This window comes from Pongo pygmaeus, chromosome 12 (genome assembly GCF_028885625.2).
Source record: "Pongo pygmaeus isolate AG05252 chromosome 12, NHGRI_mPonPyg2-v2.0_pri, whole genome shotgun sequence".
NCBI lineage: Eukaryota > Metazoa > Chordata > Mammalia > Primates > Hominidae > Pongo > Pongo pygmaeus.
The window spans coordinates 57746025-57806972 of NC_072385.2; the positions used below are offsets into that span (position 1 = coordinate 57746025).

Sequence of the window (60948 nt, forward strand, 5' to 3'; positions counted from 1 at the left end):
CTGCATTCCCTGCATTCTTTTCATTTTTCCTGAAGTTTGTAGATCATAAGGTAATAGAGATTCTGAGTAAAATGTAAAGCTAGAATGGAATAGAGTGAGACTCAGCAGCACTTCTGCCCACTATGAAAACTAAGAAGTTGAGAGAGTCAGTTGGCAGAGAGATGAATGAAGCAGAGATGCAAGGACAAGAAATGGAAAAAGTCCAATTTCCAGTTTCAGTCCTACCCAAGATCTGCATTCCTAGTCACAAGACACTCTGTATTCTTATAATAATTCATCCTTTTAAAAAGTATTGTTATGTTTAAGTAGCTTGCATTGATTTATGTTATTTGCTCCCATTGATCAAAGTTGGGATAACATGATTATCAAGTAGAATAATAACTGCCATGATCCAAAATGCATCTAATATGTTTAAAGCACAAGTACATATAAAACTTTTGAGAACTACTAACTAGCCATTATTACAGGATGCTATGAAGCACTTTATTATTTTGAAAATTGTTAGATGAAAGGAATAAACATTTATCCTCTCTTTCCTACATAAATGATACCACTGAGTGACTCAATATTAGATGAGATAATTCTCTTTTAGAAAGTTTCCGGGGGCCAGCGCTGTGGCTCACATCTGTAATCCTAGTGCTTTGGGAGCCTGAGGTGGGAGGATTGTGTGGGGCTACAAAACAAGACTCAATTTCTACATAAAGAAAAAAGAAAAAGAAATTTAGCGAATCATGGTGGCATGCACCATGCTACTTGGGAGGCTGACATAGAAGAAGAATTTCTTGAGCCCAGGAGTTCAAGGCTGCAGTGAGCTATGATAACACCACTGCACTCCATCTGGGTGGCAGAGTGAGACTCTGTCTCTAAAAAAATAATAAAAAAGGAATGATAGAATGAGAATATCACCATTTTTCAAGCCCTAATGAATTATTAGATCTCGACATTCAGTGTTAGTGGCAGCTAACATCATGTATAGATGCACACATAAAGAGACAACTAGACATTATATGCATCTAGATGGAAGAAAACAACCCTTCCTATGAGGTATTCTTGCCATAAAAGTTGAACCTGAATCTGTGCAAGCCTCTACTTAAAGAAAATATAGGAGACAGAGGAGCATGTTAGAAATTACATCATACGAATTACATCAGCCAAAATAAGACTGTGGAATAAGTCTTAAGTTTTTTTTTTTTTTTTAACAGATGTATTGCAAGAATGCAAGTGGGGAAAGCAAGAGCAAGAGTGAAAAGATTATTATGGATTAAAAAAAGCTTGAAAGATATACCAACTAATCCCAATTTGGGGGCCTTGTTTAGATCTTGGTTCAAGCAAAAGGCAAAAAATTATATGATTATAAGAGAATCAGAAATTGGAACACTAATTAAGTATTTTATGATATTAAAGGTTATTGCTAGTTGTTTTTTAAGTGTGATAATTGTATTGTGATTACATTTTTTAAAATATTCTTATGTTTAAAAGATGCCTGAAATATTCATGGATGAAACATTATGTCTGTCATTTATTTCAAAATAATGTGTGAGGAGAGAAGTGGATGGGAGTACAGATAAAACAAATTGTTCATAAGATGAAAATTGTCAAAGCTGAATGATGAAAGCTCATTAAACTGTTCTTTTTTACTTAGAATATATGTTTGGAAGTTTTCCATAATATAATTTTAACTAAACCAGATCAATTGGATATCCATATAAAAAAAGGAAAATTTGACTGACATCTCACTTCTTACAAAAAAAAATTGTAGGTATATTATATATTTATAACAGAGATTATCTTCTTATCCTGGGGTAGAGAAAAATTACTCAAATGGGACACAAAAAGCACAAATGGTAAAGGAAAGGTTAAATAGATTTTATTATATTAGCATTAAACATTTAAGAATTTCTCTTTACCAAAAACAATCATTAACAGAGTGAAAAGGCAAACCACAAATTGGGAGAATATTTTTGCAAAACAGCTATTAGTTAAATACAAAATACATACAGGAGAGCTATGCACCATTAAGAAAAAACAGACAACTCAATAGAAAAATGAGCTAGAGACTTGAACAGGCAATTCAGGAAAGAAGAACTCCAGATAGCCTAATATGTACAGTATATATACATATATATTTATGTATGTATATGTGTTTTCATATACACATATACAGTATGTATACTGTATATATTTATGTATATGTGTATTCATATATATGTAATGAAAAAGGGTTTATCCTCATTAGTAATCAAGAAAATTCATATTCAAAGAATAAGGACATACACCCAGATGGCTAAAACAAAGAGAATTGACAATATCAAGTGTTAGCAAGTATGAGGAGCCACGGAAACTTTAATATACTACTGATGAGAATGTAAATTTAGGCAATTACTACTTTGGGAACTGATATTTTCCAGTGAAGTTGAAGATATACATACTCTTTGACCCAGTGATTCCATTCTTATGTTTATACCCAACTGAATTGTGTGCACATGACCCGAAGAGACACTTGTATCCAACTGTTTTAATAACGTTATTTGTAATATAACAAAAAAAATCAAAATAACCAAATGTCAGCTGGGCGCGGTGGCTCACACCTGTAATCCCAACACTTTGGAAGGCTGAGGCGGGTGGATCTCCTGAGGTCAGGAGTTCGAGACCAGCCTGACCAATATGGTGAAACCCTGTCTCTACTAAAAATACGAAAATTAGCCAGGCGTGGTGGCACACACCTAATCCCAGCTACTCAGGAGGCTGAGACAGGAGAATCGCTTGAACCTCGGGAGGCGGAGGTTGCAGTGAGCTGAGATCACGCCACTGCACTCCAGCCTGGGCGACAGAGCAAGATTCCATCTGGAAAAAAAAAAAATAACCAAATGTCAACAATATTAGGATAGATAAGCTGCAGCATATCCATACAATGGACTGTTACACAGCAATAATAATAGACTACAGTTACACAGAAGAACAATGTGGAATTATAATACAACTATATATTAAGCCAAAAAAAGCCAAGCAGAAAACAATACGGATGGTATGATTTCAAAAGTTCAAAAACAGACAAAGCTACATCATAGTGTTTGAGTATGTGTGCTTGCAGTAAAACCATATTTTTAAAAAAGCAAGGAAGTGATTACTGTAAAAGTCAGAACAATTATTACTTCTGGGGACAGGGAGGGTGAAATGATTGAAAAGGGGAACAAAACAGAGTGCTGGGATGCTAGCAATCTTCTATTGACTTTGTTGGTGGCTGTGGAGGGATTTGCTTTATGATAAGTTCTTGAACTGTTCATTTTTGTTTTGTGCATTTTTCTGGATGTGTGTTACATTTCATATTGAGTGAAAGGTTTTTCATTCAATACCTCGAATGAGAAACCCTAGTGGAGGCGTTGAAAAGAAGCCTGGATTTGTTAGAAAGCTGATTGGTTGGAATAGAAGGAAAACTCTAGAATTTTTCCTAGATCTCAAAGGCAAGGGATTTAAAGTGAAGAAAGGCACTCATAACCACCCTCTAAACTGACCTTTTTTGACATTGTTTCCTCTTAATGCCTATAAATTGCCATGTATTTTGACCTTAATTTGATCTCCATTGCATGAATAGCTTGTGGTTGGTTAGCACAGTATGATTTATTTCACATGACTCCTTTTACCTTGACCTCCTTACAAGACCTAACTGAAAATCACCCATGCCATCTTAGTTATTATGAGTAGTGCTGCAGTGAACACTGGAGTGCAATTATCTTTTAGAGGTCCTGATTTCAATTCTGCTGAATAAATACCCAGAAATGAGACTGCTGGATCACATGGTAGTTCCACTTTTAATTTTTTGAGGAATCTTTATATTGTTTTCCATAGTAGAAGTACTGTTTTGTCAATTGAAGGATGAATGGATAAAGGAAATGTGTTGTATAGAGAGAAGGGAATATTATTCATCCTTAAAAAATAAAGAAATCCTGCAACATGCAACAACATGAATTAACCTTGAGGACATTATGCTAAGTGAAATAAGCCACCAAGAAGGAAAAATACTGTGTGTTTCCACTTACATGAGGTATCTAAAATATTCAGGATCATAAAATCAGAGAGTAGAATTGTGGTTTCTACCGGCTGGGGAAAGAGGAAAATGAGAAATCACTAATCAACTGGTATACAGAACCAATTGTACAAGATAAGTAAGTTCTAGAGACCTGCTGTACAACATTGTCCTTATAGTTGGCAATATTGTATCTTACACTTGAAAATGTGTTAAGAAGATAGACCTCACATTAAGTGTTCTTACCACAATAAAATACATTTTTTTAAAAATCGCCCAGCCAGTCGGGCGTGGTGGCTTATGCCTGTAATCCCAGCACTTTGGGAGGCCGAGGCGGGTGGATCATGAGGTCAGGAGATTGAGACCATCCTGGCTAACACGGTGAAACCCCGTCTCTACTAAAAATACAAAAAATTAGCCGGGCGTGGTGGGAGCGCCTGTAGTCCCAGCTACTCAGGAGGCTGAGGCAGGAGAATGGCGTGAATCTGGGAGGCAGAGCTTGCAGTGAGCCAAGATTGCGCCACTGCAGTCCAGCCTGGGCGACAGAGCGAGACTCCATCTCAAAGAAAAAAAAAAACAAAAAACAAAGCAAAACAAAAAAATCGCCCAGCCTAGATCCTAAAACTCTGTAAATATCCTGCCTTATTCTTTCATTTTCAGATACTTGTAAGATTCTGTCAAGGTGGTGTTCTTTCTTACTGTAGTTAACCTTATAAACTTGACTTTGCTTGATCAATAGGTTTTTCTGATGGTCCTTGGGGTATCTGACAGTTAATCAACAGATTAGTTCAGACACATAAGAGTGACAGCTCAAAGACATCTATTCATTCTGAAAATTAGGATCTAAAATTGAGAAAATTCTCAATACTTGGGATTACAGGATATCATAAAGTATTTCCAATAAACCAGATCCTAGGGCTAATGTGGTTCCTCACACCTGACCTTTGGAACAGGACCCCATGTGTTTCATGACCTCCTGATCCCAGCGCAGGGCTCCTATCATAGTAAGTGCTTAAAAAAATAGATGCTGAAAAAATGAAAGCACAATTAGTTTCATATTTGTATGAATGTGTCTTCATAGTAATTTTTTAATTAAAAAAATGACTTGTAAACATGACTTCACAAAATTTTGTCCTCTTAGAAAGTTTTAAAGAGCCTGGCTTAAAATGAAAATATATTCATTGCTCAGCTCTATAGGTGGCAATTTCCATGAGATTATTTGATACAATCCTTTTATAAGGAGCACATTTCTCACTAGAGGGAGCTCAGAATCCATCATTAAATGGCAAGACACGCTGAATAAAATGTCACTTCACTTTAGGGAGAAAAGAGTCTGTTTGGGTAAATATGACATTGATTTCCAGAGGTTGGGAATTTTTAATATGCCAATTTTTCCCATTGTTAACCTCTGCAATTCTAAATGACATAAAAGGGAAATAATACAAACTCTCATAATGATCAGCCCATTAATTAATAAGCTAATATTGTAAATAAACACAGAGGAGGGCAAATAAAAAGATATGGTATTATCTCTGCCTGCTTGATGAGGGATGGTGGTAAAAATCCTAGTATTCATGAAAACAAGAAATTATATAAGGCAGTGGTAAATATGAGTATCGGGAAAAGCTGTTTGGAGAAATACAGTTTTGCTCTTTGCCCTTTTCCTGTGCCCATAGGTAACTCCGTGGGGCATCTTCTACTTTAAAGTTGCATCTTCTTGGATACATTTGGGGAAAGGGGCTATCTCACAGCCACTCCTAAGCCAGTGTGCTCAGTAGCCTGCTTCTCTCCTATCATCTACTCCATCTCCTTCAACATCCTCAGCTCAGAATCATGGAGCCACCAGCTCTTCCTCATCCACCACCTGACGTCAGCTGCCAACTCCTTCAATCTCAACAGCAATGTTAAGATTGTATTTGGAGGCTGGGCACGGTGGCTTACGCCTGTAATCCCAGCACTTTGGGAGGCCGAGGCAGGCGGATCACCTGAGATCAGGAGTTTGAGACCATCCTGGCCAACATGGCAAAACCCCATCTCTACTTAAAATACAAAAATTAGCAGGGTGTGATGGCAGACATCTGTAATCCCAGCTACTCAGGAGGCTGAGGCAGGAGAATCGCTTGAACGTAGGAGGCGGAGGTAGCAGTGAGCTGAGATCGCGCCACCGCACTCCAGCCTGGGTGACAGAGTGAGACTCCGTCTCAACCAAAAAAAAAAAAAAAAAAAAAAGATTGTATTGGGAGCAAAGTTTTACTAAATCCTTGGAAGAAAACTGCACTGTATCGTAAAAGCACTTCATCCCATTCTCCCATGTAACTAGGAACTTCTCACTGACCCTCATTTCTCTCAGATTCCAGAACTACACCCATCCCCCACCCTCCGCCTCAGATTCTGAAGTTTTTCTCTACCCTTTGAAATTCTTCACACCTCTCTTTACCCTAGACTAGAGTTCCAAAATCTACCATGCATGTATGTCCCCAATATTATATAGGACATATTTATACTAAAAAGCTACTCCTGTTTTATCTGAATTTCAAATTTTATCAGGTATTCTATATTTTTTCTAAATCTGGCAACTATCCCTCAGAGTCATCTCTCTGCTTTCCCTGGGGACACAGGAGAAAACTCAGGATTCCTCTCCCTTTATTAAATAAGTTATCTTTATTTCATCCTCTCCCACCAAGGCAACACCCAGAGAAAATCATTTTTCTCACTTCTTTCCCTTAGAACAAATATTTGATTTCTGTTTTAAATAGTAGAGTTTTTTCGATCTCCATCATATATCACCTATCTCTTAACATGTTTGCATTTAACAAGTTAGAGTGATTTGTTTTCCAGTTTTATTTTCGTGAGTGAACACAGATGTTTCAGAATTGCCTCATCCAACCATTTAGTTCATTGTGTTCATGTCAGTTGTGCACTAAACACTATATTAGGTATAGGATATCAAAATGAGTAAAAGAAGGGCTCTGTCTGGAGACGCAGTGTCTTTTAAAATGGGAAAGTAAACAATGAGTCCACATTAGCAGATGGCTCTGAACTCAGCTGAGAACAGTAAACTCTGCCTAGCGTTTTCACATTTTGGTTTAACATCGTTTGTGAGTTAGTGACTTTTGAAGGGAAAGAACAGCAATCTAGAACACCAACACCACACTTAGATTGTCCTTAAATAAACTGCTCCCTTTTAAGCACCACTGGGAGTGAATTCTGTCCTGCTGACCACCTTTCCAATTGCAACGAACACCTAAAATGATTTTGGAAGCTGGCAGAGAACCCTTTTTGAGGAGGTGCAGACAGATATCCCCTTATGGTGAATAACTTCTACACTTAAATAACCTTACTCACTTTGAATAGATTCTTATTAGTTTTCCTTTTGGGGGGCTATTTAGGTTTCTAAATTTTGAGGTACCTAACATTTACATGCTGTTACAATCTGATATGAAGTTCATCAATGATTAAGTTATTTGGACTATTTTTTAAGACTTCTTTTTCTTTTTGGAGATGGAGTCTCACTCTGTCACCAGGCCGGAGTGAAGTGGTGCAGTCTCGGCTCACTGCAACCTCCGCCTCCTGGGTTCAAGTGATTCTCCTGCTTCAGCCTCCCAAGTAGCTGGGATTACAGGCATGCGCCACCACGCCCAGCTAATTTTTGTATTTTTAGTAGAGATGGGGTTTCACCATGTTGGTCATGCTGTTCTTGAACTCCTGACCTCGTGATCCGCCCGCCTCAGCCTCCCAAAGTGCTGGGATTACAGGTGTGAGCCACCGTGCCCGGCCTTCTTATGGGTGATTAATACTTCTTAATATCTGCTCTAGGACCTTGCTATTTAGAGTGATCCTCAGACAAGTATCCTTGCCTTCACCTGGGAGCTTGCTAGAAATGAAGACTCTTGGTTCCTACATAGAGCAGCTCAATCAGTATCTACTTGTCCACACTATTTCCACGTGCTTTGAAGAACATTAGATTTCATGAGCATTAGTCTAGGGCTTAGCATGGTGCCTGTGCTAGTAGGTGTATAATAAACGCTGATTGAATTGTACAATATATTAATATGTTTCCTTAAGAGTGCATAACGGAACACTGAATTTCTCTCCAATTACAATCATGATCATCTTCCTCATTCTCCTCACTGTTTCAAAATGCTAGTCTTAGCTGGGCATGGGGGTACACGTGTGTAGTCCCAGATCCTCAGGAGGCTAAGGTGGGAGGATCACTGGGCCCAGTAGGTCAAGGCCGCAGTGAGCTGTATTTGCATCATCACACTGGGTGGCAGAGCGAGACTCTGTCCATAAAATAAAATAAACTAAAAATTATAGTCTCCTGTTTGGTTTAGCACTAACTACTTTATAGTGTAATTTGGAAAGATGTCCTCCTCTGCTAAGGGAGTATAGAGCAGTATCCATGGCAGAACTTGGGAATTCTGCATGGAAAGATGGCATCTGAAAAGCACTGGACCGAACGGAACCCACTTCTCCATCTCCAATCTTTAAAGTTTATTCTAACTACAAGGAGCACTTGGTCCACGATAGGAAGCTGTTCTTTCAGATACCACAAGTATCTCTATTCTACAGAAATATCCTTTCCACACCATTTGCCAATTTAAAAAAAAAAATCAAGTAGTTCTCTAATTTTACCTGGATTTAAAAAGAGAAGCCTCTCTTTATAATAAGACATTAATAACTTGTGAATAACTGATAATACTGTATCATATAATTTCCCAAATTTACATCAAGGAGTTTCAGTTTATTGAGAAAAGCCAAGAAAAAAGACAAAGCCAAGAAAAAAGAATTCTGGGGCCAGATCAATCAGAGAAACTTTGCCTCTTCTCGATTCCTTTGGTGAAGTACAGTCAGTGATACAATGGTAAATGTTTAATGACTGGATATCTGAGAGAAACACCTGGACTTGTAAGGTCTTCCAATTTATATGATATAAGTACTCCCTTTATGGCTGATTTCAAGCTGCCAATATGACGCCACTAAACATGGAGTTGATAACAGGTGTGCAGTAGCTCAACATTATATAGTATTTCTACCATACAGATACAGTAGTAGACAGAGCTTGATGAATATAGTACAAATTTGCCTCAGACAATAGCCTTGTTTTTGTTTTTAGATAGTTTCTTTAAGGGTGAAAACATTTAACCAGGTTCTCTTGAAGCCCTGCTGCCTGGGAGAAGTCATTTGATTTTTGCTAGTCTGCATGCATTGTTTATGTACAGACTTTACGGTTTTGCTCTCAAAGGCATCTCCTCCTACCCCGAGCCTCACACTACTGGAGTTTCGTTTGTTTAAAATCTTGGTTGGAGGGGGCACTCTCTCCAGAAAGTAAAAGACAACGGATCTGGCTCCAGTCCAGGACGGAAAGCATAACGCTTGATTTCTGCATGGGGTTTGCACAAGGAGAGCACGTGAGTTCTGCTCTCCGTGGGACTCAGACTGGAGAGGCCGTGAAAATCTCTAGGTGTCAGTCCACGCAACCTAACCTGGCAAAGGGAATGCTTTGCAAACTCTCCAGACTCAGGGCCCAGAACAGAACTCGGCCTACCAGATCCAGGGAGGCAAAGCACGCAGGCGCAAACAGAGTAGCGGTGAGCAGAAGGCTGGCGGGACGGGCGCGCGCACTCGGCGGCCAGGCGAGGCGGGAGCGCGCTCTGGGGGCAGGCACTGAAGCTCCGGCTTGCGGTTCACCGGGTCCTAGGGCGGCGGGCGGTCGGGCCTCGGCCATGGCTCACAGGCCGAAAAGGACTTTTCGGCAGCGCGCGGCCGATTCCAGCGACAGCGACGGCGCCGAGGAGTCGCCTGCTGAGCCTGGGGCGCCGAGGGAACTTCCGGCCCCGGGTTCTGCAGAGGAAGGGCCGCCCTCTGGAGGAGGCCGCGCGCAGGTGGCGGGACGGCCCCACCGGGTTCGGGGCACTCGTGGCCGGGGCCGGGGCCGGGTCTGGGCGAGCTCCCGGCGCGCCGCGAAAGCGGCTCCCCGCGCGGACGAAGGCTCAGGTGTCCAGGGAGACGCGGGGAAGCGGGGAGGTGACGGCACAGGGCGGGAAGGGGCCGCAGGGTCTCTGGATCCTTCTCTGGGGGTTCTATAACTTGCTGCCGACCGCCAGCCATGCTGAGTCTAAGTCCAGAAGGTAGTGAGCGAGAAAACAGCTCGAGCACTCGCCCGCTATCTGCATCTACCTTTTGGACTCCTTGGGGGAGATAAAACAATCTTGTACAGTTGGGAGGCTCTTCGTTTTCGCCATTAGATGACTCCACCAGTTACAACTAACACGGTTATCAAAGTTTATGAAGAACCTAAATTGTCACAACAGAGTTCAATAATTTATAATACTGTTAAGTAGGCAGAAGTTATATGTACCTTTTAGACACTTGACCAACTTATCTTTTTTGAAAACATTTAGCCAGAATAGTACAAGAATCTAGGTTTTGGGAGATTCCCCTTTGCTTGTTTTCCTTTTTCACCAGTTATTTGCAAAAACAGATAGTAATAGATACAACACAAAGAAGCATGATAGAGATTCATGACACTGTAGATTGTACCAGTAATGGTGTTAAATGTAGTGTCGTCATTTTGAAGTACCTTTGAGTTCTTAAATACAGGTGTAAGGCAGCATAAAGTTGTTTAAATAAAATGTGCTGCTCAGAGTTTGAATTGTAGCTTAATGAGGAATACGGTTTTTGGTTAGTCTTAAGATCTAAAATCTTCCTATTATTTTTTATTCTCATTAAAGTGATTTTTATTAATTTATTGAGAAGTAAAAATTGTATATACTTATGGTGTACAACATGACGTTTGAAATGTGTCTACAGTGACTAAATGGAGCTAATTAACATTTGCTTTACCTTAGGTACTTACTTTTTTTTGTGGTGAGAACACTTAATATCTACTCTTACTAATTTTCGAGTATGCAATGCATTGTTATTAACTTTAGTCACCGTGTTGTAGAATAGAATTCCTCTTGTCTAATTAAAATGTGTGCCCTTTGACCAGTATCTCCCCAACTACCCTCAACCTCAGTCACTGCTAACCACTACTTGACTCTCTGCTTCTGTGATTTCTGATTTCCACTTTTTTAGATTACACATGTGAGATCATGTGGTGTTTGTCTCTCTGTGTCTGTCTTATTTCATGTAACATAATGTCCTCCAGGTTTATGATCTTCGTGATTTCTTGATCTTTCTTGTCACCTTCTATTTGTCTAAAGTTTTCATGACCTTTTATATTTGCTTTCTGGTTAAACTTTGTAGATGAAGTCGGGAGTTCCTTTTCTCTTGCCTTCTAGAATAGTGATTCTCAAACTCTGAGATTTGGACCTCTTTTAGACTCTTAAAAATGATTAAGGATTCCAAAGAGCTTTTGTTTCAGTAGGTTATACCTATCAATACTTATCACACTAAAAATAAAATTTATTAATTCACTTACAAAAAATCTATTACATGTAAGGATAAGTAAGATTTTTTTGAAAAGTATTACCCCAAAAAAGGAAGAGTAGCATTGTTTTCAATTTACAGATCTCTTTAATGTCTGGCAAAATATTAATAGAAGACAGATGAATTGTCATAGGTGTTTCTGCTTTTAATCTGTGATGCTATTTTGTTTTGGTTGAAGTATTTGAAGAAAATACAGCCTCTGACAGATACATGGTTAAGCCTTTTTAGATCATTGAGGGTGTTGTGCTTTAGTATAACACAGCTCAACAAGTAATAAACTAACCCTTCTTAAAAGTTAGTTGCGGGCCGGGCGCAGTGGCTCACACCTGTAATCCCAGCACTTTGGGAGGCTGAGGCAGGCGTATCAAGAGATCAGGAGTTCGAGTCCAGCCTGGCCAACATGGTGAAACCCCATCTCTACTAAAAATACAAAAATTAGCCAGGCATGGTGGTGGGTGCCTGTAATCCCAGCTACTCGGGAGGCTGAGGCAGAGAATCACTTGAACCGGGGAAGCAGAGGTTGCAGTGAGCTGAGATTGTGCCACTACACTCTAGCCTGGGTGACAAGAGTGAGACTCTATCTCAAAAAAAAAAAAAAAAAAAAAAAGTTGCCAAATGGAATCTTAAACCATATGATTAAATTTGGGGTGCTCTTACCTTAAAACTCTGTTCTGTTTTGTACTTTGGATCTTTTACTCGTGAACAATTGGTAACATCTTGCATTATTTGGAAAGTATTCATTAGCTGAGTTTGCAGATCTTGCAAATGTTGGAGCATTTTATTGTACAATACCAAAAAAATCATACTATTACCACTGATTAATCAGTCTAAGTATTGGAAAGCTGTTAGGTTCACAGTAGAGAATATAAGTTTTCCAAAATCTCAATTTTCACTTGAAATCTCTCATTTTGGAAGTGATAGGCACAACTGGGCTCGTGTTTGAGAAAATGTTTGTCAGATAGCCATGTCTGAATAACCAGTTTGTTAGTCATTCTTTCGAGTAAAATGGTGATGTTTCTTAAAAACAGTGTCTAGTTCAGCTTGCAACTCAGTCACACAAATGCTTTTCCTTAAGGCAGCTGTTGCATTTCAAGATGCAGCAAAAGTGCCTTATGAATACTTTGATTTTGTCACAAAGAATATTAAACATGTGTACTCAAGGGTCAAAATTTAATAAAATAACAATTTTTTAATTACTTCATGAAGAGCAACTGGCTTTTTTCTGCCAAGTGAGGTAAGGAAAAATACCATAACTGCTACTACAAATTGATTCATTCATGCCAAGGGCCTAGCAGTTTTACCCATCACTGCCTTTACTTCATTATATAAATGTCAACATGGTAAAAAGAACAAATAACATGTTATTGTGATGAAAGTAGTTTTAATTTCACAAACTCTCTGAAAGAGTCTCAAGGACCTCCACGGATTAATAAACCATGCTTTACGACCCACTGCTTTGGTGTTAATCCACTTTGGAAACAGGTATGGGTTGTCATAAATGACAATATCTAAGAAAGATGTGAGCTGCAGCTATATTTTTTTTTAGTGTTTTAAATTTTGATTTTACTCCAGCCTTTTTTGAACTGTATGTAGGTCTTCTAACTAAGGTAGGAAATTAAAATTAATGAGTACTATGTAATCTTATGTTTTAAGGGTACTCATAAAGATTGCAAATTTATTGTGGATTAAGAAATCCTTTCTTGTCAGTAATGTCAAGAATTCCTTTATTTTGTTCATTCAATTTTCACAACACCTCTGTGGGTTTTATCTTGGTGTTATCTTTGTTTAACAGATTAATTGAATTTAACAGACTATTTACCTTCCCAAATCATGCATTGAAAAGATGGACCCATGGTTTAATTTTGACCAAAGTGCTCGTTACAATATTTCTTGCCACCAGCCATTGAAATATGGCATACTATAAAGAGAGCCTAAATTCTGAAGTTGGCTGGGATTAGGTTGAAAGCCCTGCTTCTCCACTTCCCGAGCTGGTGTTCTTTATCCTCTCAACCTTAGTGAACTCATCAGAAATAGCATTTACTTTATAGAATTACAAGTATTAAGTAAGTCATGTAAAACAGGTTTCAATGTGCCTAGTACATAGTATACATTAAATATTTTTCTTTTCTACTTATTCACAATCATTACTTTTCTAAATATTACTTCAATTTTTGTCTCTTTTTTTTTTTCTAATGCCTCCTTCCCTTTTCTCATTGCATACTTTTGGAAATATATTATTAGATGCCTAGATAATACAAATAGGGTCTTTGTACACTTAGTAGATCATTCAGTTGCTTAAGAAAGACAGAAAGTTGGAGGAAGATCAATATGTCTACTTTAATATGTGGACTAGGATTAAAACACCATATTATACATATGCCATGTGTTGTTCAGAATTTCAATTATTAATTCCATTATTTTGACTCTTTTTTGTTATATTTTTAAAATGTTCTATTAGAATCCAGAACCCTTGATGTGTCCACAGATGAAGAGGATGAAATACATCACTCCTCAGAAAGTAAGGATGATCAGGGTTTGTCTTCTGACAGCTCTAGCTCTCTTGGAGAAAAAGAACTTTCATCAACAGGTTAGTAATTTGTATGATTTTGGTTAAGAATTTTATTTTTAATATAGTGTTTTTGATATAGTTATTAATAACATAACAAACTCTAGTGACATATGGGGCAAGTAGATCATTAATGATGATTGTCAGAGTGCCAAAATTGCTCATTTTTATTACATTTTAACATGCACAGGTCAGACAGCTTATGAGTAGCAGGGCTAGGATTCAAACCCAGTTTGTTCTGGAGCCTGTATTCTTCTTAATCACTGTGCTATACTGGGTGATTGACATTGATACCTGAAGGATGGTAAGAATTTGTCAGGGAGGATGTTTCAGGTATAGGATGTAGCATATCCGAAACTCTAGGGAAGGTATGTAATATGTGCAGGAAGCTAAAAATAGCTCTGTTTGGCTGAAAGTATTTGGTTGGGAGTTTAAGGAAAAGAAAACAGGAAGGAGAAGTTGGAGTCAGATTATACAGGGCTTAGGGAACCACTGAAAATTTTATACAGATGACATGAATATTTTTGTGTCTTGGAAAGATCAGTCTAGTTCAGGGGTTGGCAAATCTGGCCCACCACCTGTTTTTTGTAAACAAAGTTTTATTAAAACACAATCACAGTCTTTCAGTTACTTAATATTTGTGGGTGCTTTTGCACTGCAGCAGCAGAGTTGAGAAGTTGCCACAAAGACCCTATGGCCCGCAAAGTCAAAAATATTTATCTGGTATCTTACAGAGGTTTATAACTTGTTTTGTGCCGTGGACTCCTTTTTCAGTCTAGTAAAGCCTAAGGTCCCTTCTGAGAAAATAAAGTAAAATACATAGCTTTGTAAAGGAAACAAATTATATTGAAATAAAATTATTAAAATATATTTTATGACGCTTGTAATATAGTAATAAGTGCTTCTTCTTCTTTTTTTTTTTTTGAGATGGAGTCTTGCTCTGTCGCCCAGGCTGGAGTACAGTGGTGCGATCTGGGTTCACTGCAAGTTCCGCCTCCCAGGTTCACGCCATTCTCCTGCCTTAGCCTCTTGAGTAGCTAGGACTACAGGCGACCACGCCTGGCTAATTTTTTGTATTTTTAGCAGAGACGGGGTTTCACCATGTTAGCCAGGATGGTCTCGATCTCCTGACCTCTTGATCTGCCCGCCTTGGACTCTCAAAGTGCTGGGATTACAGGCGTGAGCTACCACGCCTGGCCATAAGTGCTTCTTTATTAGCCTATTAAATAACAACAACCAGTAGTTCTGTAACCTTGTAATTTTGTTTCTTCTCCATGTCCACAAGGTACAGAAATACTAAGAGATTAAGCCAGTATTAAGAACTGAAATCTAGTAAACAGTTGAAGCCTTGTCTAGATTCTAGATACAGTGCTATTCAGTAAAATTTTCTGTGGTTTGGAAAAATTTTCTATCTTCACTGTCCGTATGGTAGCCACTAGTCACAAGTGGCTGTTGAGCTCTTGAAATGTGGCTATAGTGAGACGAGAAATTGAATTTTTAGTTATATTTGAATACTCACATAGGGCTAGTGGCTACTGTACCAAACAATGCTACTATAAAAGATGGTGGATTAGACCAGGTGCCATGGCTTATGCCTGCAGTTTGGGAGGCCGAGGCAGATGGATCACCTGAGGTCGGGAGTTTGAGACCAACCTGGCCAAAATGGTGAAACCCTGGCTCTACTAAAAATATAAAAATTAGCCAGGCATGGTGGCATGCACCTGTAATTCAGGGGGCTGAGGCAAAAGAATTGCTTGAACCTGGGAGGCAGAGGTTGCAGTGAGCAGAGATCATGCCAGTGCACTCTAGCCTGGGCAACAGAGCAAGACTCCATCTCAAAACCAAACATACAAAAAAAGATGGTGGATTAAACAGGATAAGGCAGTGGTTGTAAAGTGTTGGCAGCACTGCCCCCACCCAAGGAGAGAGGGCAGCATTTGAAAATGTATGGGATTATTTAAATGATTATAGTAGTTGAGTTGTTGCTGGCACATACTGCCCTAGAGGCAAGGGATGATAAGTGTCTTAACAGGAGTGCAGAACAGTTCAGCACAGTGAATTGCCCCTCCCCCATGCTCCATTGAGAAACGCTGATTAAAAATTGAAAACTTGTCCTGTGAGGAACACCTGAAAGTTCAAAGGACTTACTGGCTGGAGAAGAAAAGATGGAGGAATGTGTTAATTTTAAGGGCTGGCATGTGGAAGAAGAGCATTTATTTGTGTTCCGATGGAATAACGGGCTCAAAATAGCTCTTCTAGCAGAGACTACTTGTTACTAATAGAAGATGATAATTTACCTCTCAGCCCTAGATGATTGCATATCAGATAGGATGATATATGTGAAGAATTATTCATAAGTTATAAGTTTGTAAAAACATGATGTATTTATTATTGAACAATATGCTGACATTATTGATTCATCCCATGTCTGCCCAGCATCTGCTGTGTGAGAACCCTTGAACGAGGTATTGAATATGCAGAAACAGGACAGATGCAATACTCTTCCTTGATCTTTTACTTCTTTATTTTCACTTGAGCAGTTACCTTTATGTAGCACTGATATCTTACTAGTGTGTCCCATTGCTTGTGACTTACTAATTAAACCCTACCAAGTCATCTGCAGGAAAATCACTTCCAAAATAAGTATTTGTGTCCACATCCATACACTTGAGTATTTGAACCTAAATGTCTTATCTTAATCCTGCCTGCACATTAAAATCCTCTAGGGAGCTATAAAAACATACTTCTGCTCAGCTCTGCTTCAGATCAACATCTGAATCACTGGTATAGAGGCCTGGGTATGTCAAGCTTCTCAGGTGACTCTGATGTGTAGCCAGGGTTGAGAATTGCTACTATAACCTGCTGTGATGGTTTTGAATCTTAAATGCTTTGGGAGGAAGAAGAGACACCTGACCTTCATCATGTCCCTGACAGTAGTCTATAAATGATTACTAATCTATAAAAAAGCAAATCACTTCATTTTATATTACTTGTTCTTGACGAATATTTATTGACTTCTGGTGATTTCTTTATTGCTTCGTGATTCACTCAAGGACTTTTAATTTTCCCTAGGGCTGATGTCAAGCATATTGGTCTGTGATTTCTAAAATCTTTCTCTTTTTTTGTTTGTTTGTTTCAAACATTGGAGCTTTTGTGCATCTCCAAGTACATGGCATTTTTCTGTTTATTTCTCAAAGAATTTGGGTCAACTTGTAGGAAAGTTTAGAAAATTTCACTTCAGCCTCAGTAGCTTGATATCTTTTTAGTAGTTTGAAATGCTTAAAATGGTGAAAAGTTCTCTCGCCGTTTCTCTAATGTAGTATTTTTCTTAAGAAACTGTTTTTTCCAGAATGAAGATAAATTTCACCTTAGATCATGCATGAAGAAACTTGTTTTAAATTGGAAGAGTTTATGCTAATGATGTTTATGCTGTACAAAATAAAGAAAAAAAATAAGATAAGGCTCTCTTAAGAGTTGTCATTTAAAATTTTTCACCTGGTAAATGAACCTGATTATTTTCTTTACACTTCTGAATGTCTCATGTTTATTCACGTGGGGCTCACTACAGAGCCGCAGAGGCTAATTTGGCTTTGCTGTGTTACTGTTTGTAGTATGTTTCTGATTTCTTTTAAGTGTGGGTAGGAGGGAAGGAGGACATCATAGTGTAGTATCTCTCTTACTTGGTAAGTCAGACTGGTCTGTCATTGATCCTTCTAACTTCTGTAGCTCTCACTGATTGGGGAACACCACACTCAGCCCTCTCCACATCCCTGCGCTGACAATCTCAGAGCTTCCAGAAATGAGAAATAGCCACCCCTCAACAAAGCGAGCAGTACCTGATGAGTAAGAGAGTTAAAAGATAAAATGAAGCAGTTTCAGTATATTTTCTGATACTTCTAGATTTGGTTGATTTTTCTAAATTGTATTTAATCTCTATTAAGTTTTCTTCCTTTGCTGATACAGATTTTGAGCCATTTATTAAAGTCACATTCATATATCAAAATAGCAAATAATTTAGGAAAATGGTGCTTTTTTCATTTTCTTAAATGTGAGGAATATTTACTTACATTGGTCTTTGGTTTTTAGTGTCCTCCTCTTTGTTTCCTTCAGTTAAGATCCCAGATGCAGCTTTTATTCAGGCAGCCCGCAGAAAACGTGAATTGGCCAGGGCCCAAGATGACTATATTTCTTTGGATGTAGAACATACCTCCTCCATCTCTGGTATGAAGACAGAGAGTGAAGACGACCCTGAGAGTGAGCCTGATGACCATGAGAAAAGAATACCATTTACTCTAAAACCACAAACACTTAGACAAAGGATGGCTGAGGAATCAAGTATGTATTTACCAATATATGAAGATTAGGGTATTTTTTATTAGAATATAATATGAGAGAATCTCCATAAAAAATGTAATATGCTGTCTCACATTTTAGCGTGTTGATAATGGTTTTTAACATCGATTTGGTCCATGATACTATGACCTCTAAAAGATGTATCTGTATCAAAATGTTATTATCAAGGAGTATGTGTAATAATGTTTATTAATGCCTGACCCCCCGCTTGATGTTTTTGGACAGGTTAAAAAAAATGTGCAGTATCTTATTTTCAAAACATTGAAAACGATCGTTTTTACCTTTATAAATATATTTTTTTAACATGGAAGCGTCTATAGAGATTTTAGATGTCATGTATTAAAATCTTCCCTGCTGTAATAAAAAATTTCCTCTACCAATAATACTAAGCCTTAAAGGACTGTTTTCATATTTCTCATTTATGATATATGCATTTGACCAAGGTTTTTGTAAGTTTAAATAATATTTTTTTCAGAAAAATACTTAATTCCTTACAATTTATTTTTAAGTGTTTGAATTCTCAGGTAGTAATTGAGAGATCTTTGATAAGAAAAACCAAACATTTCATTCTTTCTCGTTTTTTACATATATAGGGCTGTAGTGTTTTGAGTGGGACAGTTTGGTGATAGGAGTGCAGGTTATGGAGTCAGATCCCAGGATCCAGCTTCCAGCTTCAACATAGTCCTAAGACAGTTATTTAACCTCCCAATATTTGCATTTCCTCATTTGTGAAATGAGGGCAATAATAGTGCCTTCTTCCCAGAATTATTGTGAAGAATAAATAACACGTCAAGTGGTGCTAAGCCTTAGTATAATAAGCTCAAAAAATTTTGGCTGCTGCAATTAAAATGGAAAAATATTAAATGTTTACATGTGAACTTTTTTTCCGCTAGTAAGCAGAAATGAAGAAACAAGTGAAGAAAGTCAGGAAGATGAAAAACAAGATACTTGGGAACAACAGCAAATGAGGAAAGCAGTTAAAATCATAGAGGTAATCATTTTTTATACCATGTGTATTAGATTCCTGTGGCTGCTATAACAAATTACCACAAACTTGGTGACTCAAAAGAACAGACATTTATTCTCTCACAGTGTGGAGGCCAAAATCTGAAGTCAAGGTATTGGCAGCACCTTGCTTCCTCCAAAGGCCCTGGGGGGTTGTGGGGAGTGGTAATTCTTCCTTGCCTTTTCCAACTTCTGGTCATTCCAGGTGTTTCTTGGCTCGTGACTACATAACTCCTCTCTCTGCCTCTGTCTTCACATGGCTTTTTCCATGTCTCTACTGTGTGTTTTTCTCATAAGGATACTTGTCATTGGGTTTAGGGCCTACTCAGATAATCCAAGATCCTTCATTTAATTACAGCCACAAAGACTCTTTCTCCAAATAAGGTCATGTTTGCACTTTCCAGGGATTATGTCATGGATGTGTCTTTTGGGAGGCCTCCATTCAACCCACTACACTGTGCATATTATCTTACTTTTCCACTAGATTATAAATACCTTCCACTTGAGGGTACTATTTTTTTAATCTTTAATTTTATAGTAATTGACAGTTTATATTGTACAGGTGCTTAAAAGTAAAGTTTAGACCTCAAGTTTTACTTTTAAACACCTGTTCTGTATAATACAAATATATCCAATTTTCTCTTTGGAGACTGTTTTTTTCACTTCACAATATAATAGAGACATCTCACCACAATGGTATATCTACTTCGACTACATCTTAATGATTTCATAGCAGTCTGGTGAATAGAGGTATTATCACTTATATAGTAAATCTCATTATGTGATTTCTCATATGACTTTTTATTGTAGTGAACCCTGTGGTAAATATTATACACATTATGCCTATATTATGATACGCAACTTACATTTCTGCATACACAAATATAGTTTTGTGTTTAATTTTTTAAAAGATGCAAACTAAGTAAATATCCAACAATAGGGGTCTTGGTACAATACAGTAGGGTGGGATGAAGCGCTAAAAATAGTATCAGAAACCAAAGCCCAGGAGGCTGAGTCAGGTGGATCACTTGAGCCCAGGAGTTCAAGACTAGCCTGGGCAACATAGCCAAACCCTGCCACTACCAAAAATACAAAAATTAGCCAGGCATGGTGGCACACACCTGTAGTCCTAGCTGCTTGGGGGGCTGAAGTGGGAGGATTGCTTGAGCCCAGGAAGTCAAGGCTGCAGTGAGCCAAGATCACACCACTGCACTTCAGCCTGGGTGACAGAGTGAGACCCTGTCTCATTTAAGAAAAAAAAGAAAACAAAAAACAATGCTAAAGCCTAGATTTGGCTAGGCACAGTAGCCAGGCGTGGTGGGACGTGCCTATGGTCCCAGCAACTTGGGAGGCTGAGCTGGGAGGATCGCTTGAGCTCAGGAGTTCCGGGTGCAGTGAGCTATGATCACACCACTGCACTCCAGCCTGGGCAACAGAGTGAGACCCTGTCACTAAAAATGAATGAGTGAATGAATGAATGAATGTAAAGTTTAAACAAGTAGTGAGCTTTGAAACCTAACAAATATACTGTACTTGGGGTTAAAAGTCCTAGATTTGGGCTTTGGGTCTGCTGCTAGAATATAAGCTCTATGAGGTCAAGAATTGCAATCATAGTATACATCAGAGGTTCCCAAACTTTCTCATTCATGGAGCCATTAGTGCCTTGGTAATTTTATCATGATACTCGTAAGCCAAAAGAAGTACCAAACAATTCTATTTATTAAGTAGTTCAAAGAATTTTATACAATTTATGTCCTTAGAACTAACCATTTGGAAAAAATAATACAGATAAATTGAAGGCAAAACATTTTTATTTTATTTTTAAATAACCAAAATTCCTTACTAATGAGATGTGTGTTCCTGTTAGGCATTGCATGACTTTTCAAACCTTGGAATCAGATTGGATACTGTCACTCTCACTTCCATATTGATGTTCACACAATACTTGTTTTTATCATAGCATCCTCCCAAAACCCAGCTCCACAAATATGACTTCATCAAAAGGAATGGAACACATTCTTTTTTTTTTTTTTGAGACAGAGTTTCTCTTTGTCGCCCAGGCTGGATTGCAGTGGCATGATCTCGGCTCACTGCAACCTCCACTTCCCAGGTTCAAGCAATTTTCGTGCCTCAGCTTCCTGAGTAGCTGGGACTACATGTACACACCACCACGCCTGACTGATTTTTTGTAGTTTAGTAGAGATGGGGTTTCATCATGTTGCCTAGGCTGGTCTGAAACTCCTGAGCTCAGGCAGTCTGCCCACCTCAACCTCCCAAAGTGCTAGGATTACAGGCATGAGCCACCGTGTCTGGCCATATGGAACACATTCTAATGTAACTGTGAACTAAGAGCTAGTAGTCCAACAGATGTTGAGTATTACGGTTTTTCCCTAAAAAATTTAAAATGTCTCATTACACCCCTTTAAATTTGCTAGGATGGCTTTGCACACAGTTTAAGAACCACAATATGCATACAATTTTGAATTCTGATTTCCTTGCTTGACATATTATAAATTATCTTCTCTTGTTTTTATATTGTTATAACAACTGATTTTAATAGCTACATAATATTCACTGGAGTCACTGAATCATAATCTTAACCATTCTTCATTTTGGACATTTTAGGTTATTTGCAATGTGATTTTTTTTTATTAACAAATAAGAATCAATGAATATTTAATTATTTTTCTTCCTCTCCTTTCTTTTGTTCAGATGTGTGTTTTTGAACTATTCCTTTGTAATAATTGCCAAGAGTTGTATTATTAATCAAGAGATGAACATTTTTATGGCACTTAGTATATTTTTCTCTATTGCCATTTAAAGAAAACTTAGCTCAATCTGTAATGTCGCCAATATCATGGGAATATTTTACCATAATCTTGCCCTCTTCAGGTACAAGTATAGTTGGTGAAAATGGAATCTCACAGTTACTTGATTTTCATTTTTATTGCTAATGTGAGTACATTTACTGATTCCTTCATTGAAAATCTACCATTTGCCACTGTATGAGTTTCCTGTGGCTCCTGTAACAAATTACTGCAGACTTGGTGGCTTAAAACAATAGAAGTTTATTCTCTCTGAGATCTGGAGGCCAGAAGTCCAAAATCAAAATGTCAGTAGAGCAGCCCCCCTTTCCAGAAACTCTAGAGGAGAATCCATTCCTTGACTCTTCTAGTTTCTGGTGGCTGTTGGCATGCCTTGGCTTGCGGCCACATCTCTCTTTGTTGCATCTTCACATCTGCTTCTTCTCTTGTGTCCCAAAATTCCCTATCTCTTAGGATGGTACAAGTAATTGTATTCAGGCCCCATCGGGATAATCCAGGATATGCACCACATCTCAAAGTCTTAACTACATCTTTTGCCATATAATGAACATGAACATGAATGAGAACATGTTTTCATGGGGTCACCATTAGCCTGCTATGGCCACTTACAACGACGTACAACCTTTGCAGGAAAGGAGACAACTAAACAAAACAATTATAGTGAAATCCTACAGGTTCTGTGACAGAACTCTGTGCAGGGTCCTGAGGTAGCACAAAGGAGCAAGTGGGTGGTCAGTTTTATAGGAGGGAAGGTAAGTGAGGAAGTTTGAGAAAGCATTTACAGAAGTGGTGATATTTGAATGGGTCATTGACTGCAAAATATCAAGAGTGTTTGGAGATTTTGTAGGTATGCGTAGAGCTGGATGGGAGGCTTGGTGAGAACTGAAATGACAAAAGATGATGCTTCATGGAAAATATAAAAAGAATAGCTAAGCCAGTGAAATTGGCTAAATATCTGGTCAGTTTTCTTCATGTGTCTTTGTGTAAAATAGAGGTTCTTCAGGATCTTTTGAACATTCCAAGCATGGAGGAGCTGTGATTAGACAGAGGACACTAATGTGAAATATACCATGTTATAAGATATATGTTAGGAGTGCATTTCTTTGCAAGGAACAGAAAACCCAAATAAGAATGTCTTGGCTGGGCGCGGTGGCTCATGCCTGTAATCCCAATACTTTGGGAGGCCACGGTGGGCAGATCACGAGGTCAGGAGATCGAGACCATCCTGGCTAACACAGTGAAACCCCATCTCTACTAAAAATACAAAAAAATTCGCCGGGCTTGGTGGCGGGCGCCTGTAGTCCCAGCTGCTCGGGAGGCTGAGGCAGGAGAATGGCGTGAACCCGGGAGGCAGAGCTTGCAGTGAGCCGAGATCGTGCCACTGGACTCCAGCCTGGGCGACAGAATGAGACTCCGTCTCAAAAAAAAAAAAAAGAATGTCTTAAAGAAAAGTAAAAACTTTACCTACAAACCCTCCAGCAGACTTCCATTTACTTTTCATTGACTAGAATGGAGTTGGAGTTAAATAGGTACTTCTATCATGGAAATAGGTGTTAGGTCAGCCAGACAGGTCTGTCTACTCCACAAATTAATATTCATGAAGGATTGTTGTTTCTTAAAAAACTGGGTGACTTTCTGAGAGTACATTAGACCATAACCAAAATTAGCTTCAAAACTAAACTTTTTTAAAAATGTAATTTTTAGAATTTGCTTCTTAAATATGAATTTAAACTTCTAAATTTTAAAACTGAATTTAAAAACATTTTATTGGGACCATGAAAAATTACAAAGACATGGAATTTTTTAGCTTGAAGAGACCTTGGATCATCCAGTCCCTTTTCATGCTAGTAATGTTTCAAAGGTAAATGAAATGGTTTTGTAAAAATCTATTTTTACTTTTTTAGGAAAGAGACATAGATCTTTCCCGTGGCAGTGGATCTTCAAAAGTGAAGAAATTTGATACTTCCATTTCATTTCCACCAGTAAATTTAGAAATTATAAAGAAGCAATTAAATACTAGGTGAGCAATACTCATTTTGAAATTTACATTTGTCCTAGATATTTAATACTAAAGATACAGCACTATATTCTTTTAGATTATTAAGTACTGATATTAAACAGACTTATAGGAGGGAAAAGGATCTCCTGTGTTATCATACTAACACAATTTATTTCATTTTTGTATACAGTAGTCCCCCCCATATCTGCATTTTTGCCTTCTATGGTTTCAGTTATCAGTGGTGAAACCATGGTCCAAAAATACTGAATGGAAAATTCCAGAAATAAACAATTGATATATTTTAAATTGCATGCTGTTCTAAGTAGTGTGATGACATCTCGAGCTGCCCTGCTTCATCTTGCCCAGGACAAGAATCATCCTTTTGTCCAGCATGTCTTTGCTCTGTGAGCCAGCAGCCTGTTAGTCACATAGTAACCATCTCAGTTATCAGATCAACTATTGCAGTATCACAGTGCTTGTGTTCAGGTAACCCTTATTTTACTTAATAATGGCCCCAGAGTGCAGGTGTACTGTATGTAATATATAAATTAAACTTTATCATAGTTACGTATGTGTAACGAAAAAACAGCATATATAGGCTTTGGTATTATTTGCATTCACTGGGGGTCTTGGAACCTATCCCCATGATTAAGGGGTGACTACCATACATCTTTTTAGTCGTTATAACATATTTTACATGGTTAAAATCAGTAAATACAAAATTCTACTTTTCTATTTAATATGATTATAAGCATTTTTCTATATTACCAAATAGCCTTTAATTTTTTTAAAAAACTATCATGTTTGTCCATATAGTTGTTATATCATAATTTACTTAAATATTTCTCTGTTGGACATTTTGATCTAGAACAGGAGTCAGCAAGTGTCTTTTTGTGTAAAAAGCTGGATAGTAAATATTTTAGGCTTTAAGGGCTAGATGATTGCTGTTGTAACTGCTCAACTCTATGTTACAGCATGAAAACAGCCATAGACAATATGTAAACATATAAGCATGTATGTGTTCCAATATAACTTTATTTATAAAAACAAAGGATGGACTGGTAGTTTGCCAGCCCCCTAGAATACAAAGATAACCTTGCATGAGGGATAAAAGAGGCAGCAGATCATTGATTTATCGTAGCATTTTATTTTATCTGGATAACTTTATTATATTTCATTTTTTATTAACTAGGTTTTTTATTTTAAAAAGACCATACACTCTCATTGTTAAAAAATAAAATAACCAGTGGAAAGGATATACAGAACAAAGTAAATTACCACCTTCCCTAGAGGAAACCATTGCTACCAGTTTCTTATGTTTTCTTCCAGAAATGGTCTATATGTATATCTTTACAAGCACATATATACTTATATATTCCCCTGTTTTTATACAAAAAAGGACATTATATACCCTGCTCTGTACCTAGTTTTTTCCATATAATATTTACTTATAAGTTCACTGCTATAGTCAAAAATATTCTACTTAACTAAAACATTTTATTAATAATGCCTACTATACATTATTATCTTGATTAATTTCTTAATTCTCACTGGCTCCTTTATATAAAGCAAAGAAAGATTCTGAAAGACAAATGCAAGAAAACTTGAAGAGAGAATATTTGGCCTAAGCCAGTGCTAAAGGGTTCCCTTTTATTGTGGTGTTCTTTGCTTATCTAGTCTATAAACCCAGATTTATATGATTGTCAGTTTCCTTGGTGGTCTTTGAAAATATTTACATTAGATTGCTACTTTTAAAAGAGTTTGAAAAATAAACTAATTTTTATTTTATTTATTTAGATTAACATTACTACAGGAAACTCACCGCTCACACCTGAGGGAGTATGAAAAATATGTACAAGATGTCAAAAGCTCAAAGAGTACCATCCAGAACCTAGAGAGTTCATCAAATCAAGCTCTAAATTGTAAATTCTATAAAAGCATGAAAATTTATGTGGAAAATTTAATTGACTGCCTTAATGAAAAGGTACATATCAATATTTATTTATATCATTTCCTTTTTTGGAAAAGACCCCTTATGCAATTAAGAAAAGTCTAAATCTCACAACTAGATACTTTTCTCTAGTATTTTTCCTACACATTTTTGAAATAAGATGATAGTAAGCATTCTCTTAATGTTGGATATTCAAGTTTTTTGCAACTATTTTATTATTATAAGTAACATTGTATAAAATTTTGTATATAAATTTTTGTTACAATTTCATCTGTTTAAGGAAAATTCCTTGAAAATGAAGTCAAATAAAATGAATTATTAAGTCTAAATATTTTTAAGGCTTATGAAACATAAGACTTATGAAACAAAATTGACCTCCGGAAAGATTGTGCCAGTTTTATTAGTTTACTAGATTAGGAATAAATGGATTGTGTTTTTACATATCATATTTTGATCTCAAGCAAACTCTTTGGTTTTCTTCTTGTGAATTATTTGTTTCTTGTTTTTGCCCTTTTATCTTTGTGGTTCTTAGTGGAGACTTTTTTCTGTTTCTTTTCTAGTTTTGTTAGAGTATGAACAATTCTTTATAGCTTAAAATTTTTTAATGCTTTATCCTACTTAATGTGAACTTACCAGTTTTGTCTTTTGAATTTGTAATGGTTTTTCTTTCAACATTCAGATGTTTTGAAATTTTTGTTTTTAGTTTTTGTTTTATGCATACTAGGTTCTTACATTGGGGCAGGCCTTCATTTGTCTGTTTTTAAAAATAGATTAACCATTTCAATAAATTATTCTCTACTTTCCACATTATTTTTGTTATTTTTATTTTATTTATTTTTTTGGTGAGGGGGACAGAGTCTTGCTCTGTCAGCCAGGCTGGACTGTAGTAGCACAATCTCAGCTCACTGCAACCTCCGCCTCCTAGGTTCAGGTGATTCTCGTGCCTCACCCTCCCAAGTAGCTGGGACTACAGGCATGCACCACCACACCCAGCTAATGTTTTGTATTTTTAGTAGAGACAGGGTTTCGCCATGTTGCCCAAGCTGGTCTGGAACTCCCAAGCTCAGGCAATCCACCTGTCTCAGCCTCCCAAAGTGCTAGGGTTATAGGCCTGAGCCACCGCACTCAGCCCACATTATTTTTTGTTTATAATTAAAATGTTGCTAAACAATGGGATGCTTTGTCCCAATTGTTGTTTTAAGTTGGCTGTCTTCTACTATCACTTGGTAGTTACTTTCTGAAGTATTTATTACAATGTAATTTTCTTTTTTCATTCACCCTTGAAAAATTATACTGTTAAAATTTTGTCAGCCTGTGCATTAATGTATTCATAGCAGCAGCTGTGGAGTATCAATGGAGTAAGAGGAATTGTTGGTCCCCAAAATATGAGAGTTTCGATTTCAACTAGTCTCATTTCTGTATCACATCACAACTTACTTACCTGTCTCTGGTTAGTTTTTCTCCATTCCCCAATTTTTCAAATTTCACCAGCTTTGAGTGCCCCCACCTACTTTCCACACCCTCAGCTTGTGAAAACATCTGTACCCTTCATTTTTTCCAATTCTTCTGTCTCAAAAAAAAATCTTCTATCTCAAACTTTAATGCATGTTCCTGACTCCATCCCATTTGGTTTCTTTTTTTTTTTTTCTTTTGAGACAGAGCCTCGCTGTGTTGCCCAGGCTGGAGTGCGGTGGTGTGATCTCAGCTCACTGTAACCTCCACCTCCAGGGTTCAAGCGATTCTCCTGCCTCAGTCTCCTGAGTAGCTGGGATTGAAGGCAGGTGCCACTGCGCCTGGCTAATTTTTGTATTGTTAGTAGAGAAGGGGTTTCGCTGGCCTTGAACTCCTGACCTCAGGTGATCCGCCCACCTCCCAAAGTGCTGGGATAACAGGCATGAACTACCACACCTGGCCCCCATTTAGTTTATCTATCTCTGATAATTATAACAGTTCGTGTAGACTAAGTCAATTTTCTGATTTTTAATATTAAAAGTATTGGCAGCTAGGTCTGTTGCACACAATGTTTTATACTTGAGATATGATAGTATTGGGAATGTTTCTTTGAGAATTAAGCATATAAATATGCTTATGTATCTTCTAAATATTACTTTTGTGTGTATATATATATATATTTCATTATCGATGACCTGCAAAATGTTACTTATATGTGTATTTCAGATTATCAACATCCAAGAAATAGAATCATCCATGCATGCACTCCTTTTAAAACAAGCTATGACCTTTATGAAACGCAGGCAAGATGAATTAAAACATGAATCAACGTATTTACAACAATTATCACGTTAGTGTTTTTCATGTTCAATACAATTTATTATTCATTAAGCTAAATTATGTGAAGAATAAAAATATTTTTATTTTTATAAACATGTTTTTCATGTGTTTTCCCACAAACCCTTTACCCACCAACTTCCAAAAACTCAAAACATTTAGAAATAGGACTTAAGAATGTTTTAAATTAAGTCCAAGACTAAAAAATAAACATAACTTCCAATTATTTACTATTTCAGACAGAATATGTACATAGCCATTTAGAGAATGTTTTGAGACAAGTTCACATAATTCTGTAGACTCTGTCAGAAGTCTAACTTCGTAGTTTCAGAGCCCTTTTACATATTGGTTCTGGTGAGTTTCAATACAGATTTATCTTTAAGATCTCATTATATAAAATATGGATGCCTCCTTTTTTTTTTTCGCATTGATTTTGTGCTTTCAGAGATATCTTCCTTTGATTAAGGTGCTATCAGGAGATAGTGAAAGACCATACCAAGTAGCTAGTAAATGCAAAGGCAAAGTGACTTCCAGTGAAACACGCAACCCTTAGTGGATCATAAATAATGGTATTACATATTAAAATAAGAAATAATGTGAATAGAATACAGTAGTCCCTCTAATCTGCAGTTTTGCTTTCCACAGTTTCAGTCAACAATGGTCCAAAAATGAATAAGTACAGTACAATAAGATATTTTGAGAGAGAGATACCCAACATTAGTATAACTTAATATATTATTTTCATTTTTCTACATTATTGCTATTGTTAGTCTCTTACAGTGCCTAATTTATAAATTAAACTTTATCATAGGTGTGTATATAGAGGAAAAAACAAATAGGGTTTGGTACTATATGCAGTTTCAGGCATCCACTGGGGTTCTTAGAATGTATCCCCTGCAGATTAGGGGGGATTCCTGTATTGGTAAAGCCAGTATTTCTTGCATTTGGCTATGGAAAAAAACTGGTAAAAACTACTGGAAAAGAATATGAGGAAACGAAACTTTGTGGTAGAACTTTGTTGCTGTTCTCAACAACAGCAAAAGTACACCAGCCAAAATACATTTTTAGGCTAAGATTTTCACCAGCCAAAATACATTTTTAGGCTAACAAACCTCATGCCTGTTAATATTGCAATAAAGAGTTAACATTGAAATTTCATTGCATAATTAATTGCAAAATTTAAGCGTATTTATGTATTTACATATGCATATATGTTTACACATCCATGATATTACCTTTATTTTCAAAGCATTTTACTTTTTTCTTATGAGAATTTGTAGTATGAAGTCAATTTTATTTATTAACAGGCAAAGATGAGACATCCACAAGTGGAAACGTCGCAGTAGATGAAAAAACTCAGTGGATTTTAGAAGAGATTGAATCTCGAAGGTACCTATATAAAGTGAAGATTTAAAGAAAGCATCATTGAGCAAGTACTTTTCACTACTTAAATATAATTAACCACATGATGTCATTAACTATACCTGATATACATTATTAATTTGTGAGAATAATAGAAAAACAAAATTTAGTAAAACCATCCTTGACTGCTTTAAAGACACATTGGTGTATTTGGATCAATTAAAAGGAATGGGTAAAATGACATTTATCAGGCTGGGAATTCCTTGTAACTAGAAACTGGTCCTAATTATAATTACCCCCTCTTCAGAATCTGGTTAGCCCATGGGAATGTCCTAAATGGGAATGTCTTATAAGAAAAAACAAAACAAAACAAACAATGCAGAACCACCAACTGAAACTAATGAAACTAAAAATGTCAAAAATATTAATAAAATTGTGTGCTGATATGATAGTGTATTTCTGGCCATTTAAAATAAATGATAAAATTACTTATTTTCAGCAAGAGGTTAAAAAAATTTAAGCATTTATTTTCAGCAAGAACTATTTACTTTTTGTTTATTTTTGGTTTCTTGCAAAATATAGGACCAAAAGAAGACAAGCAAGGGTGCTTTCTGGGAATTGTAACCATCAGGAAGGGACATCTAGTGATGATGAACTGCCTTCAGCAGAGATGATTGACTTCCAAAAAAGCCAAGGTCAGTTACCAAGTTTTTAATATATCATGGTTTGAGTTTTGAAATGGTGAGAAACACTTTGCTGGGATTGCCCTTAATAAGTACATAAGCTATATAAAACAGTTGGGTAAATTCAGGAAAAATGAAACACATTTTTCCTCTGTAAGACTCTTTTCTCTGAAAAAATGGAGTAAAATGAAGGAAGGAATATTGTGAGTATTCTTGCATCTTCATAGTTTTTTCTCTTAGACGTTCTCCAATTACTAATGAACATCTTCATTTCTTTACCACACATACTTTCTATATTGTCATTTTTAACTTAAAACATTTGAATTTGGTGAAACTTTTTAGCATGATGAGAAGATAAGATGCATATAGTTGAAAAATTCTAGGCTCTGGATTTAAATAAATTTGGGTTCTAAGAGAGATTTTTTTCTGTGTAATCTTAGACAAATTTCTTGACCTCCCTAAATTTGATATTGTTTTGTCTGTAAATAAGTAGGCTATATCTATATGGTGTGGAAGATAGCTACAATGGTAAAATGAGATTAATGCATTTCTGCATATAGCAGAGGTATATATGGTAGCTTTTATTAGTGTTGATATTATTACTTTGTTGATAAAGCGATTTAATAAAAATTTATATTAATATAAAAGGACAAATTTTAGCTCAATTGATTACAGTCTGGCATGACCATGTTTTTAAGGAAGCATACTTAAAGTTCACAACTTAAAATGCATAAAGAGACTTATTTTGTTTACAGGTGACATTTTACAGAAACAGAAGAAAGTTTTTGAAGATGTGCAAGATGATTTTTGTAACATCCAGAATATTTTGTTGAAATTTCAGCAATGGCGAGAAAAGTTTCCTGACTCCTATTATGAAGCGTTCATTAGTTTATGCATACCAAAGCTTTTAAATCCCCTAATACGAGTTCAGTTGATTGATTGGAATCCTCTTAAGGTATTTATGCTTAACATGTGAAAAATTATCCTGATTACATTAGTTGCTTAAATTCCCTTACTATTATGTTAGCCATTAAATACCTTACCCTTAGAGTTGAAGCTAAAATTTAGAGCTTTGGAACAATAGTCAGAAAATGTGTGCTTTCAGCTACATTCTTCTTTTCTTGGCTCTTACTTGATTTTTAGGCTGAGCATCATTAACATCAGTAAAGCAAACACATTTTTTTTTAGCTTCTTGTACATTAAATTTAAAATCCTCCCAGAAGGTATAAGGTACTGTTGGGTTTGGAGAAAGTAGATACAAAAGCCTTGTTTCAAGAATTCTTAAGTTGGAGATGACATACTGGGAAGAGTTGCTTAGGGCTGCATTGAGAAGGTGGAATGCAAGCCTTTGAAAGGTTTATGGGATAAACAGGATGAATCAGAAAGGGAAAGATATTTCATAAAGGTGTAAAGGGAGAAATATTATTTCAGGAGCTAGAAATTGCACAGATATTTAGATCCTAAGTTAAGAAATATAAACTCTATTCACTGAATGTGACTGACTAAAAGAAAAAAAAAGAAGTATGAACTCAGCAACTGCCTACTGTGTAATAGGACCTTTAACTAAATCACATACAAATTACATATTTATGCTTATGTGAATTGAAGGGGCCAGAAATAAACTTTGCTTGAAGTGGATGAATTTTTTTAATAAACAAATTCCATGGCTGTTTCAAGTGCCTAACAAATGTGTATTTTGCTCCTAGCAGAGTACTTGCCATGTGGTAGGCTCTAAAGGCTCCGGCACACACTGGGTAGTTGTTGAGTGTTTGCTGTGTGATTGAATGCATGAAACGCAGCTTCTTGTTATGTTACTTAGACACCACGTCTCAGTCATGCTGTCCTGCAATCCTGCCTAGCCTTGGTGGTCTAGTGTTAAAATAGGGAATTAATCTCTTCTGATCCTTAGAAAAGCTTTGGTGATTATTGAAAAAAATAATAACTATTTTAAAATACACTAATGTTGATAGATTTCTTTATAACTTTTGTAATTTTCTTTGTAAGTTGGATTCCACAGGTTTAAAAGAGATGCCATGGTTCAAATCTGTAGAAGAATTTATGGATAGCAGTATAGAAGATTCAAAGAAGGAAAGTAGTTCAGATAAAAAAGTCTTGTCTATGATCATCAACAAAACAATTATTCCCCGACTTACAGGTACTGCTTCGTAACCTTGATAAAATTAAATTATTTTCTGACAGAGTATATAAGGTTGTTAATTTCTGTTATATTCACAAAGTTTTTTCATAAGTTTTTAAACACAAGGAAATGTTATATGTAGTAAAAATCAACAGCTGTCAAATGTAAGGTGGTTAAAAAATTTGTGTTTGTACAGGTGGTTGGCTACCAAACTGCTAATACTCAGATTGATCACTAATCCTTATCTGATGTATCATCAGCAGTTCCAACAGTTGACCTTTCTTTCTTCCTAGAAACACTGTCTTTACTTGGCTTCCAAAATACCACACTCTTAGTTTTCTGCCCACCTCTCTGGTCTTTGCTGTCTGCTTGTCATCTCTTTGACTTCCGAGTGCTACAGTATCTCCGGATTCAGGTCACTTACCTTCTCTTTTCTATTTACTTCAGTCACTTAGTATTTAAAGTCAGTTTAGCGTTTGTGGCATTCCCGCTGCTTTTATGGCACTTCAGTCATTTTTTAGCACACTTCCATCCATACTGCATGTGTCCTTTTTTCCCCTTAACTTCTCTAATTATGTTTCTTATCCTTTTCTTTAAAACCATTGCTTCATCTGGGAGTGGTGGTTCATGCCTGTAATCCTGGCACTTTAAGAGGCCAAGGCAGGTAGATCACCTGAGGTCAGGAGTTCAAGACCAGCCTGGCCAACATGGCGAAACCTCGTCTCTACTAAAAATACAAAAAACTAGCTGGGTGTGGTGGCAGGCACCTGTAATCCCAGCTACTCAGGAGGCTGAAGCAGGAGAACTGCTTAAACCCGGGAGGCGAAGGTTGCAGTGAGCCGAGATCGTGCCATTGCGCTCCAGCCTGGGTGACAAGAGAGAAACTCCGTCTCAAAAAAAAAAAAAAAAATTGCTTCATTTCACTCACATTTGCCACTAGCAGCTATGAGCACTTAACATTAATGCTTGTGCTTCAGACCTTAGCGTGAAGTCTTTTGTTTTACCTGTGTACTTGATAAGGATCCGTTTAACTATGTCACTGAGAAAGAAATTTGACAGCAAAGACTGCAAAACTCTTATTTAATTTTTTGTGTGTTTGTTTTTGAGACAGGGTCTTCCTCTGTCACCCAGACTGGAGTACAGTGGTGTGAACATTGCTCAAGGCAGTCTTGAATTCCTGGGGTCAAGTGATCCTCCTGCCTCAGCCTCCCAATTAGCTAGGACTCCAGGTGCGTGCCACCACACCCAGCTTATTTTTAAAAGATTTTTTTAGAGACAAGGTCTTGCTCTGTTGCCCAGGCTAGTCTCAAACTCCTGGCCTCAAGAGACCGTTCCCCTCAGCTTCCCAAAGCACTGGGATTATAGGCATGAGTCACCATGCCCAGCCTAGAAGTTGGAAGCAATTAGCCTTATAATTGCTTCTTAGGCAACTTGATTATAAGATTTTGGCTGGGTGCAGTTGCTCATGCCTGTAATCCCAGCACTTTGCAAGGCCAAGGCGGGAGGATCGCTTGAGCACAGGAGTTCCAGACCAGCCTTGGCAACATGGTGAAACCCCATCTCTATTTATAACTTTAAAATTAAAAAAAAATAAAAAATAAAAACTTTCAAGATTTTATTTCAATGAAACTTATGGTGCACTTGTGGGGTGTGTTAGAAAGTCACTGTTTTTAACTAGCTCTACTAATGATAGAATGCATGTGCCTAATTTAAGCACTCTGCTGAAAAAATCTAAATACTAATGATGAAACAGTCCCACAAATAAGTAGCTTTGTGAGAAATTAACACTGACTGAGTCCAAATAGTGATTGAATTCTACATATATTTCAAAGATAGCACTAACAGAATGTGCTAATGGATTGGTTGTGCAGCAAGAGAGAAAGAGAGGAATCAAGAATGGGTCCATTCAGGAACTGGCCTGAGCAACTGGAAGGACAGAGGTGCCATTTCCTGAAATGAAAAAGTCTGACAGGAGTAAGCTTAATGTGGGGAGCTGTATTAGCAGCTCAGTTTGGGACACGTTGAGTTTGAAGTATCTGTAATCTAAGTGGAAATGTCAAGTCAGTTGTTGAATACATGAGTCTTAAAGGGGGAGGTCCAGTCAGAAGGTATAAGTTTGGAATTTATCCACATGACATTTATTGATGGCATTTAATGTATAAAATTGACTTTGAATACCAAGTGAGTGAATATAAACAGAAAAGAGAAGGTAAGTGACCTGAATCCGGAGATACTGTAGCACTTGGAAGTCAAAGAGATGACAAGCAGACAGCAAAGACCAGAGAGGTGGGCAGAAAACTAAGAGTGTGGTATTTTGGAAGCCAAGTAAAGATAGTGTTTCTAGGAAGAAAGAAAGGTCAGCTGTTGGAATTGTTGATGATAAGTCAGATGAGGATTAGAATCAATCATTGGAGTTTGCCATGTGAATGTCATCTGTGATTTGCTAAGAGCACATTAGGTAGGCTGATAAGAGATAAGGCCTAATTAAAGGGAAATCAAGAATAAGTGAGAAGAGAGAAACTGGAGATAGAAGTTTAGATAGTACTTTGAGGAATTTTGTTGTAAAAGATAGGAGGGAAACGGAACAATACTAGAGGAGGAAGTAGGGCTAAGGGGGATTTTTTGTTTGTTTGTTTATTATTATACTTTAAGTTCTGGGGTACATGTGCAGAACGTGCAGGTTTGTTACATAGGTGTACACGTGCCATAGTGTTTGCTGCACTCATCGACTTGTCATCTACATTAGGTATTTCTCCTAATGCTATCCCACCCCTAGTCCCCTGACCCCCAAAAGACCCCGGTGTGTGATGTTCCCCTCCCTGTCCATGTGTTCTCATTGTTCAGCTCCCACTTATGAGTGAGAACATGCGGTGTTTGGTTTTGTGTTCTTGTGTTAGTTTGCTGAGAATGATGGTTTCCAGCTTCATCCATGTCCATGTCCCTGCAGAGGACATGAACTCATCCTGTTTTATGGCTGCATAGTATTCCGTGCTATATATGTGCCACATTTTCTTAATCCAGTCTATCATTGATGGGCATTTGGGTTGGTTCCAAGTCTTTGCTATTGTGAATAGTGCCGCAATAAACATACATGTGCATGTGTCTTTATAGCAGCATGATTTATAATCCTTTGGGTGTATACCCAGTAATGGGATGGCTGGGTCAAATGGTATTTCTAGTTTTAGATCCTTGAGGAATCGCCACACTGTCTTCCACAATGGTTGAACTAGTTTACAGTCCCACCAACAGTGTAAAAATGTTCCTATTTCTCCACATCCTCTCTTTTAATTGTGATGTTAGGGTGTCAATTTTAGATCTTTCCTGCTTTCTCTTCTGGGCATTTAGTGCTATAAATTTCCCTGTACACACTGCTTGAAATGTGTCCCAGGGATTCTGGTACGTTGTGTGTTTGTTCTCATGGTTTCAAAGAATATCTTTACTTCTGCCTTCATTTATTTACCCAGTAGTCATTCAGGAGCAGGTTGTTAAGTTTCCATGTAGTTGTGCGGTTTTGAGTGAGTTTCTTAATCTTGAGTTCTAATTTGATTGTACTGTGGTCTGAGAGACTGTTTGTTATGATTTCCATTATTTTGCATTTGCTGAGGAGTGTTTTACTTCCAATTATGTGGTCAGTTTTAGAATAAGTGTGATGTGGTGCTAAGAAAAATGTATATTCTGTCGATTTGGGGTGGAGAGTTCTATAGATGTCTATTAGGTCTGCTTGGTCCAGAGCTGAGTTCAATTCCTGGATATCTTTGTTAATTTTCTGTCTCGTTGATCTGTCTAATATTGACAGTAGGATGTTAAAGTCTCCCACTATTATTGTGTGGGAGTCTAAGTCTGTAGGTCTCTAAGAACTTGCTTTATGAATCTGATCTGAGTGCTGCTGTATTGGGTGCATATTTATTTAGGATGGTTAGCTCTTATTGTTGCACTGATCCCTTCACCATTACGTAATACCCTTCTTTGTCTCTTTTGATCTTTGTTGGTTTAAAGTCTGTTTTATCAGAGACTAGGACTGCAACTCCTGCTTTTTTTTCTTTTTTCTTTTTTTTTTTTCTTTGCTTTTCATTTACTTGGTAAATATTCCTCCATCCCTTTATTTTGAGCCAATGTGTGTCTCTGTACATGAGATGGGTCTCCTGAATACAGCACACTGATGGGTCTTGACACTTTATTCAATTTGCCAGTCTGTGTCTTTTAATTGGGGCTTTTAGCCCATTTACTTTTAAAGTTAATATTGTTATGTGTGAATTTGATCCTGTCATTATGATGCTAGCTGGTCATTTTGCTCATTAGTTGACGCAGTTCTTCATAGCGTTGATGGTCTTTACAATTCGGTATGTTTTTGCAGCGTCTGGTACCGGTTGTTCCTTTCCATGTTTAGTACTTCCTTCAGGAGCTCTTGTAAGGCAGGCCTGGTGGTGACAAAATCTCTCAGCATTTGCTTGTCTGTAAAGGATTTTATTTTTCCTTTGCTTATGAAGCTTAGTTTGGTTGGATATGAAATTCTGGATTGAAAATTCATTCTTTAAGAATGTTGAATATTGGCCCCCAGTCTCTTGTAGCTTGTAGGGTTTCTGCAGAGAGATCCGCTGTTAGTCTGATGGGCTTCCATTTGTGGGTAACCCGACCTTTCTTTCTGGCTGCCCTTAACTTTTTTTCCTTCATTTCAACCTTGGTGAATCTGACAATTATGTGTCTTGGGGTTGCTCTTCTCGAGGAGTATCTTTGTGGTGTTCTCTGTATTTCCTGAATTTGAATGTTGGCCTGCCTTGCTAGGTTGGGGAAATTCTTCTGGATAATGTCCTGAAGAGTGTTTTCCAACTTGGTTCCATTCTCCCCATCACTTTCAGGTACACCAATCAAACATAGATTTGGTCTTTTCACGTAGTCCCATATTTCTTGGAGGCTTTGTTTGTTTCTTTTCACTCTTTTTTCTCTAAACTTGTCTTCTCACTTAATTTCATTGAGGTGATCTTCAATCTCTGATGTCCTTTCTTCCACTTGATCGATTCAGCTATTGATACCTGTGTATGCTTCACGACATTCTCATGCAGTGTTTTTCAGCTTCATCAGGTCATTTGTATTCTTCTCTAAACTGGTTATTTTAGTTAGCAATACCTCTAACCTTTTTTTCAACGTTCTTAGCTTCCATCCATCGGGTTAGAACATGCTCCTTTAGCTCAGAGGAGTTTGTTATTACCCACCTTCTGAAGCCTACTTTTGTCAATTCGTCAAACTCATTCTCCGTCCAGTTTTGTTCCCTTGCTGGTGATGAGTTGTGATTCTTTGAAGAAGAACGGGCATTTTGGTTTTTGGAATTTTCAGCCTTTTTGCACTGGTTTCTCCCCATCTTTGTGGATTTATCTACCTTTGGTCTTTGATGTTGGTGACCTTCGGATGAGGTCTCTTAGTGTACATCCTTTTTGTTGATGCTGATACTATTCCTTTCTGTTTGTTAGTTTTGCTTTTAACAGTCAGGCCTCTCAGCTGCAGGTCTGCTGGAGTTTGCTGGAGGTCCACTCCAGACCCTGTTTGCCTGGGTATCACCAGCGGAGACTGCAGAACAGCAAAGATTGCTGCCTGTTCCTTCCTCTGGAAGCTTCGTCCCAGAGGGGCATCTGCCAGATGCCAGCCAGAGCTCTCCTCTATGAGGTGTCTGTTGGCCCCTACTGGGAGGTGTCTCCCAGACAGGATACACAGGGGTCAGGGACCCACTTGAGGAGGCAGTCTGTCCCTTAGCGGAGCTCGAACACTGTGCTGGGAGAACCACTGCTCTCTTCAGAACTGTCAGGCAAGGACATTTAAGTCTGCTGAAGCTGCGCCCACAGCCACCCCTTTCCCCAGGTACTCTGTCCATGGAAGATGGGGGTTTTATCTCTAAGTCCCTGACTGGGGCTGCTGGCTTTTTTCAGAGATGCTCTGCCCAGAGAAGAGGAGTCTAGAGAGGCAGTCTGGCCGCAGCGGCCTTGCTGAGCTGCGGTGGGCTCTGCCCAGGTCGAACTTCCCGGTGGCTTTGTTTACACTGTGAGGCATAAACTGGCTACGAAGCCTCAGCAGTGGCGGACACCCCTCCCCCCACCAAGCTGGAGCATCTCAGGTTGGGCTCAGACTGCTGTGCTGGCAGCGAGAATTTCAAGTCAGTGGATCTTAGCTTGCTGGGCTCCGTGGAGGTGGGACCCACCAAGCCAGACTACTTGGCTCCCTGTCTTCAGCCCCTTTTCCAGGGTGGTGAATGGTTCTGTTTCTCTGGCATTCCAGGTGCCACTGGGGTATGAAAAAATAAAACTTAGAAAAAAAGCCTGCAGCTGGTTTGGTGTCTGCCCAAATAGCCACCCAGTTTTGTGCGTGAAACCCACAGCCCTGGTGGGGTAGGCACTGGAGGGAATCTCCTGGTCTGCCGCTTGCGAAGATCATGGGAAAAACACAGTATCTGGGCTGGAGTGCACTGTTCCTCCTGGCACAGTTTCTCATGGCATCCCTTAGGTAGGGGAGAGAATTCCCCAACCCCTTGCGCTTCCCAGGTGAGGCAACACCCAACCTTGCTTCAGCTCACCCTCTGTGGGCTGCACCCACTGTCCAACCAGTCCCAATGAGATGAACTGGGTACCTCAGTTGGAAATGCAGAAATCACCTGCCTTCTATGTCCATCTCGCTGGGAGCTACAGACTGGAGCTGTTCCTATTCGGCCATCTTGGCAGCCTCCTTACACTGAGGGGGATTATTTTTAATACAAGATAAATAGTTGTTTGTAGGGTGATGGAAAAAATCTAGTACAAGTGATGTCAATACCAAAGTGGAAGGACAGTGTTCTGGAACAGGATCTTAGATTAAGCCAAAAGGCTTGGGATCTCATCCACAAAATAAACAGTTTGCCTGAAGTGGTGGGAATGTGGGTGCCTCATCCATAGGAATAGGAGACAAGTTAGAGCATATGGGCACAGATGTAGGTAGGTGTGTAGATGCTGTGGTAGGAGCTTTGTAGTGCTGCTTTTCTGATTGCTTCTATTTTCTTAGCAAATTAGGAAGTAATTAGCTGAAAGAGAAAGCAAGGGAGTAGAAAAAATAAAGTAGGAAATAATCATCTAGAAGGAAAAAGTCCATCAACTGAGAGAGAGATAACGGAGAGGGGAGAAGGTATGAAGTAATCATCTAGGTGAGAGGGAGAGTGAATGGACCTGAGAGAGAGAGGCTCACTCAAGTTGTATAGTGATCAAGTTAATGTGGTTTTTTTTTTCCAGCCACTTTTTATTTGCATGGTTGCAGGCAGAGACTCAGTGACAAGGTGAACTTAACTATAAAGAGTTGTAGTTTAGCCAGAGGAGTTTAACAAAGCCCAAGAAGAACAAGGAAATTGAGGATGTATGCAAATATGTAATGGTAATAATTGGCCGTGGAACTTAAACTGAATAAGGAGGGAAGTAGTGTTTGTTAAAGGTCTTGATTATTTGTATATGAAAAGCAAAATGACCTAGTAAATACATTGTGCACCACTGAAATATTTGTTTCAGACTTTGTAGAATTCCTTTGGGATCCTTTGTCAACCTCACAGACAACCAGTTTAATAACACATTGCAGAGTGATTCTTGAAGAACATTCCACTTGTGAAAATGAAGTTAGTAAAAGCAAACAGGTAATAATTTCTAGAGTTGCGAACTCCATGATCTATCTCTAAATCATTATGATTTTCTTACAGATCTTGGTTTATAAAAGATGCAGAAGTGATTATCAGAAAACTGTTTGGGGGAAAACATATTTACTTTTGATTTATAGAAACTAGACTTTCTCTCAGACTGCACTGAGATGAAAAAAAGTTTTTTAAACTGGACTTGGCTATTTTTTTATCTTTATAATAATAAGATGAAAGAATATACCTTGACACTTCTGAACACTGTGATAGGAGTGGTAATTATTTTAAATTATAGACATACATGTAAAGACCCAGATTATGACTTTCATTCCTATTAGCTTACTTTTCTCTGTTCAGTGATCTGATTTGTGTTCTCATGGCCCAGGCAGCCATCTTTCAGGATTATGAATATACACTGGCCCTGCAGAGATAAACCGGTATAAATTCATTAGTGCAAATTCATTTCTTCTAAAGGAAAACAACAATACTTATTACCTTTATTCTTTTGGCAAAAATCCAGTGGCATTGTGGCTTTGCTTGAACAATGGTTTCAAAATTAGACTGACACTTATTGTATTAACTAGTTATTTGTAGTCTGCCAAATAATAGTAGTCTCTTTAAGGATTCAAAGTTCAGTAGGACAGATCTTGACCTTACAATGATCTAGAATTGAATTCAGTGAACATAAGACGTATTGAGGAACTTTTTAGAGTGATCTTGCTGAGAATCTTCTCACTCTTTCATTGTAGCATTTTTTTTCATTGTTGATGAGATTGTAGATTCATGCAGTTTTATGAGTAAACCAATTTTAGGTTGAGCTTTAGGAAATTAAGGAGAAATTGACAGACTGGAGAATGCCCGGAGTAGAATGACAGAGGTGGTTGAAAAGCAAGGAGGCATATCATATTCATATTATGAGCACCATTAAGTTTTAGCCCTTGGAACTGTGATTACAAAGGAGGATAGCTGTAAGAAATGAAAGGGAGAAAAGGGATACCAGCCTAATTCTGCCTTCAAGAAGCATGTAATCTCAGAGAAAATAAGATGCAAATAAACTGTAACTTAAAACTGGAAGTGAAAAGGAGAAGCAGGGAAGATAATAAACACTTACTTAATTCCAATTGTGTACTAGGCACTCTGTAAGGTCTTGTACCTGTCATCTTAATCCCAGCAGCCCTATTTAAAAAATGGGTGATCGCCAGGCATGGCAGCTCACGCCTGTATATCTGAGTGCTTTGGGAGGCTGAGGCAGGAGGATCTCTTCAGGCCAAGAGTTCAAGACCAGCCTGGGCATCATAGCAAGATCCATCTCTACCAAAAAAATAAAAATTAGCTGGGCTCCCCCTTGAGCCCAGGAGTTGAAGCTGCATTGAGCCTTGATTGTGCCACCACACTGCAGCCTGGGCAACAGCAAAACCCTGTCTCTTAAAAGGATGATAGCCTCATTTTATAGATGAAGAAAATGAATCTTTAAAACGAGTTGTCACAGTGCTACTATGAATGAGAACTAGGATTTGAACTTGGATAGTCTGCCTCTAAAGCCCAAGTTTGCCTCACTGAGCACATTGCCTCCCCTTGAGCAGCATAGATAAAGTACTGTGTCTTCAGGAGAGAGACAGGAGAGAGAGGTTACCTTCAGCAGTGGGGATAAGGAAATAATTTATCTTAGGGGTGGCATTTGGACTGTGGCTTGAGGGAAAGAATAGGATTTCAACATGTGGCAACAGAGAGAAAGGCAGTTTCTACTTACCTCCAATAGGATAAAAACTCAAGTAAAATAGATGGAAACTGTTGCAGGAATTAGAGATGTTTAATTTGAAAGAAGATGTACAGAGAGATGCTGTTTGTATTCAGAGAAGGTATAGATGGATTCTGTGCTGTTATGCAGCATAGAACCAAGATTAGTAGTTAAAAGCTACAAAGAAGCAGATATAAAATCCTGCATTTGCTTTCCGTATAGGATTGTTTAGTTATAACCTAAATGTAAATCATTATGCTTTACCATTTGTTAAATACTTTCACATTGTCTCATTTGATCCTCATAACCCTGTGAAATGTATTTTATTTTAATTGCATTTTTACAGATGAAGCTGGGGCCCAGAAGGGTTAAGTCATTTTTGAAATACTTGAGTACTAAGTGGTAGACCTGGCTCTGTGATCACTGAAGCCTTTCAGCAGTATTATGGATTCACTCATGAAGTCTTTTTTTTTTTTTTTTTTTTGAGGCAGAGTCTTGCTCTGTCACCCAGGCTGGAGTGCAGTGGTGTGATCTTGGCTCACTGCAACCTCCGCCTTCCAGGTTCAAGCGATTCTCCTGCCTCAGCCTCCCGAGTAGCTGGGACTACAGGCACCTGCCACCATGCCTGGCTAATTTTGTGTGTTTTAAGTAGAGACACGGTTTCACCGTATTAGCCAGGATGGTTTCGATATCCTGACCTTGTGATCCGCCCACCTCAGCCTCCCAAAGTGCTGGGATTACAGGCACACTCATGCAGTTTTTATAATGGATGTTTTTATTCTGAAACCCCTCTTCTGTGAATGTAGAAAATGGGTTGTTTTCATAAGCAGGAGAATAGATTACATCAGGGTTTTCAGTCTCAGCACTACATTGGCATTTGGAACAGATAACTTTTTGTTGTGAAGGTCTGTCCTGTGCACTATAGTATGCTTAGCAGCATCCCTGGCTTGTGCCCACTAGGTGGCAGTAGCACTCCCCAGTCTTCACAACCAAAAATGTCTTTACACATTGTCAGGTATTCCCTAGGGATGGCAAAATGGCACTTGGTAGAGAATCACTTACACTATATAATGCCCCAGGTTGCTAAGACAGTTCACCAGTGGGATCACTCCATTTCTTCAGTGATGAAAGAGAATGAGGTTCAAGAATGGAAATAGAGTCAGACAACATAGTTTCTGTTTTCAAAGTTAGAAGCAAATGCTGTAAGCTAATGCCTGGTAATAATAGTTTTGATTCTGACTAAAAATCTAAAGTAAATTATTATAGGAGATTATGAATACTTAAATTTAAAAAGCAGTAATCACTATAATCTGTCATTGATAGGATTCCCAAATACAAATGATACTTAACATTGTTTATTGAAGCAAATTTAATGTATTATGATTGTTCTTAGGGATTAAATGGGGAAATATAAGCTTAAGTAAACCTAAAAAATAATGGCCAGTAGGGCATTGGCTACCTATGGGGAGTCCGTTAGTATTAGATATCTTCTCAGCTTTGCCCTGTTCAATATTTTTATTGAACTGGATAAGGAGTTAAAATACATACTAATGAAATGTGTCAGTGACAAAAAGCTAGGAATTCTGTAAGACTTGTGGATGGTAGAATTAGAATCCAAGATTTCAAAAGATTGTAGAAAGTGGACTGACTCAAGAAATTGTGAAAAAATAAATGCATGTCCCACCCTTGCGTTTAAAAATTCAACTATATAAGTAAAAGACGGGAGAGACACAGTTTTGAAGCAGCATAAGTAAGACAGATTATAATCAACAGTAAACCCAGTGTGAGTCAGCAGTGTCACTTGAGTAACAGAAAAACAAGTAAATGGGAGTTTCTCCTAGTATGTGTGCTATTTTGAGTAAGAATGGTGTATTTGGTGATAATACCAACAGATTAGACCTCCCTGGGAATATTGCATTTAATTATCGGTGTAAGCATATTAAGTGGAGAGTGTCTTAAGATAGTATGGGAAAGAGAAGATGTAAAAAAAAAAAAAAAGTATGATATTAATCTTAAAATCTAGAAAATTGTCATGTGGAAGTGGGGCTAGATCTATTCTATATGATCCCAAGAAGTAAACCAAGACCAAGGAGTGGAAGCTGTAGGAGGGAAAAGTTTGTTAACTCTCATTGTTAACTGAAATCTAATAGTCCAAAGTTATGGGCAGCTTCAGGAGATAATGATCCCCTATCAGCAAATGGTTTTAGACATGGCTGGTGGACCATTTAGTAGAAATGTGAAAATAAGTCTAAACATCACTTGGGAGTTCAGATAGATTTTCAGACTCATTTTTTGTTTTTTGTTTTTTATCAACAGAACCTATTTCAAATAAATCTTACACAATCCGATACGCAAACACACACACAGAAGTAAAACTGCTCCTACTGTTGTGAGCACCTGCCCTTATTCTTCCCCGACCACCCCCAACATTTGTCCAGGCCATCCTGGGATTACCTCCATGGATATAGAGAGCAGCACAAAAACCATTGGCATCACATAAGTGCCTCTTTAAAGCTGTTTCAAAGTATGTATATATATACAAAGGGTTGTATGTGAGTCTGAACATGTGATTCAGAATGCTTGTTAAAACTGTTTGGAGAACCTTATTTTCCACCAAACAAACGATGTTATTTAATACTTAGAAAAGTTAATATCTCACGGTTTTAAAATACGTGAATTTATGTGAGGTGTCTTTTTTTTGTTTTTCTGGGTTTTTTTTAGACAGAACCTTACTCTGTCACCCAGGCTGGAGTGCAGTGGTGCAATCTCAGCTCACTGCAACCTCCACCTCCTGTGTTCAAGCGATTCTTGTGCCTCAGCCTCCCAAGCAGCTGGGATTACAAGCATGTGCCACCATGCCTGGCTAATTTTTTCTATTTTTAGTAGAGACAGGGTTTCACCATGTTGGCCAGGCTGGTCTCAAACTCCTGGCCTCAAGTGACCCCACCCACCTCAGCCTCCCAAAATGCTAGGATTACAGGCATGAGCCACCGCACCCGGCCAGTGAATTTATGTTTTGTTTTAAACAATTTATTTGGAAATATTAATACTTTGAAAGAAAACTTTCATGAATAAGAGTAGTATTTCCATATTCCCTTTACCAAGATTCACTTGTCATTAATATTTTGCCCCATTGGCTTTATCATTAGCCCTTCCATTTTAAATATATACATACAATATTTTTTCTCCTGAATACTGAGAACAGGGTGCATATTTGTTAAGACAAGGTTATTATGTTATATAACCAGAGTAGTTAGCAATTTCAGTAAATTTATCAACACTTAATCTACCATCCATATTCCACTTTTGCCAGTTGATTCAATAATGTCCTTTATAACATTTTCAATAGAACTATTTTAAGAAACAAAATTTAAACAATATGGAAACATTTATCAAGGCTGGCATTCAAAATCATTAAAGTTAAATGAAAAAAATCAAAGCAGCTTTTTTTGTATCTTGAACACCTAACTCAGTAAGTTACATAAACTCAGATGCTATTTTTTGGAGATATTGTCTAGAAAATGCTCTTTTTTCTTTGAACAGAATTCAGAATGTTTAAGGAATGGAGTAAAATACAACTGAGTTTTAATTTTTAACATTAAATGTTGATATATGGCCACTTGAGGAATATGTTACAGATAATTAAGTGGAAAGAGAAACGACTTCAGTTCATTATGCTTTTTATGAAAAATATATTTGAATTCTACATTTATGGATAACTCAGTATACAGTATGTGACAGCTGAATTTGTGCTGTATACATTGTCATTGACTTAAAAAATAACTTTTACTCTAATGTGTAGTATGCCATTTTTATTTTTCAAATTTGAATAAGAATATCATTATATAAATATTGCTAACATATGAAAAAAAATAAACACTCATTGTCTTTCATCCTAGTACAAGGACTACTACCATTGTATGATATTTTCATCCTGGCTTTTTTTTCAAAGTTATAATCCTAATAGGCATGTAAGTTAGTATACTACTTCTGCTTAATGTCATCTCATTGCGTATTTATAGTTGTCTGTTACTGTAGTCATCATAAACTTCAGCTAAAGTTTATGATACATTCACTGGAGGGATGTGACATCTCCTTAAAATTCCCTGTGATTGAATAGTTTGGTCATTTCCAATTTTTTTATATACAAACAAAATGTATTTCCCTAAGTGGATTTTCTGTGTCACAGGACACAAGACAAACCAACAAAGGACCCACAGCTGGAGTATATACAAGACTTGTACAAATCAATAATAAAAAGACAGAACCTAATACAAAAAAAAATAGCAATGTTGGCAAGCAGCTTAATTAGGTACTTTGCAAAAGGGCTTGCGAAGTGGCAAACAGGAATATGAAAAGATGCCCAACAGCACATTACTCAATGATAATTAAATGAGAATTAAAACAACAAAATGAAATATGACTGCATATGCACTATAATTGCAAACATTAAAAAACAAGAAAATGCCAATTATCGTAAGTATGTAGTGAAACAGGATTTATTTTATACTGCAGGAAGGATGTAAATGGGATGCCACTATTCTAGAAACAGTTTGGTTTTTTGTACATAGTTGAACGTATGGACATGAACTATACTCCAGCAATTCCATTTCTTTGTATATACCCATTAGAAATGTATGACCATGCGTACTAAATGACATGGACAAGAATTTTTATGGCAACATTATTTATAATAGCCACCAAACCAGAAATCACCTAAGTGTTCCAGCAATAGTATTCATGCAACAAAATATTATATAGCAATGAAATTGGTCCAACCACACCCATATGTAGCAACATGGATAAATAAGGTTTTTTTTGTACCCGATTGATGGTTATTTTAACAGCTGGTTATGTGAGTGTGGACAAATTTGTACTGCAGTTAAAATTACTTTTTTTTTGGTAAATACATTTCTATCTTCTATCACTGATGCTTTTCAAATTTGTAATAATAGGATTTACTTAAATCCATTGTTTCAAGAATGAAAAAGGCAGTGGAAGATGATGTTTTTATTCCTCTGTATCCAAAGAGGTAAGAGCTGTTAATTTCTAGATTGTTTGAAATAGCTGATCATAGAATACAGATTTGTTTAAGAATGCAACGCAAAAGAAACTGTAGTGTTTTCTTTTTGTTTTGTTTTGTTTTTTTTTTTGTTGTTGTTGTTGTTTTGTTTTTCTTTTGAGACTGAGTCTCACTCTGTCGCCCTGGCTGGAGTGCAGTGGCGCGATCTCGGCTCACTGCAAGCTCCGCCTCCCAGGTTCACGCCATTCTCCTGCCTCAGCCTCCCATGGCTGGGATTACAGGCGCCCGCCACCATGCCCGGCTAATTTTTTGTGTATTTAGTAGGGATGGGGTTTCACCATGTTAGCCAGGGTGGTATCAATCTCCTGACCTCGTGATTCGCCCACCGTGGCCTCCCAAAGTGCTGGGATTACAGGCGTGAGCCACCGCGCCCGGCCAACTATAGTGTTTTCAAAACATGTATACACATATTCTATGAGGATGCAAACTGAGATTTCAACAAATATTTCTCAGTGACTTACATAAAGCTGTGCTTTATGCTTGGCGCTTAGATGTATTTTTGTTTGGTTGGTTTTGGTTTTGGTTTTACATATATCCTAGGAACATAGCAGGTGATATAGAGTGGTAAAGGCACAAGTCCACTGTTAGTAGATATTTTTACGCACTTGTTTTCTCATCTATAAAATAAGGATAAAATTAGTGCCTATCTCACAGGATATTAGGGAGATGGAGAGAATGCTCAGAACACAACAGTGCCTAGCACAGAGGAAGCACAATGCTGAGGAACCAGAAACTGTACCTGTAAATTCTGCAGTCACTTTAAATTATAAAACAAGGAGTATTTGATGTATGATCATAACTGCTAAGAAGGCATCAGTTATAATAATCACCTTGAGTAATTTTTATTTATCTTTCAAGACTTTCTTCATGCAAACAGAAGTACTTATATAGGCTATAATCTTATGTTACCCTCCTTTCTATAGCAAAGGAAGTATACTTTAAACAGTTCTAATCTGTTTTGTACCTTTTTTTCACTTAGTACCTCTTTGAGATCTTTCTATACATGTCATCTATCATATAAACAGCTTCCTCATTCTTTTTTAAGCTGCAAAGTTTGCCATCATTTAGATGTCCTATGACTGATGGTCATGTTACTGAACTATTATCATCACTGATGTTGTAAACAATCTTACAGACATATTCTGTACTTGTGCACGTGTATCTACAAGAGGCATTCTCAGAAATGAGATCATTGGGTCAGAGTATGCATACATTTGTAATTCCAGTGGATCTCATCAGACATTCTCTGTTTATATTCCATTAAGGCTTAGTTTGGTTGGTTTAAAAGAAAATCTGATCTTAAACTCTGGTTCTGAAAGACTAATAGTTCTTTGCATTTTCTCCTTTCTCTTTCGTTTCTAATTAGTGCTGTAGAAAACAAAACATCACCTCTTTCAAAGTTCCAAGAAAGACAGTTCTGGTCAGGCCTAAAGGTGAGCAAAACTGCAAAAATGAAAAGGCAGTTTTTGTAAAAATCCTGTTTACTATAGAACAAAGAACAACAAACTTCTATAAGAATTAGATGGTATTTTAGGCTTTGTGGTTCACATGGTCTCTGTCGAATTACTCAATTCTGCCACTGTAGCACAAAAACAGTCATAGTACATAAACAAATGAACATGGCTGTTTGAATAAAACTTATGAACACTGAAATATGAATGTCATATAATTTCCTCATGGTACAAAATATTTTGTTTAAAGACAGTTTTAAAATGTCCTTGAAAAATGTTAAAACCATTCTTAGCTCACAGACCCTATAAAAACAGGCGACAGAATGGATTTAACCCACAAGCTATATAGTTGGCTAACCCCTGGCCTTAAAGTTACTGCTAAGTCAGTGGCAGTAGGGATGGGAAGGAGAAGAAGGTTCAAACAATGTTTAGGAGGAAGCATTGAAAGGAGTCGATAACTGATTGAGGGAAGATAAGATCTGTTTTGTAGATAATGAAGATATATGTGGGACAAATAGAGATACAGAGGTCTAGGAGGTGGTTGGATACATGAGTCTGAATTTCAGGAGACAGATCTGAGCTGGAGATCTGGGAGTCCACTACCCGTAGGTAATATTTGGAGCCATGGTCATGAATGACAAGCTGCGTAAGGAGACTGGATGAAGCATGAGAAGCAGGCTAAGGACAGAAACCTCGGGAAATACTAACAGAAGAGGAGAACATGGAGGCTTCAGGGAATCTGTAGAATCAGTTATGAGCCTTAGGATGATCACAAGAGAATGGCCTCAAGGAAGCTAAATGAAAGATTTTCAAGAATGAAGAAAAGAGTGTTAAATGCCACCAAAGAGTATTAAGAGAAAGACTGAAACTGTTCATTGGATTTGACAATTAGAAGGATATAGGTGACCTCAGCAAGAGTAGTTTTAATAGTGTGAATTAATATTTGTCATGTGGTTGAATCAGGGAAAAGGCTTTCTGGGAAGAGGGAACAACATCAACAATGAGATAAAATGTGAAAAAGCATTACATTTTAGTAAAACAGCATGTAGTTCAGCACTCAGAGTAATGAATATAGTACTGCAAAAAAAAGAAACACCTTAAAATTCACAGAAAGATCTGAATTTAGTAGAGGGAAAGGACAACCAATATTTTATTAGAATTTATTACGGTTACTTAATCCAAGTTATCTTCAAACTCACAGATGATTATTAATCTTTATATATCAGAGGAATGAAGCTCTCAGCATTGATTGCCTTCTCAAGGTTACATGTTGGTAATGGCGGCCCTAGTTTTGACAGTAGTTCTTTATGAATCACGTGGTCCTGTGGTCTTATACTCGATGGCCCCGGCTTTGAGAGAAAATGGATTGGGAAGGAAGATTATTGATCTGGAAAGGCTCTAGTAAAGTTATTTGAGATAGATTTGGGGATGGTTATCCTAGAAAATGAAAATAAGATGAGCAAATACATGGAGTTTGGAAAGAATCAAGTATTTATTGAGAGATATTGTATTCTAAAATTGACAGTTCCAACAGGGCTAATTGTAGTGAGAATTTTAGTTTGACCAACTCTTTATGTTTGTTAGAGACTATTACAGTTTCTCTTTGGAGAAAAGGTACATATTTACTTGATATTTTATTTTAGCTCTTCCGCAATATTCTTCTTTGGAATGGACTCCTTACAGATGACACCTTGCAAGAACTAGGACTAGGGAAGCTGCTAAATCGTTACCTTATTATAGCTCTTCTCAATGCCACACCTGGGCCAGATGTGGTTAAAAAGTGCAACCAGGTAAGTTGTGAAGGAAGACTGATTCTAATTTTATCATTTCTAAAAAATTTAGCTATTAAAATCTATTATTTAGCAAAATAATTAAACGTGTGGTACTCATATAAAAATAGACAAATGGGCTGGGCACAGTGGCTCATGCCTGTAATCCCAGCACTTTGGGAGGCTGAGGCAGGTGGATTGCCTGAGGTCAGGAGTTTGAGACCAGCCTCACCAACATGGTGAAACTCCGTCTCTAATAAAAATACAAAAATTAGCCAGGTGTGATGGCTAACACCTGTAATCCCAGCTGCTTGGGAGGCTGAGGCAGAAGAATCGCCTGACCCCAGGAGGCGGAGGTTGCAGTGAGCCGCCATTGCACTCCAGCCTGGGTGACAAGAGCAAAACTCCGTCTCAAAAAAAAAAAATTGACAAATGAATTTAACAAACCTAAAATCCAGAGCAGCTCTTCTGTATTTAAGAAATAGTATACTGGTTTGAAATATCACCAGTAGGGAAAGGAAAAACTACTTAATAAATGATGCTAGATGGCTGGCTGTTTACAAAAAGAATGTTAAATCCTCACCTTTCACTATACACCAAAAAAATTTCAGGTAAAATTTTAAAAAATGTAAAAATGAAACTATAAAATATACTAAGATGGTAAATGACTATATTTGAGAGTGAGGGATTTCCTTCTAAACTTAAAGGCAAAAGAAGAAATTACGAGAAAAAGTAATAGGTTTGAAAAAATATAAAACTTTAGTGGATCAAAAAGGTATTGGGATTAATTGATCATTATTAAAACTGGGGAATGTGTTCATTGGGCTCATTATACTATTCTTTCTACTGCTGTTTGTGTTTGAAATTTTGTATAATAGAAAGTTAGAAAAGTTAATCTAGGAAATAAAAAGTTGTTAACATGTAACAAGGCTTAATATTCATATTAAATAAAAAAGCTCTTTACAATTTAGTAAATAATTCAAATGTTCTGACTAAAAATGGCCAAAACACATGCAATAGTCAAGTCACCTAAAAGGATATGTAAAACTAACCTTAAAATATGTGAAAATAATTAATAGTACTAATAATCAGAGAAATGGAAATTATTTATAGGAAGGATATTTACTTGACCAGTTGTGTTGGCAAACATTTTTTGGCTGTTGTTTTACTTACAATTTCCAGTGTTATAAACACAGGAAAACAACAGTTCCATCATTGCAGGGGCACCATTCACTGTATGCAGTGCAGTGGTTCTGGAAAACAGTCTCCTGCATTGGTGGAAGGAGGGATACAGCTCTTTTGGAGAATATTTTGGCATGATGGATACAAAACTTTTAAAGCTTATATTCTTTGACTTAGCCAAAGTAAGTTAAGTCAAAAATTAGAGGTGCACATATAGATTTTAAGTACAAAGAATATTGTTATAGCATTATTTATAATAGAAAATAGTTGGAAACACCTAAATATCCCTAAAAACATAATGGTCATCTTATAAGATAAAAATGTGAAAGGAAAATAAATCTCAGAACCTGTCTCAGATACTTTTGGGTTCACAAAAGTTATGTTTTTGAAGAATTTTTAAGAATATGGGAAAATAATTATTTTATAATTAAAAACATACACACTAAACTGTTCCCAGATAGAATAGGGTCCATCTGCTTGTTCTTGCAGCCCAATAACAAGATGCAGACAGACTGGGAAAGAAAGGAGCTTATTTTTGCAACCAGTTACAGGGAAAAGGTTGTAGTAACTCACCAGACCAACTGAAAGTTACAATTTGTTTTTTGTTTTTTTTTCAGTGCTTATATATGCATTCTAAGCTCCATGCTACATGGGAGAGTGCATCTACAAGTGAGAGTGTTTCATTCAGTCTGTATCTAATCTAACTAGGGTCTGGGGTCTGGAAAGCTTTCTCTAGAGTTTTGGAAAGTTTTTTAATCTTAAGTGGGCCCTGGTACAAAGAGTATGTGTAAGAATGCTTTTATTATTTGATCAGACTTTAGGGTCTGGGAAAACCCAGGCAGGGTCTTAATGGGTTTGTTTTCACATTCCAGTTCTTGTACTCAGGCACCAGTTTCTCTAGTTCTTTAATGTTTAACTTACACATTCATCAAAATTATAGAAAAGGGTTAGTGGAAACTGATTCATCTGGTTGCTAATGGAAACCTAGCCTGCCATAAAACTATATATCAATTACTAGCCAACCATGATTGTTCTGGTTATAGTTTTTAATGTCATACAGTTTTAAGCATTATATATTAAAAATTTAAATCATCATCCATGTTATGTTGTTCAGGTTTAGTTTAGTCTTCTTTGACCATAGGGTCTATTATGAAGGGGAGAAGAGGAAATATATTTACACAGCATTCTTTCCACAGCATATGGTTAGAAAACCAGGCCAAGAAAATCAACTTTTAGTGCTGGGATCATTAACGGAAAAGCTACATGGTTAAATGAGAATTTTATTGAGACTTGTGATACAAAACAAGGGGAAAACAAGTGCAAATGACATTCAATAGTAAAGGGTGGTTTTAAAACTTTTAAAAAGAGTTTACATAACAAAACTTGTAGGATCTTCTGCCTTAGGCAGTCAATGTGTCTGTATTTTTCCTGAATAGTTGAAACAGGTGATTAAGGAGTAGAGTAAGTCTTTTTCCTCAACCATGTTTTAAATGCTGACCAATCTTAGAAAGAGCGCATTCCAGAACCTTTATTTAATATACTGTATAATATATAGGGTGCATTTTAATTTTTTCCCCAACTCTCTGCTTTCTGTAAATATTGATCTTGATGTTACCAACTGTAGCATAATCTGTATGATTATCTAGGAATTTCTTTGAATAGTGTGATATTGTGGCAGGCCAGGTTTCCATTAGCAAACAGAACAGTCAGTTTCCACGAACCCGTTACTATAACTTTAATGAAAGTGTAAGCTAAACATTAAAAAATGGAGAAAGTGGTGCCTGAGTACAAAACTGGAATGCAAAAACCAACCCATTAAGAACCTGCCTGTGTTTTCTCAGCCCCTGAAGTCTGATGGAATAATAAAAGCATTCTTACACATACACCTCATTCTGTCTTAAGATTAAGAAACTTTCCAAGACTCTCGAGAAAGCTTTCCAGACCCTAGTCTCTAGCTAAAGACGAGATAGAGATTGAATGCAACACTCCCACTTGCAGTTACAATCCCACACATAGCACGGAGCTTTAAATATATACAAGCACTAGAAAAAAGCTTAGAACTTTGAGTTGGTCTGGTGAGTTACTCTGACCTCCCTTCTTTCCCAATTGTCTGCATCTCATTTTCGGACCTCAAGAACAGGCAGCTGGACTTTGTTCTCTCTGGGAACAATATCAAGTTTTTTCCTTTCTCCCCTTTTCCCTCCCTTCTCTACCCTTGTTTCTGCTATGAGGAAGTTTTTTTTTTTTTTACTTTTTAAATTTTTTCTAACATTTTTCTGTTTTTACCAAAACTTTTCTCAAAATCTTGTATTACTCTTAGGATGACAATGATAAAATGTAATTTCCATTTCCAAAAGAAAAATTGAATGCACCTACATTGATTCATTCTGCTGCTTTACAGTTAAGGCAATGTGTATTACATTGATAGAAGATTAAAAACATAATTAATTTATCTTTCATTCTTTGTATCTTAGAATCACCCATTTGATTCCTTAACTCTATATAGATCATATGCTAGGCCACCCAATTTCTTTATAAAATAATAGTGAATGTATGTATTTTAGAGTTGTATTGACCAAATATTTTGTGTCTAGACATTTCTGGTTTTTAGTTGTAAATTATGTTTTGTACAGATTTAATGACTCATAAATACAAGAATATAGAAAGAATTACTAGTACTACCAGGGAGTGTTCATAGAGAGTAGTGTATTTTAAGTTCTTAGCATTAAAGAATGAATTTCCAAAATATATGTAGCCTTGGACACATTTTTATTTAACCATAAACTATAAAATGGGGAGAATGATACTCAGCTTACAGTATCACTATGAGATTATGTTAGCAAGATTTCTTAGATAACTGTCATTGTAAACCAGCCATGTGTTTTGATTAACAGGTAGCAGCATGTCTACCAGAAAAATGGTTTGAAAATTCTGCCATGAGGACATCTATTCCACAGCTAGAAAACTTCATTCAGTTTTTATTGCAGTCTGCACATAAATTATCTAGAAGTGAATTCAGGTAATGCATATTTTATTTTCACTTCTATAAACATAGTTCAAAGATTCTGTATGCTCTCAACAATTTTTAGAAAGATTTGTATTTTTACTGTACTTTTAAAAATTCGTTAAAACTTTGTACAGTTAGTAGATATTTTTATAGTTACCTTTGGGATAGCTTATGCATATTCATATTTTAAAATGTAAATCTCCCCCAAATTAAGCACATTCAAAAAACTATAGCACAGGGGAATACAGAATTAAAACTATAAATCAAAAACGTTTTATTAAGCACTTTTTAAATGTGTTTTTAATTTTCCTGGCCATTTTTAGAGACTCAACAGTTGTTAAGTACAGGTCTGCAGCTTGGTATTTATCCAGCAGTAGCTAGCTCTCTGTTCTGAATGTTTCATTCACTGCACCAGCTGTTTGGGGGCTTAAATACAGTGGTATTCCTGTTAACTCCCTCTCCAAAAAAAATTTTTAAGCCCAGATTTGGCCGGGCATGGTGGCTCACGCCTGTAATGTTAGCACTTTGGGAGGCTGATGCAGGAGGATCACTTGAGCCCAGGAGTTTGAGAACAGCCTGGGAAACATAGCAAGACCCTGTCTCTAAAACAAAAAAATTAAAAATTAGCTAGGCATGGTGGCATGCGCCTGAGTCCCAGCTACTGAGGATGCAGAGGTGGGAAGATTGCTTGAACCTGAGAGGTTGAGGCTGCAGTGAGCTATGATTGTGCCACTGTACTCCAGTCTGGCCAGCAGAGCAAGACCAGGTCCCTTTAAAAAAAAAAAAAAAAAATCAGATTTGTATTATTTGCTAATGTCATGATGTGTGAATATATTCCCACCATTGCTTCTACCACAATGTCTCATGCAAGCTGATAGCAACACAGCACTACTGAAATTTCTGATAGACTTACTATATGCTTTTCTACCTTTTACAGTAATTCACATTGAAATTTGCCAGAATACATCCACTAATGATCTGTATTTGAACTTTATAATTAAGTGGAGATGGCAGCATCTCTCTGTTTTATGCTACTTTTAGATAGTGGCTTAAGGTAAAGCTTTTGTTTTAGATTAACAACTGATGATCAGGTTCTGAATTGACTGCTGTTCCCTCATACATTGCATTTTTAAAGGGAGAAATTTGTTTTGTTTTTCAGGGATGAAGTCGAAGAAATAATTCTTATTTTGGTGAAAATAAAAGCTTTGAATCAAGCAGAATCCTTCATAGGAGAGCATCACCTAGACCATCTTAAATCACTAATTAAAGAAGATTGAATAAACTTTATTAGAAAATGCTAAAATTTTAATATAGTTACACTGAGTTCCTTTGCTTGAGAAGAAGCTGGTGCCTCTCTCTTCTTTATTCCCTGTAATAGAAGGTAGGATTTGAAGAAAAGCAAGACTCCACCTCTGTATTCCCCCGTGCTTTACCTTCTGGCATCATGAAAAGCTGCCATGATTCTGTGGTGTTCTAAGGAATTAAATGCACTGGAGCTTTAAGAGCTCAACGTGTTTCCCTTTGATTCTTTTGGCTGGTCTTTCAATTTTCTTAAGAGGGGAACTGGAGAAAACTTGCTAAAGGTTTTAGCTTAAGTGAGCATGCTAATAAGTCTTCTGTCCTGAACCACAATAATATCTTTTAGTTCTCTTTAACTACCTTTATTTAAAAATAAGTCAATATGAAAATCTCAGTTGGAGTGAATTATTTGCTAAGTATTAAATGATTAAGGCATTTGCTGATTGTCAAATTATCCTCTAGAAATCTATACCAATTTAATGTACCAACACAAGCGTGAGTGCCAGTGAATCCCTACCAGCAGTAGTTATTATCCTTTTTAAAAATGCATTGAAAATTTGAAAGGTAAAAATAATCTTATTTTAACAGCTTATTTTGTGTTGGCTATTAGAGAGTAAACATATTGGTTTTGGCCATTTGTAATTATTTCTGAAATATCCATCTTTTTCTTATGGACTTTAAGACCTTTATATTTTTAAAGATAATTGATTTTTTGCCCATGCTTGTGGCAGAAGTTTTCCTTATTTGCCATTTTTCTTTTTTTTTTTTTTTAAATTGTATTTTTTGAGACAGGGTCTGGCTCTGTCACCCAGGCTGGAGAGTAGTGGCACAATCTCGGCTCACTGCAACCTCTGCCTTCTGGGCTCAAGCAATCCTCCCACTTCAACTTCCCAAGTAGCTGGGACTTTAGGTATGCACCACCATGCCCAGCTGATTTTTGTATTTTTTTGTAGAGATGGGGTTTCGTGACATTGCCGAGGCTGGTCTCGAACTCTTGAGCTCAAGCAGTCTATCCACCTTGACCTCCCAAAGTGCTGGGATTACAGCCTTGAGCAACCATGTTTGGCCTTTCTTTTAAATTTGTTGATGTTTTTTGAAGCATTAAGTCATTACTTATTAGCAAGTTACTACTTTTTTTTTTTTTGTCATTAGTGGTAGGACTAAGAAGGAAACAGATATTTTAAATACTCAGAACATGTCATTCATTTTCTGATAAAATATTTGTCTAATAAAACAGGCAAGATAATTTAATCAAAAGAAATTAAGAAAATTTTCCAAAAATGTTAGTTTACTAGTAATTTTTCTAAGTCTGCTTATTAAATAAATTAAGGGAAACTGTAAATATATTTTGCAAATTGTTGCCCAAAAGATAATTGGAAAAAATTGTATATATTGTAGGATTTGAATATACAGCCTACTTTTATGTCACCCCTACCTTCAAAACTACATATAATTTATTTTAGGAGTTGGGTGTGTTATGTCTGTTGCAGTTAGGACTTGTGATTCACTGGTATGAAGAATTTTTTGATGTTTATATTAGTAACAAAATTATACAGGAATAGAATCTCATCTAGAAAATGCAAACCATTGTTGAAAAGCCGTTAGCATTTCCACACAACTGTTGTCCCCAGAGGTAACTGCTGTTTTCATTTTAATGTTATCCTTTTAGACCTTTTCTCTATTTACAAAAATGTTATGTGTTTCTATGTGTACATAAAGTTTTGGGGTTTTTTTTACATAAGTGGCAGATACTTTATTGCACATGAAATTTGTAATTTTTTTCTATTAAAGTACACATTTGGAAATTATCCTCTGACTTTTGGATTTTTAACTAAAGATATGTTGGACGTGTTCCTTTATATTTTTACGTTCAGCACAGAAACCTTCCTACCTTTTTGTGGAAGATAAAATATTAAAACTGCTTTCAAAACTACAAATTGACTTAAACTGCTATAGTAATTTTCAATTAAATTTCATTATACCTGGAGTTTGAACGTCCAGGTTTTTATCATATACTGTAATTCAAAAATTTACCTAAATCTCAATGTAAAATTCTTTTTTTTCTTATTACTACGAAATGGATGGAATAAGGAGGGGGAACACAACTAGCAAGAACAAAACATTGAGTTGGCAATTCATATCACATCTTAATTCTTTCCCTGAATTTCTTTCAGCTTTTTGTTCACATAAAGAATGTGAAATTTTTACAGAATCAGACAGATAACTTTAAAGAAATTTTTTTCATGATGGAAAAATCACCTCAAAGCAATTGATTTTTCCATTTCTTAGGTCCTTGAATAAATGATACTTAGGTATACCTCAGAAATGCCATATAAGATACAAATCCTGCAAAAGACATCATGAGAAAATACCAGCAATATTTATCATGAATGTAGAAATAAAAGTCCTTAAAATAATTAGCAAATCAAATCCAGCAATGTATAAAAAATAGGGTTTATTCCTGGAAAGTAAGGTTGTTTTAACATTAGTCAACCAGTGTAATCACTCATGAACAGAATAAAGGAGAAAATCCACATCTCGACTGCAGAACCAATCATCTCAATTATTACAGAAAAAGTGTTTGACAAAATTCAGCACCCCCTCAGACTACAAAAACCTTTCAGCAAAGTAGGAATATAAATTCCTCAATCTGATAAAAGGCATCTGTGAGAAAAATCTATACCTAACATCATATATAATGGTGAAATAAATATTAAAGCAAGGATGTCTGCTCTCACCATTTCTGTTCAACATTGTTCTAGAAGACACAGTCATACAATCAGTCAAGATAAAAAGGCATAAACATTGAAACACAAGAGTTAAGATAGTCATTAGTCGGCCAGACGATCCCAACACTTTGTGAGACTGAGCTGGGAGGATCATTTGAGGCCAGGAGTTCAAGATCAGCCTTGGCAACAAGCTTGTTGTAACCATTAAGAGAAATGAAATGTCTTGTACAGCATCTGGCACATAGGAGCCTTCTAATAAGGAGCCTATCCCTGAAAAAGTGAAAGATATATCATTTTTCTAATCCTTCTAATAGGATAAACTAAGTTTTTGATCTGAGTTATGCAAAAGGCTCAGGGATTTATTTCCCATCACAACACTATAGGGTAGTTTAGAAAATATACATACTTGAGCAACATGGTGGAGTAGGCACATTGAAAAACAAGCAGGGGCTGGGTGTGGTGGTTCACACCTGTAATTGCAGCACTTTGGGAAGCTGAGATGAGAGGATGGCTTGAGGCCAGAAGTTCAAGACCAGCCTGGTCAGCAGAGTGAGACCCCCAATCTCTAAAAAATATATATATATTTTTTAAAGCAGGAACAGGCATAGCCAATTTTATCAGAACTCTGAAAAACAGTAAAAAGTTTATAGCAATGAAGCAAATGCTGAGTCAAGAACAGGCAACTTTAAAATGGCGAGAAAGCTTTCTGACATTTCTGCTTGCCCTTCCCCGACAAGCTCCCTGGTGTTGCAGCAGTCTTGAAATCAGCAACTGCATTCTGTGTTGGACCCTGATCCCCATTTCTAGAGGAAGCAGAGCAGAACTTACAAATTCTTGTTTAAGTCTCTGGTAGCCTGTTTGGGGCTACTTAAAGGATTGACAGAGCACTCATCGTAAGCAGTAGGCAATGCTTGAAAAAAGTGTAAGGTGAACTAACAACCTGCAAACACCTGGGTCGAAAGACTATGGTCAAGATATCCAAAAAACCATCTATGTTCTGTGAGAAAAAGCTGCAAAGGAGTTTCTTTGGGAAATTAGAATATTCAACAGCACATACAGGGAGATTTAGAAAACTACATGCATACATAGCAAGAAGCATGCTCAGACAAGACCTGCAAAGACCCTACGCTTTTGGGCCTGATTGCTAGGCTCAGTACAAGCCTGGCTAAGTATTAAGGGAAAAGCCCAGCACACAACCAATCTGCAAAGACTGGAAAGACTGGGAGAGATATTTTTCTGCTAGTTTTAACTCCTTTCAAGGAAATCTATGTCAAACTATTAAACACAAACTAAGGAACAGAGACTTCAGTGATGACACAGAAGGAATACAGTCTTTGCAAAAATAGTTTGGAAATGACTGCAAATGTAGCAATAGACTGCTGCAATCTTCAATAATAGAAATAAAACTAACTCTCAGGAAGGGGGGAATATCTGATTTTCAGGGCCACCATATTATAATGTTCAAACATACAGTTTTCAACAACAAAAAGACAGCATACAAAGACACAGGAAAGTATGGCTCATTGAAAACAAAATAATGAAAACCATCCCTGAAGAAACACAGACATTGGACTTACTATGCAAAGACTTTAAACAATTGTCTTAAGCCCAAAGAGCTAAAGGAAAACATGGACAAAGAATTGAAGGAAGAAAGAGACATATGAACAAAATGAGAATATCAATAAAGACACAGACATTATAAAAAGGAACCAAAGATAAATCTTGGAGCTGAAAAGTACAGTAACTGAAATAAATTCACTAGAGGAGTTCCACAGTTGATCTGAACAGGGAGAAGAATCAGCAAACTTGAAAAAAATAAAAAGAAGGGCAACTGCAATAATCAAGTCTGAGGAACAAAAGAGAACACAGAAACTAAGAAACTGGTGAGACAGCATCAAACAGACCAACATATACATTAAGAATATTCCAGAATGAAAAGAAAGCAGTGAAAAAAATTGAAGAAATAATAGCCAAATATGTCCAAAATTTGATAAAAGACATAAATCTATGACTCCAAAAAACGCAACAAACTCTAAGTGGGATAAACTCAGAGACCCACACTGAGCCACGTTATAATCAAACTGTGAAAAGACAAAAGCTGAGGAAATCTGAAAAGCAATAAGACAGAATTGACTCATCAAGAATGAGGAATCCTCAAATTTTATAACATCTAATATCTCATGAGAAACCATGAAGTCAGAAGGTAGTGGGATGACATATTTAAAGTGCTGAAAGAAAAATACTGTTACCAAAAATTCATGTATCTGGCAAAATTATCCATCAAAAGTAAGGGAGAAATCAAGACATTCTCAGAAACAAAAGCTGAGGGAGTTTATTACAATTAGACTTGCCCTGCAAGAAATGCATAAGGGAATCCTTTGGGCTGAAATGAAAGGGTACTAGACAGTAACTCAAATCTATATAATGAA

At 37.0% G+C, this 60948-nt stretch overlaps 1 protein-coding gene across 4 annotated transcripts; it reads left to right on the forward strand.

The window, feature by feature from the left end:
* The first annotated feature begins 8739 nt into the window (after positions 1-8739).
* On the forward strand, positions 8740-57598 carry GCFC2 (GC-rich sequence DNA-binding factor 2). Of its 4 annotated transcripts, none has more exons than XM_054474876.1 (17): positions 8740-10021; positions 13917-14045; positions 18135-18359; positions 19271-19368; positions 24112-24227; positions 26004-26190; positions 28336-28459; positions 29754-29835; positions 30391-30503; positions 31247-31446; positions 32496-32646; positions 40143-40264; positions 46955-47031; positions 48449-48515; positions 50177-50323; positions 54379-54503; positions 55651-57598. In XM_054474876.1, exons 1-17 carry the CDS (start codon positions 9412-9414, stop codon positions 55766-55768), a joined length of 2691 nt encoding a protein of 896 aa, XP_054330851.1. In that variant the 5' UTR covers positions 8740-9411; the 3' UTR covers positions 55769-57598. The 4 variants fall into 4 exon arrangements, with proteins under 4 accessions (XP_054330851.1, XP_054330852.1, XP_054330854.1 ...); XM_054474879.1 differs by having other exon boundaries at positions 9691-10155; XM_054474882.2 differs by having other exon boundaries at positions 9784-9909.
* The last annotated feature ends 3350 nt before the right edge of the window (positions 57599-60948 follow it).

Coding starts and splice junctions, on each gene's coding strand:
- GCFC2 (XM_054474876.1), top strand. CDS start 9,412: ATGGGGTTTGCACAAGGAGAGCACGTGAGTTCTGCTCTCCGTGGGACT. Junction 26,191..28,335: donor TTGACTGCCTTAATGAAAAG/GTACATATCAAT, acceptor TGTGTATTTCAG/ATTATCAACATCCAAGAAAT. Junction 47,032..48,448: donor ATTCCTCTGTATCCAAAGAG/GTAAGAGCTGTT, acceptor GTTTCTAATTAG/TGCTGTAGAAAACAAAACAT.